Consider the following 72,089-nt stretch of genomic DNA (forward strand, 5'->3'; position numbering starts at 1 on the left):
GAGAAGTCTTTATGACTTGTTGCCCACGTCATCACAAAAGGATCATTACATGAAAGGTTAGATTCTGAGACATTTAGTCGTGACAAGAATTTTGGAAATTCTTACGCTTGTAATATGGATTTGGAATTGTGGTATGAGTATCATGTCCAATCGATCTATTCACAAAGGAAGGACCATAGAGAGACATAGTATGCATGTCTATAACATCGCATGACTGATATTTAATTCAAGTGTTTAGTTGATTAATCAAAACATTATTCAATTAATAAAGTCTAATTAATATGGTGATTAAATAATAAGTGTTTTTGAGACCATAGTTAATTAGGTTCTTACTATGTTTCACTTTGCATGTTTTACTTCCTGAATAATTGGTTTATTCAAAACATCCATAGTCGATATTACTTTGGAAGTAAGTAGTGAATTAAGACTGTCGTGAATTGGATTGTAGATTGTCTAAGGGTTTAGACATGGCAATGGTTTGCTACAACATTCACGAGTTCTTCTGAAATAGAGATTTGAGTATTGGATTAACCCACACTCGAAGAATTACTTCATGGATTTTATCACGAGTAATTTTGAGACGATAATATCTTATATTCTTGAAATGGAGACGTATGAGTTGTTGTTCACGAGTCAGTTGTGCATTGATAATGTGCATGTTTTGGCAAGGAGAAGGCATGAATGTACACATCCTCGCGTTTTGGACTTATGGTTTCTAGGAAACTCTAAAAATGTGCATGTTTTGAAAACTACGTGTAAATGATTCCGTTTTTAAATAAATGTTTTGGAAACAATGGTTTTTTAATAACTTTTATAGAAAAATGATTCTTTTGGAATGTTTAAATTTTACCGAATTTTATGGATGTTACAAGTTGGTATCAGAGCCTTGGTTTGAGTGAATTGGAGGAAAACTCATGTGAATCCAGTCTCTAGCTAAGGAAAAAGGATTTTTAAAACAAATTTTCAAATGATTTTCAAAATAATTAAGGAGGATGCAATGTGTACGATCAGCCGAAGCCAGTAAGTAGACCCCAAATTACTACACTGTTACTTGATCTTCTGATATGTTAGAACTGTTGGATTAGTGTCTAAGTCCATAACTATTTTAGTATGTACTTGACCTGATGGTGCATGGTCCTTTTGGGTTGCCTTCACCAAAGCAACTTGATTGGAGAAATAAATAAAGAGAGAGAGGTTATTATGATTTATTAATATGTTATAAGAATAATATATTAAAGGAGAAATCATATTTGTTTAATTAATATTGGTCAATAATTAATTAAGAATTAATTTTGTGATCAAGTGTCATTAATTAAACTAGAGGGGCTGAATTGTAATTATGTGATAGTTACAAAATAAGGTAAGGATTATCTTATATATATGGTGAACGAATTTGAGGTGTAAATCCCTTAGAATTCGACTAGGATAAGGGTTTCTAGGACTTATCTTATGGTTGCTTGGTGGACATGCAACTAGATAAGGATAAAGACTAAAACCTTAATCTTTACACCTATATAAACCCCCTAGGGCTTAGGAATTCGTCTAACCCTTCCCAAGAGGTCCTAAGGACGAATTCTAACCTCCCTCCTCTCTCTTTATACCTTTTCCACTTGCTTATGGTGTTTGTAAGCCATTAGAGGAGTGACACTTGTGACTCTCAGCTTTCCAAGGTCAATTCAAGGAGGAATTGGATTGTTATTGCTATATAACAATCAAGATATGTTCTTAAACCTAGTTACATGTGAATTTTGATTTCCATATGCTAGAATTAGGGTTCAAAGTCTTGGATTCAAAGTATGTACAATAGAGAAACCTAGATCCAAGCTTTAGGGTTTGTATGAGCACATAGGATGTCTTATAACCAAAACCCATCAAGAACAACATGCTACTAGAAACACTCCGCCCCTGCTACATCGAATCAGGCTCGACATCGGCTTTCACGGTATCGGGCCCCGTCCGTCATCGAACCCTATTCGGCATCGGGCCCCACCTGGCATCAAGCCTCGCCTGGCTTCGAGCACATCTCGGAATACATGTGAACATAATCAAATAATACACATAAACCTAAGCATATATCATTAACATTAAAACATTCATCGGTCCCTGCCCGACATCGTACCGTAGTCCGGAAGCATACTAACTTTCCTTGGGAACGCCCCCGCATTGAACCGAAGTCCGGAAACATACAAGTACAACACATGCAAGAATCACAACGACATCAAGCATACAAGCATTCCTCGGGACCGCCCCGACATCGGATCGACATACGTAAGAGCATATAAACCTACATCGGGCTCCACTCGACATCAGACCGTAGTCCGAAACAACTACTATCTAAACGGGCCGGCCTTTGTGCCTTAGACCCGTTCCTACTGGAGGAAACTCACCTCGTATGCTAGCTATGAAATCTCATGTGAAGAATATCTGACGGCTGCTCCAACGACTCCCCAACTATCAATTTCAGAATAACACATAATCAAGATCTGATAATCCTTCTCCAGTAAAATGACCATTTTACCCCTGGTCAAAGTCAACATCCTGGTCAAAGTCATAGTCACAGTCAACTCCTAGTGGACTCAACTCATTGAGTTACCTCCTAACTTAACGAGTTCCTATACTACTCAGACTCGTGCTCAACCGAGTCAACTCGTCGAGTCCCTTCACAGACTCGTCGAGTTCTACCTAGCATATGATCGGGACAACCCGACTCAACTCGTCGAGTCCCTTCACAGACTCGTCGAGTTCTACCTAGCATATGATCGGGACAACCCGACTCAACTCGTCGAGTCCCTTTCTGGACTCGCTGAGTTCCCTTGTCTGTTTAGGCTATCTTAATGGATTAAGCCCCAACACTTCAGATCCAAGCTTCATACTTTACAAAAACCCTTAAAATGTCATATCAGCCCCTTTAGGTCCTAGATCTAGAAGAATACCCACTTGGGTCGACCATTCTCCAAAAGCTATCATTTTTGGACCAAAAACCCTCATAAAGATAGACATAAAGAGATCTAATGAACTAATAGCCAAGCTAGAAACTTGATTACCTTAACATGTAGCAAATGGTGTGTAGTTTTTGGATCTACTCTTCCCTTCTTGAGCCCCCTATCTTCTCCTTCTTCCACAAGCTTCAAAAATACACAAAGATCTCTCAAAATGGCTCTCACTCTCAAATAAAGCTCTAGGGTTTCGTCGATTAGGGTTTGGGATAGGGAGGCTGGAAATGAGGCCAAGGGGTGGGGGTTAAGGAGCTTAAATAGGATGGAAAATCCCGAAATTAGGGTTCCACTCTGGCCGATCTACTCGCCGAGTAATGGGCTCTTGACTCATCGAGTAGGTAGCTTAAACCCTGCGTATAATCTATCCACTGCTTGACGAGTTAGGGACACCAACTCGTTGAGTTACCCTTTCAAACTAAATACATTAATGAGTTAAATGCATACCTGGAACCAGGCGTTACAATTCTCCCCCACTTGTCTTAGACTTCGTCCTTGAAGTCTGCTGGGTCTGAAAACCACTCCAAGCAGTGCTCCCTCATCTCCTCCTAAGGATCCTAAGTCCACTCAGAACCATTACGGTGCTTCTACTGCACCTTCACTAACTGAAAAACCTTGTTCCTCAAGGTTTTCGTCTTGCGATCCAGAATCGCCATTGGTCTCTCAATGTAGTTCAGGCTGTCATCAACCTGAATATCCTCCAAGGGAACAATCGCTGAATCATCCACTAAGCACTTCTTCAACTGGAAAACATGGAAAGTGTTGTGGATTTGACTGAGCTCTGCTGGAAGATCCAACCGATATGCCACATTGCCCATGCGAGCTATAATCCTGAAAGGACCAATGTACCTGGGGCCCAACTTGCCCCGCTTCGGAACTGGATGGCACCTTTCCAAGGTGACACCTTCAAGAGGACCATATTGTCCACCTGAAACTCCAAGTCTGAACGTCGCTTACTGGTGTAGCTCTTCTGCCGACTCTGAGTTGTCTGAAGCCTGCTTTGGACCTGTTGGATTCGCTATGTAGTCTTGAGTACTACCTCAGTACTCCCCGTGACTCTCTGACCAATCTCTCCCCAATAGATTGGGGTCCTACAATTCCTCCCGTAGAGCATCTCGCAGGGAGGCCGATCTATGTTGGCATGGTAACCGTTGTTATACGACAATTCTGCTAACGAAAGATACGTATCCCAAGTACCCATCTCGTCATGAAACCGCTTCCAGAATCTAGAAGTGAAACGGACATCTCGATCCGACACCACAGAGACAGGCACTCTATGTCGTGCCACTATCTCCCACAAATAACTCTCGGCATGCTTCTCGACCGCTATACTCTCCTAAATCGGGATAAAATGAGCACTCTTGGTCAATTGATCCACTATGACCCATATCAGATCAACCCTGCGTGTGGTCTTGGGACGCTTACTGATGAAATCCACAGTGATATCTTCCCATTTCCTCATGGGAATGTATAACGGCTGCATTTTTCCATGGGGCCTCTGGTGCTCTGCCTTGACCTTCCTGCAGGTCAAGCATCTCTCAACGTACCAAGCTACATCCCGTTTCATGCAGGTCCACCAGTAATCAGCGCAAAGATCTATGTACATCTTTCTCGCCCTGGGATGGATGGAGAACCTCGACTTATGGGCCTTATCCATCAGAATCTTTCGTACTCCGCCCAGTACGGAACCTAGACCCTCCCACGTAGGGTCAGTAACCCTCGACTATCATAATCAAATGAGGCCACTCGGCCTACGATCCACTCGTACTTCTGACGCTCCTCCTTCATCCCTCTACATGCGCTTCTCTGATCTGCTCCAGCAATGGAGTAATCACTGTCATGCTTAGACATATATCTCGAATCGGGCTTACTACTACCTTGCGGCTCAGGGCATCGGCCACCATGTTGGCCTTGCCCGCGTGGTAAAGGATTTCACAATCGTAGTCCTTCACAACATCTAACCACCGACGCTGCCTCATGTTCAGATTCAGCTGATCCATGAGGTACCTCAAACTCTTGTGGTCCGTGTAAATGGTACAACAGACCCCATAGAGGTAATGCCACCAAATATTGAGGGTTAAAACTACAGCCCCCAGTTGTAAATCATGTGTCGGATAGTTTGCCTTGCGAGGCTTCAACTGCCTCGAAGCACAAGCTATCACGTGATCCCATTGCATCAACACTGCACCCATGCTTGTGATGGAAGTGTCACAGTATACCACGAAGTCATCCATGCCCTCTGGTAAATTCAGGATCGGTGCCTCACATAACCGTCGTCTGAGAGTCTAGAAGGCTGCCTGCTGCTCAGGCCCCCAGTGAAAGGTCACCGACTTCTTGGTCAGTCGGGTCAAAAGAACTGCAATCTTGGAGAAGTCCTGAATAAATCTCCACTAGTAACCCGCTAGACCCAGGAAACTCCAAATTTCAGTTGGAGACCTCAGAATCTCTCACTGCATCACGGCCTCTATCTTGGCCGGATCAGCCAGAATACCCTTCTTATTGACAAGGTGCCCAAAAAATTGCACCTCGTGCAACCAGAACTCACAGTTGGAGAATTTTGCAAAAAGTCTCTCCCTCCTCAGTATCTCCAACACCTCCCTCAGTTGCTCCGCATGCTGCTCCTGAGTCTTGGAATAGACCAAGATATCATCGATGAAAACTATCACAGACTGATCCAGCATTGGTCTCCAAACACGGTTCATGAGGTCCGTGAACGCGGCCGAAGGATTGGTGAGCCCAAACGACATCACCACAAACTCATTGTGACCATAGCAGGTCCTAAAAGCCGTATTCTGCACATCCTCATCCCTGACTCGCTTCTAGTGGTGACCCAACCGTAGATCAATCTTGGAGAAAGAAGATGCGCCTTGTAGCTGGTCAAACAAATCAACGATCCCCGGGAGGGGATAACGGTTCTTCACCATTACCTTATTCAGCTCCTGGTAGTCTATACACATGCAATGTGACCCATCCTTCTTTTTCACAAACAGGATCAGGGCTCCCCATGGCGAACTACTCGGTCTGATAAATCCCTTGTCTAGCAGCTCTTGCAGCTACGTATACAACTCTTGCATATCGGGAGGAGCCAATTGATACGGTGCCTTGGCTATCGAAGCTGCACCAGGAACTAGGTCAATCATGAATTCAACCTGTCTCTCTGGAGGTATCCCAGGAAAATCCTCCGGGAATACATCCGGGTACTCTCGCACTACCGGTACATCATCAACTGTCGCCTTACCCTTATCCAGGGTATCCATAACATAGGCGACGTACCCCGTACAACCCTACTGAAGATAGCGCCTCGCCTCGCTATTAAACATAAGTTCAGTCCACCCAACGGTCTCTCTCCCCGAATCATTAACCCTCCCCCACTATGAGTCCGAACCTGTCACACCCCAAACCAAAACGGCGGAATCGTTCGGGGGCGGATGACGTCATGAATAGTATCACAACAATTGAATAATAGTAATCCAAGCAATAACAACCATTGAATTAATAGTATGATGTTTACATTGTTTTCGAATCATAAACAACTGACTCCAAAAGTAAGTAACAAGTAAAGACTCAAAGCTACTATGCTCCATCTTCTTGAACCCTGAACGTGTACCTGTCTACTAGTGCCATAAGAATACAAGTAGGTTTTGAAAGAGTATCAGCATTAACCTGGTGAGTTCAGAAGCGTTTTGTTTTAGAAAACTGTTATGTGTTCTTTCGAAAAGTGCGTTGTGTTTCTCCAGAAAACCTTATATTTTCTTATTTAATGAATGTTAAGTAAAACCAAATGATTCTTACTAGTTACTCCTGTGAGTACTTAGTGTATACAAATCATATACAATCCAGATTGAACAAACAATCGATTGTATGATTCTGCCTCAAGTCCACAACCAAACAAGGAATAAGAAATGAGGCGGAGTCACACATCCCACTGCAAGTCGGATCTTCAAGTATATGACCCGGAAGTATTCACTAGATACTTACAAATTTAACCGTACTGGTCCTTTGATATCTATTGATATTGTTCCTCAAGAAAAATCCAATATTTTCTTATGAAAAGCTTGATTAAACCCATTCCTTATATAACTACTTAGTTCATACTAGTTATGTATAAACCAATATCGAATAGAAAGTTAATTGTGTGGATTTGCCCTAAACCCACAACCAAACAAGGAACAGGGAATGAGGCGGAAACTACACATTCCACATCCTATCGGATATTCCTCATATGTAACTCGGCTGTATAGACTAAGGATTTGTAGAATTAATAATGAATATTTGTTAATTGAATAAAAATCCCATTGTTTGTAAAATACTGATGTTTATCCTGGAAAATCCTCTATTTTCCCTAACTGTAAGTTTTTGAATTATCTGTTCCAAATCGAAGAGTATAAGTATCTACCATAGTTATGTTGTTTAACCATTGTTCTGTTTGAAACCCCTGGCTACCACCAGTAATGTATAGTAGTTTTATTACAAAAATAAAACTAGTTCAAAATGTATTGTTTTGTATACTGAAAGTGTTGTTAATACCCTCCAGTAATCACTTGGTACATACGAGTTGTAGAAATCAAGATCGAATAGACAGTCGATTGGGTGATTCTGTCCTAAACCCACAACCAAACAAGGAACAAGGAATGAGGTGGAAGTCACACATCCCAATGCATGTTAGAGGTTAATTTCGTATCACCCTAACATATATACTAAGAATTCCCCTAGTTATTAACCCTGATGACTGATTGTTAAGTACATTATTACGTGAACTACTCGTTGTTTCCCCTGTGAGTTCTTATAACCATACTATGGATGATAAACATTACGACATACTTCGGACGTCGTGAACTGAATGACGTTTGTCACCCTAGCTTGATTGTAGTTAATAGTAAGGGTGCGGGATTGTCACTCCCGTATAGATCTATACACAAACTCACGCTCTCCCTCAAGGAGACTCTAGTTACAAGGGGTAGACTTCCCAGAAGACGTGTCTCACATTGTAGTTCTCTCAACGAATCCACAAATAATACTATGAAAACCCCTTTTTTGTTGTTAACATGAATCCTTATAAGATAGTATATTTTATTTTGTAATTCATAACTTTGTTTCCTTGTTTGAAAAAACTTTGTTTGCAAAGTTTGTATCTTAACATGTTTATAAAACTGTCTGCAAATCGAGTAGTAACTATGTTTATCATGTTTAGTAAGTTCTACGTTCAATGTGTGCTAATGGTAGGAAAATATAATAAACCAAATTATATTTTTAGACACAAGATTACTCGTGCTTTTACTTGTATTCCCCCCTGAAAACGTTAAAAATCATAAAAGCGTAGGGGTATGAACTCACCGTTAGTTGTGTGCAAGCGTCGAATCAACAAACTAGAAATGAAGACCCTCGAGTTGTTGTATGTGGCACTTAACGGAATCCTAATAACATTTAAATACATATACGTATCTAAATTAGTGATTTCGTTAGAAAGACACTTGCTTTCGGTTAAGGAATGTTATCGGGACTTGATTGAATCGGAAAAGTGGGTTTGCAGTCAAGATTCACGATGTAAGGGAGTTTACAGCCGTGAACTGCCTCTTGAAGGGTTTACGGTCGTTGAAGGTTTGAAGTGTGTATGGTTGTGAACTGGTTTACGGTCAATGAAGATTTCCATATTTGAAGGGTGTATGGTCATACACTTAAGAACAAGGATGCTGGATTTGATGAAAAACGTGTTCTAGATGCTCCAAATCAACTCCCAATGACGATTCTCGATGATTTTCAGAAGAAAAAGGGTGTTTTTAGTGTTTACGGTCAAGAGTTTAGAGAGAGAAAGAGAGAGTTTTCGGCCAAGAAGTTTAAAATGATGGTGGGGGTCCAATATATATAGGCTGGGGGTATGGTCGATGGTGGGGTCCACCTGGCACCAACCGCAAACGGGTTTACGGCCGTAAACTCGCTCAAGCCGAAACTTATCCGATAACGTTTGCCCGATTCCGTCAATAAAATTTGAATTTTATTGAGTTCCATCCAAGTCCTTTGGTTTGGAAAATAGTTTAGTTATATGATTTAACTTTATATATATGAGTCGGGACCAAAATCATATCTGTTCCAAATCGAAGAGTACAAGTATCTACCATACTTATGTTGTTTAAGCATTGTTCTGTTTGAAAACCTTGGCTACCACCAGTAATGTATAGTAGTTTTATTATATAAATAAAACTAGTTGAAAATGTATTGTTCTGTATACTGAAAGTGTTGTTAATACCCTCCGGTGATCACTTGGTACATACGAGTTGTAGAAACCAAGATCGAACAGACAATTCAATAACTTACAGTTAGGGAAAATATAGGATTTTACAGGATAAACATCAGTATTTTACAAACAATTGGATTATTATTCAATTAACAAATATTCATTATTAATTCTATAAATCCTTAGTCTATACAACCGAGTTATGTATGAGGAATATCCGATAGGCTGTGGAATGTGTGACTCCGTCTTGAAGATCCGACTTGCAGTGGGATGTGTGACTCCGCCTCATTTTCTATTCCTTGTTTGGTTGTGGACTTTAGGCAGAATCATACAAATGATTGTTTGCCCGATTTGGATTATATATGATTTGTATACACTAAGTAATCATAGGAGAACTAGTAAGAATCATTTGTTTTTACTTAACATTCATTACATAAGAAAATATAAGGTTTTCTGGAGAAACAAAACGCACTTTTCGAAAGAACACAAAACAGTTTTCTAAAACAAAACGCTTATGAACTCACCATCTTAATGCTGATACTCTTTCAAAACCTACTTGTATTCTTAGGGCACTAGTAGGCAAGTACACGTTCAAGGTTCAAGAAGACAGAGCATATAGATTCACGTCTTTACATTTTTGCTACTTTTGATGTACACAAAAAATAAATCAAACAGATGTAAATATTCATATTATATTGTAATGGTTGTGTTTGCTTTGATTACTATGATGCAATTGTTATGATACTACACATGACGTCCTCCACCCCCGAACGTTAAACGTCGTTCCAGTTTGGGGGTGTGACCAAACTGGAACGGCGGAAACGTTCGGGGGCGGATGTGACAAAACCCTCACTAGCTGCCAGTCATAGTCGATCATTGCCTCATTGGGGCTCAACCAATCCATACCCACTATAACCTTATTTCCTCGCAGGGGAATAGGAACCAGATCCACTAAAAACTGCTCATCGAGTAACTGTAGTGTACAACCTCTGTCAACCCTCGCAACCCTAATGGTCCTATCATCTGCTATCTCCACATCCAGTGGGCAATCCAACTCCCCCGGAGCTCCTACGAATTACTTGTTGAGCGCGAGCGACACAAAAGATCGGGTTGCACCTGAATCAAACAGTACCAAGGCTGATATACAGTTCACTAAGAACGATCATATAACAAACACATAAACATAAGCAAAAATCAAAACAAATTACGAGATAAGGAGAGAATACATACCCGTCACAACATCGGGAGCCGCATGTGCCTCCTCTGTAGTAAGCTGGAAAGCCTTGCTCCTAGCCGTAGGCGCCTCCTCTCGGCCCTGACGGCCATCTGTAATCCTCAACGTGGCAGGAGCGGGTGCTGCCACCTGTCTTGCTGCTGCTAGAATCTGACACTGGGCCTTTTTGTGGCCCCTCTGATTGCATTGAAATAAAATCAAATCTAAAATTGTTGTGGTGGTGGTGGTAGCTGTACAATTACTGCTTATGTGACCAGTTCAGCCGCACTTGTAGCAGCCTAAACTCCCCGCCCTGCACGCCCCCTCGTGCATCTTGTCGCATTTGCCACACCGGCTGTAGCCCTGTTGGCTCCTCGATCTGTGGTCTGATAACTTGGGTATCTTGACCGAACTACCTATCTGAACCCTATCTAGTTTCCTCTTCCTCTCCATCCCCAAATCCAACTCCCTCTCTCGAGCCCTAGCAATCATATCCTGCAACGTCTTGCAGCTGGAGCGGCTCACAAACTGGTGGATATCACTCTACAACATCTCATGATATCGGGCCTTTTTCATCTCCTCATCCGCCACATACTGCGGAACGAGAAGGGCCCTCTCCCTAAACTTGGCGGTGATCTCCGCCACTGTCTCTGTCGTCTGCTCAAGATCCTGGAACTCCCTCGCAAGTTGTTCCATCTTAATCACAGGTGAAAAATCATCCCTAAACCTGGCCAAGAAATCACTCCAGGTCATAGCATATAGAACCGTATCATCCCCAATGGCTCGCCTGACCTCCTCCCACCAATCAAGTGCCCTTTCCTTCAGAAAGACAGGACGCAAGTTGAATCTTGTCCCCCTCGGAACATCTGCTAGTGCATAATGCGTTGGTGACATCCGCCAACCATCTAGTGCTCGTAATGGGGTCCCGAGCTCCATAGTAGTCAGGAGCTCCACAAGCTCTGAATTCTCTGAATGTCAGTGTGCGCAACCCCATCATGGCCTCCACCTCAGTGCGGAAAGCACTCAATCTCTCATCTAGAAGCTCCAAAATACCCTCCTTGATCGTGCCAAAGATCATAGGAGTCTGATCCAAGATACTAAACGTGATCTTAGAGGAGATGAAATCCCTAGTCTGGTAATCAAGCTGCCCGGCTCCTGAGCCCGAGTATGATCCCTCACCGGCACCTGAACTGCCAACTATTATAGTGCGTAAAACTACCATTCTGAAAACACATCATAATAAATATCTGAATACTAATCATATCATGAGGAATCATACATATACTACAAGTTCCTTGGATTCATCTTATCCTTCCTTGACTCGAGTACGGATCCTCTGCTTTTAGTAGTACAGGCCCATACCACCTTCCACATCTATTTTTACTTTCCTCAAGAACTGCCTTGACTTCACTAAGTCCCTTCTACTACTGATGCTTCACGCGCTACTCTCATCCTAGGCTTGCCCTAGGGTAATCACCATCCCACTCTCCACCATCAACCGCATAAGAAGTCCATGTTGTCGCCCCTAACTAGCTCGCGGATATCTTTACATATCACTAAGACTAGATAATTCTTCGAATGAGAGATTCTACCATACAACTGTTGAACTCAAACAAGAGCTGTGAAATAGAGCTAGACCTAACCTTCTGAAATTATTTAGTCTTCACAATATGTAACTTAACATATTCGTTTACTAGTTAGTAAAAGACAACTAGAACTCCTAAAACCACAAAGCAAACAACATTCGAGGATTGAGTAAACATAATCAAGCATATACTAATCAGGCCATCATATTGACTGATCTGTTCTAGCATGTAGTTCACAAAGCTAATACATATATAACAGACACATAAGGCATCCTTCCTAGATCCTTAGCCCTAATCTAGCATGCAGTTCTCATAAACTTGTCATAACATAAACTTGTATGGGTAATTTGGGAGTACTTACTTGAGCTCGGCTGATTGCATGCACTACACCCTTTTCTATTTTTCAAAGTTCTTTTTGCGTTTTCTAAATTTTTTTTCTTTTTCTCGAAGTCGTTTTTATAAAAAGGTTTTCCTTTTGAAAATTTCTATACCAATTCCTTAGTTTGAGTTCAGACTTACCCAAAAGTGTGACTGAATCCCTCAAACCAAGGCTCTATATCAACTTGAAACATCCTAAAAATATAGCCCATAAATTTCGTTTTAATTCATTAATAAAAAACCATCAATATCATCCATCACATAAAAGTCATAAACTATGTATCTCAAAACATCATAATATCTGTCAATATATCAAATAATATGTCAAAAATCAGAGTAGTTCCTCCCAGGCTAAAAAAAACTGTGGTGTGTGCCATGCAGTCATCTCGAGCTCTTCCCCTTGCTATTGGAAGTACCTAAAACCAAAACTGAAAACTGTAAGCACGAAGCTTAGTGAGTCTCCCCAACTACCACATACCATACATGTATCACATAAACATATCTTGGTCCCCACCCTTGCTACATCAAGTCAGGGTCGGCATCGCCTTTCCCGGCATAGGGACCCGTCCAACGTTGAACCCTATTTGGCACGGGCCCCGCCCGACATCGAGCCTCTCCCGACACCGAGCACATCTTGGAAAACATGTGAACATAATCAAATAATACACATAAACCTAAGCATATATCATTAACACTAAAACATTCCTCAGGCCTTGCCCAACATCTTACGTAGTCCAGAAGCATACTAACATTCCTCGGGACTGCCCCGACATCGAACCAAAGTTCAGAAACATACAAGTACAACACATGCAAGAATCACAAAGACATCAAGCATATATTCCTCGGGAGCGCCACGACATTAGATCAAAATACTGAAAAGTATATAAACCTGCACCGGGCTCCACCCGACATCGGACTGAAGTCCGGAACTATTACTATTTAAACGGGCCTGCCTTGGTGCCTTAGACCCATTCCTACTGGAGGAAACTCACCTTGTATGCTATCTGTGAAATCTCGTGTGAAGAATACCCGACGGCTGCTCCAACGACTCCCCGACTATCAATTTCACAATAACACTTAATCAAAATTTGATAATCCTTCTTAGGGTAAAATGACCATTTTACCCCTGGTCAAAGTCAACGTCCTAGTCAATTCAAAGTCAACTTCAAATCCCAGTGGACTAAACTCGTCGAGTTACCACCTAACTCGACGAGTTCCCATACTACTCAGACTCGTGCTCAACCGAGTCAACTCGTCGAGTCCCTTCACAGACTCGTTGAGTTCTACCTAGCATAGGATCGGGACAACTCAACTCAACTCGTCGATTCCCTTTCTAGACTCGACCAGTTCCCCTGTCTGTTTGGGCTATCTTAATAGATTAAGCCCCTACACTTCAGATCCAAGCTTCATACTTCACAAAAACCCTTAAAATGTCCTTTTAAGGGTAAATTTTCTAACTTTACCCATTAATACCTCTTCTTAAAGGGTTTAGCTCAAACCGTAATTCCTTGGGGCCTAGAACTTGGTCCTTATGTCATCCATACACCCAACTAAAGCTTACAACCTCAGATCTAAACCCCTAACACTACTTGGACACGTAAAGTTCCCACCTTTTTCCACATGCATGGCCTTTTGGGGCTAAAAAGGCCAATATGACACTCTATGGCTTGCATGGGGGCTCCAATGGCATAAATTTGCACCTTTATGTCATATCAGCCCCTCTAGGTCCTAGATCTGGAAGAATACCCACTTGGGTCGATCATTCTCTAAAAGCTATCATTCATGGACCAAAAACCCTCATAAAGATGGACATAAAGAGATCTAATGAACTAATAGCCAAGATAGAAACTTGATTACCAGAAAATGTAGCAAATGGTGTGTAGTTTTTGGATCTACTCTTCCTTTCTTGAGCCCTCTATCTTCTTCTTCTTCCACAAGCTTCAAAAGTACACAAAGATCACTAAAAATGGCTCACACTCTCAAATAAAGCTCTAGGGTTCCGTCGATTAGGGTTTGGGACAGGGAGGCTGGAAATGAGGCCAAGGGGTGGGGGTTAAGGAGATTAAATAGGGTGTGAAACCTCGAAATTAGGTGTAACAACTCGAATTTTTCAAACAAATTTTTTTTTTCCATTTTAAAACGTAATTGTGTTCATTAAAAACAAGACATAAATAGTTAATTATTCAGTCAATACAATTATTCAAAATCCCAAGATCATAAAACCATCTTCAGTGTGTATCGATCATGCCGGCGCCTTCCCACGGTCATCGCTAGTACCTGAAATACATGCACAACAACTGTAAGCATAAATGCTTAGTGAGTTCCCCAATATACACTTACGCACATACGCCCTTCCAGGCCCTGACCTTCCGGTCCTCATAACATAATCGCCTTCCGGCCCGTAACATATTGCCTTCCGGCCCACATATCATATATAGCACATATAACATATAACATACCACATATAGCATACATATCACATATCATAACCGACCTTCCGGTCACACAGTCAAACCCTTCCGGGTGCAGTATAGTGAGAAGACTCACCTCGTAAATGCTGAAAACTAGCAACTCCTGAAATCACTCGTGCACAAACCAACGAGCTACCACCCTCCTATAACATTACATAACTCATTAGCACTCATATCATCTAAGTGTGACTATCCCTAAGAAGTCAGACTTAGGTCAACTCTGGTCAACGGTCAACGGTCAACTCGACTGGACTCGGCGAGTGCCATGGCGACTCGGCGAGTCTAGTCGTCCTCACAAATTCCTGAATATTCCCTTTCTACTCGTCGAGTATCCCTCTTGACTCGACGAGGTCCTCGTGGAAGAATCGCGGGGCCACCCCGACTCCACTCGCCGAGTCTGATGAACAACTCGGCGAGTCCCAGTAAATCTTCAAGCTACTCGCCGAGTCTGAAGAACAACTCGGCGAGTCCATGCCATGCAGACGAGTAACTGCTTCCTGAGATAAGTCTCGTCCCGAAATACACATGCATGGGACCTTCTGGACCTCTAAAGGTCCTAATACAAGATTATAGTCGTGGGATAACAAGGCATTACTTCATCAATTCACTAAATGGGTTCTATAAACCCTAATTTCATAAATACATCATTATAGCAGAGCATACACGAATTCTTACCTGGATGATGTATTCTCTTTAATCCCAATCCTCAGAATGTGACCCCTTGCTGCTCTTTTAGCCAATCCTTCCTCTTCCTTGCACACCCACTCTTCTATAACCAACAATGGCCTAAGATCCTTGCTCCTGCTGCACTAATCGATTTAGGGTTCTTCTCAGAAGGCTAAAACGAACAATGACGGCCAATGGACCCCTTTTATACGTCCCAAACCTGAACGGTTAGGGTTTCCGCTAAACAGCGTCGACTCGCCGAGTCCATATCTGGACTCGTCGAGTCCAGTCGCGGACCCGCGACCAAGTCTGCGATCCTACTCGGCGAGTCTTGGCCCCAACTCGCCGAGTCCCCTCTTAAATCATCCAAAAACATAATTTAAACAATACCTGAGATTTCGGGCTGTTACAACTCTCCCCCACTTGGATTAGACTTCGCCCTCGAAGTCTCACTCCGCAAATAGTTCCGGATGCTGCCCCCGCATCTCGCGTTCCGGTTCCCAAGTCATTTCCGATCCCTTACGGTGTTGCCATTGAACCAACACCAAGGGTACCTCCTTGTTCCTCAGAACCTTGATCTTCCGATCTCTGATCGCCACTGGTCTCTCCGCGTAATTCAGGCTCGCATCCACCTGAATATCCTCCAATGGAACCACTGCCGACTCATCGGCTATGCACTTTCTCAACTGCGACACATGAAAAGTGTCATGGATCTGACCTAACTCCGCTGGTAACTCCAACCGATAGGCTACCCGACCTATCCTTGCAATCACACGAAATGGCCCAATATACCGGGGTCCCAACTTGCCTCTCTTCCTGAACCGAATCACTCCTTTCCAAGGAGAGACCTTCAGGAGAACGAAGTCGCCGACCTGAAATTCAAGCTCGGATCGGCACCTGTCTGCATAACTCTGCTGTCGGCTCTGGGCAGTCAATAATCTTTGTCTCACTCGTTGAATCTGTTCTGTCGTCTGGAGTATGATCTCCGTGCTGCCCATCACTCTCTGTCCCACCTCTCCCCAGCAAATGGGAGTCCGACACCTCCTACCATACAACAGCTCGAAAGGCGGCATATCAATGCTCGAATGGTGGCTGTTGTTGTAGGAGAACTCCGCCAACGGTAAATACGCATCCCAACTACCCCCGAAGTCTAACACACACGCTCGGAGCATGTCCTCCAGCGTCTGAATCGTCCGCTCGCTCTGACCGTCTGTCTGGGGATGGTATGCGGTACTAAAATGCAATTTAGTACCCAGCTCCTCATGGAATTTCTTCCAGAACCTGGAAGTGAAGCGCACATCGCGGTCTGACACAATCGAGATCGGCACCCCGTGCCTAGACACCACCTCTTTCACGTATATCTCCGCCAACTTTTCCGCTGAAGAACTCTCACTGATGGCAAGGAAGTGAGCACTCTTCGTCAACCTATCCACAATCACCCAAATTGCGTCAACTCCCCTAGCAGTCCTTGGCAATTTGGTGATAAAATCCATAGTGATTTGTTCCCACTTCCACTCGGGGATCTCCAATGGCTGCAACTTGCCATGCGGTCTCTGGTGTTCGGCCTTAACCCTACGGCAGGTCAAGCACCTCTCAACGAACCATGCTACGTCCCTCTTCATACAGGGCCACCAATATTCCTTCCTTAAATCCAAATACATCTTTGTAGCACCGGGATGGATCGAGAATTTAGATCTATGAGCCTCTTCCATCAACGTAATACGCGTACCGCCCACGAACGGCACCCAAATCCGACCCTGAAACGTCATAAGGCCTCGACTATCCTTGACAAACTCTGAGATTAACCCCACAACCCGCTCTTTCTTCCGCATTTCTGGTCGCACAGCCTCTGCCTGGGCTCCACGAATAGCGTCCAACACTGGAGTCATCACAGTCAGTCTCAAGCATACATCTCGCAATGGAGTGCTCTCCGCCCTGCGGCTCAATGCATCAGCTACCACATTAGCCTTGCCTGGGTGGTACAGGATCTCACAATCATAATCCTTGACCACATCCAACCATCTCCTCTGACGCATATTTAGGTTGGGTTGATCCATCAAATACTTCAAACTCTTATGGTCCGTATATATCGTACATCGAACCCCATACAAGTAGTGACGCCAAATTTTGAGAGCGAACACTACTGCCCCCAACTCCAAATCATGCGTGGGATATCTCGCCTCATGAGGCTTCAGCTGCCTCGATGCATAAGCTATCACATGACCCCTCTGCATCAACACTGCACCCAATCCCGAAATCGATGCGTCGCAATATACCACGAAATCTTCCATCCCTTCTGGGAGAGCTAAAACCGGGGCTTCGCACAATCTCTGGCGAAGTGTCTCAAAGGAGGTCTGCTGCTCGGGCCCCCATGAGAATGCAACACCCTTCCGGGTCAATCTGGTGAGTGGCACTGCGATCTTGGAGAAATCCTTGATAAATCTCCGATAATACCCTGCCAACCCAAGGAAACTCCTGATCTTAGAGGGTGACTTCGGCACCTCCCAACTCATCACCGCCTCAACCTTGGCCGGATCGACTAATATCCCCTTCTGATTAACCACATGTCCTAGGGACTGGACCTCCCGCAACCAGAAGTCACATTTGGAGAACTTTGCATAAAGCTTCTCCGACCTCAATACCTCAAGGACCTCCCTCAAATGCTCCTCATGCTGCTCTCTAGACCTCGAATACACCAGAATGTCGTCGATAAATACAATCACTGACCGATCCAACATCGGCCTGCATACCCTGTTCATGAGATCCATGAACACAGCCGGGGCATTGGTGAGTCCAAAAGGCATCACCACAAACTCATAATGCCCATATCGCGTCCTAAACGCTGTCTTCTGGACGTCCTCTTCCCGTACCCTCACCTGATGGTATCCTGATCTCAGATCGATCTTGGAAAACCAAGATGCTCCCTGCAACTGATCGAATAAATCATCGATCCTCGGCAACGGGTAACGGTTCTTGACCGTTAGCTTGTTCAACTCCCGGTAATCAATGCACATCCGGTGTGAACCATCCTTCTTCTTGACGAACAGAATAGGTGCTCCCCATGGCGAGCTGCTCGGCCGAATGAATCCCTTTCCCAGCAACTCCTGGAGTTGCGAGGACAACTCTTGCATCTCTGGAGGTGCAAGACGATAGGGCACTTTAGCAATAGGCGCAGCCCCCGGAACCAGATCGATACCAAACTCTACTTGCCTCACAGGAGGTACTCCTGGCAGTTCCTCGGGAAAAACATCTGAAAACTCACGCACCACAGGGACCTCCTTAATTGACTTCGGTCTCTCGGAAACCTCCCGCGTATCCATCACATACGCCACAAAACCCTTACAGCCCTGCTGTAGACACTGCCTCGCCCTAGCGGCCGAAAAAAAAGCTGATCCTGAACGAGTACCCTCACCGTACACCGAAAGAACTCCCCCACTATGGTCTCGTATGGTCACCAACTGACGCTCGCAGTCGATGACAGCGCCGAATCGGCTCAACCAATCCATGCCCACGATAACACAGACATCCCCCATCGCAATAGGAATCAGGTCAATCGGGAATTCAACCCCGAAAATCTCTAGTACACATCCCCGAAGAACCTCCGTAGCACGAATCACTTTCTCGTCAGCTATAGAAACTCTCAAAGGTCGACTCAACGACTCACGACTAACGCCAATCTGCTGACTAAAGGCTAAGGACACAAAGGACCTACTCGCACCCGAGTCAAATAACACTAAAGCAGGCACAGAGTTCACAAGGAAAGTACCTACGCGCATAATAACATAAGCATAACATATTGACATTAAAATAATTACACGAATTACAACATACCTGCCACAACATCGGGCGCAGCGCGGACCTCCTCCGCAGTCAGCTGAAAGGCTCTCCCACGAGCCCTCGGGGCCTCGACCTTCACCGGTCGAGTCTCAGTAGTCCTGGCAACAGGTGCAGATCCCTGACGAAGCTGCGGACACTCGGCCTTTCGATGGCCGGTCTGGTTGCAATGGAAGCAAACCATAAACCCCTTGGGGCACTCCCTAGCAATGTGCCCCTCCTTGCCGCACTTGTAGCAGGCACCGGCTCGACATGCCCCATCGTGACCCTTGCCGCACTTTACGCAAGTGCGGTTCTTCGAACCTCCCGTCCTCGAATCGGCGGACTTGATCCGCTTGGCTGCCGGCTGAGACTGAGCCGGCCGCCGGTCTGCCTGCTGAGACTCGGCCTCCTCCCTGGCCTGAGTCTCTAACTCGATCTCACGCTTCCTGGCATTCGCCTGAAGCTCAGTAAAGGTATGATAAGTGGAGTTTGACACAAACTCCCGGATCTCCCTCCTCAGAACACCCAAGTACCGGCTCATCCGAGCCTGCTCTGTGGCCACCAGCTCGGGGCAAAACATCGCCCTCTCATGGAACTTCCGCGTGATCGCCGCCACCGAATCAGTACCCTGCTTGAGGGTTAAGAACTCCTGAACCAATCGTTCCCGCTCCACCGGGGGAACATACTCCTCCCTGAACATGGTAGTGAATCCCTCCCATGTCACTGCCGCAGTCTCTGCCAAAGTGAAGTTCGCCGTCACGAACTTCCACCAGTCCTTTGCTCCCAGACGGAGCTGGTTCAAAGCGAACCGTACCCTCAGGTGCTCCGGGCATGAACAAGTGTAGAAGCACCCTTCTATATCTGCGATCCACCTCATCGCAGCAATCGGATCCTGCGTCCCATCGAACTCTGGTGGCTTCGTGTTGCTGAACTCTCGGAACAGCAACGAATCACCCCCCTGTGGCCTAGCAGCGGCCACAGCTGCGGTAGCTGCAGCGGTTGCAGCCTCAGTCAATGCGGCGTACCGTTCGTCGAACGTCTCCATCAGGGTGGTCTTGATAGACCCGAACATCTCCGGGATCTCAGCCCGGATCGCCGCCGCCACCTCCTCGTGGATCATCTGACGAATATCCTCGTCACTCACACCGCTCGTACTTGCCCCGTGCCGCGGTCTAACCATGATATCTCTGAAATACAACATAAAACTATCAGAGATTCTCCCGAGTATAATCGTACTCGACACGCAACCCTACTCAGTCCCAGATATCCAGGGATTCTTACTTGGGCCTCCCACTGACCCGGTGTCCTCGGTAGTACGGGCCCAATACTACCGACCACACCGCATCAATGTTCATCCCAAGCCCTCCTCCCCAAACTCCGGAGAGTGAGTACTCTACTTCAGATACGCTCTATCTACCCGCATACTAGCAAAGCATCTCATATAGGCAACTTCCCTAGACTAAGGCATCACAAATCAGGCCACTCTAGTCCTATCATGAATACCTAGTCTTCTAGCATGCATAACAATTCACATCATATAATATTGTAAGGTATTTTGGGGATCTTTACCGTTCGGGCGCTGACTGATCGTACACACTGCTTCTTTCTTGCTTACCACAAAACCATTTACAAAAGTTTCTGCCTTTATTTGAAAAGTTTCCTCAAATCCTCGGTTTGAGTTCAGTTACCCCCGAAGGTGCACCCGAATCCCTCAAACCAAGGCTCTGATACCAATTGTAACAACTCGAATTTTTCAAACAAATTTTTTTTTTCCATTTTAAAACGTAATTGTGTTCATTAAAAACAAGACATAAATAGTTAATTATTCAGTCAATACAATTATTCAAAATCCCAAGATCATAAAACCATCTTCAGTGTGTATCGATCATGCCGGCGCCTTCCCACGGTCATCGCTAGTACCTGAAATACATGCACAACAACTGTAAGCATAAATGCTTAGTGAGTTCCCCAATATACACTTACGCACATACGCCCTTCCAGGCCCTGACCTTCCGGTCCTCATAACATAATCGCCTTCCGGCCCGTAACATATTGCCTTCCGGCCCACATATCATATATAGCACATATAACATATAACATACCACATATAGCATACATATCACATATCATAACCGACCTTCCGGTCACACAGTCAAACCCTTCCGGGTGCAGTATAGTGAGAAGACTCACCTCGTAAATGCTGAAAACTAGCAACTCCTGAAATCACTCGTGCACAAACCAACGAGCTACCACCCTCCTATAACATTACATAACTCATTAGCACTCATATCATCTAAGTGTGACTATCCCTAAGAAGTCAGACTTAGGTCAACTCTGGTCAACGGTCAACGGTCAACTCGACTGGACTCGGCGAGTGCCATGGCGACTCGGCGAGTCTAGTCGTCCTCACAAATTCCTGAATATTCCCTTTCTACTCGTCGAGTATCCCTCTTGACTCGACGAGGTCCTCGTGGAAGAATCGCGGGGCCACCCCGACTCCACTCGCCGAGTCTGATGAACAACTCGGCGAGTCCCAGTAAATCTTCAAGCTACTCGCCGAGTCTGAAGAACAACTCGGCGAGTCCATGCCATGCAGACGAGTAACTGCTTCCTGAGATAAGTCTCGTCCCGAAATACACATGCATGGGACCTTCTGGACCTCTAAAGGTCCTAATACAAGATTATAGTCGTGGGATAACAAGGCATTACTTCATCAATTCACTAAATGGGTTCTATAAACCCTAATTTCATAAATACATCATTATAGCAGAGCATACACGAATTCTTACCTGGATGATGTATTCTCTTTAATCCCAATCCTCAGAATGTGACCCCTTGCTGCTCTTTTAGCCAATCCTTCCTCTTCCTTGCACACCCACTCTTCTATAACCAACAATGGCCTAAGATCCTTGCTCCTGCTGCACTAATCGATTTAGGGTTCTTCTCAGAAGGCTAAAACGAACAATGACGGCCAATGGACCCCTTTTATACGTCCCAAACCTGAACGGTTAGGGTTTCCGCTAAACAGCGTCGACTCGCCGAGTCCATATCTGGACTCGTCGAGTCCAGTCGCGGACCCGCGACCAAGTCTGCGATCCTACTCGGCGAGTCTTGGCCCCAACTCGCCGAGTCCCCTCTTAAATCATCCAAAAACATAATTTAAACAATACCTGAGATTTCGGGCTGTTACATTAGGGTTCCACTATGGCTGATCTACTCGCCGAGTTGAGGGACCTTGACTCATTGATTAGGTAGCTTAAACCCTACGTATAATCTGTCCACTACTCGACGATTGAAGGTCACCAACTCGTCGAGTTACCCTTTTAAAATAAATACATTAATGAGTTAAATGCATACCAAAAACTAGGCGTTACACTAGTGATAGGCTAGGGATCTTCAGGAATTGCATGACAGAATTTCCTGATTATATGATGCCTGATAGCCTAGGGTTCTTCTTTATATGAAATTGATATCATTATTGTAGTTGCTTAGTGTATGCATCATAGTTGCACATAACTAAGATCTTATAACCTGAGAATGTTTCATTTGGCCTTATTTCCTGTTCTTCTCTGATGAAGGGCATAGGGTAGGATCGGATATTCGAATTTCTATAGGGTCCAGTGTTACGTATGGCTAGTATACACGAGTGCTGCAGGGTTAGTGGAAGTTTCATGGATGAGTTGTACAGGGTCCACCGACTACTCGTGTTGCTGGATGATGGTTAGTAGCTTTCTGTGAGTGGGCACAATGTATAGCAGGTCACCACGAGGAATGATTATCCACTCTTGGAGGAGTGAGAGCAGGACAAAGGTACACCTGAGATGTTGAGATTGGGAGATCGGGGGTCTCGGAAAAGCAGCTGCTTTATTTTATTGTGTTTAGCGTCAGTCGGCTCCTCTGCACGAATGCTGCTTGCTTTGTGCTTTGTGGAACTCATGAGCGATGTGGGTTAGCCATTAAGTTAACAGGTCAAGTCACATGTGAAAAAGGTTGGATATTCTCAGAGTGACAGGGTTAACCCTATTGTGCAGCTCTCCTTGGAGTTCAACTGTTGTATGGATGAGTTTGTTACTCGAATGATTATCTGAGCTTTGTTGCATGTGATTGTATTCATAAGATGGCTAACTGACATTACGAAGAGTTCTTCAGCAGCTGATGACAGAAGAGTGTGGGATCCTAGGATAGCCTAGTGAGTATTTAGTGTGGTTATTTCGTTGTTGAGCAAGTTTCAGGAGTATATTATGACTAGTTCTTAGAGGACCCGAAATGATTCTTGAGGAAAGTATGGATAGGTGTGAAAGGTAGTATTGGGCCCATACTACTAAAAGCACAGGATCCATACTCGAATCAAGGAAAGTTTTAGGGATTCTAAGAGCTGGTATGGAAGGGTGGCATGGTTGGATACCATGATTAACGGCAATGGCTCTGTTCCCTGTCGATCTTTTAGTTATGGTTGCTCAGCCATGGGGATGAGCTTGGTATGTGTTGTGAGCCCAGTTGAGTTATGGATTCAAGTTGTTGGTGCCAACCCAGTGAGCTTTAGTTTGAGGCCTCAGGGGTTTCACTCGAGGCTGGGAATGCGAGTTGTGGGACTCAGGAGGGGAGCGATGATTATGATCGGTTGAGTTTTTCAGCTGGAAGTAGAATGGTTGATTAATGGATTGGAATTTCATCATCTATGGCAAGGGTTGTACCCTTTCGGTTTTTCCGGGATTCGAAGGAGTGAGCATGCTTATGATCTCCAGGGTTAGGTTGTATTTTCAGCTCGGGGTTGGTTGATCGTAATATTTGGCAGCAGTATTTCACCGCAAGTCAGCACAGGTGGATCGATGAGGCATGGGTATCTTGCGAGGCAAGTTAGGTACCATATTCTCGAGTAGGCTGGGTGTCAGATTGTCTTTGAGATTGCAAGCAGGGATTAGTTCATGTCACCTGGGATCGAAGGGGAGTTTTCCTACATGCCTTCAGGTTGGTCAGGGTAACTCAAGAGGAAGAAGTAAGGATGTCTTTGAATTCCTTTGAGAGTGTGACATTTCCTGTATTCTTCGGGATGGTATCGGGAATTGTATTGTGTTGGAATTTTTTTGGATTGGGTAATTTATATTCCGAGTTGACTTTCAGCTATTTTTAGGTTATTGAGGGTCATTATATGCCAATCTCCATGCCAGAAGTCTTCAGCTGAAATTCAGTTTTCTCTTGGGTTTCGATTGATTTGTATCAGGAGGATCATTTTATGTACATTATTCATTCCATGGTCAGGAATAATCATACCTGGTTGAGCTGGTTTGAGTTGTGAGTTGATTTTGTAACCATTGGGTGGTAATTAGGACCCTAAGTGGGGGAGAATTGGGAATTCTCAGGCTGAGTATCAGGCATTGAAGGTTTTGTCAGTCGTCATTCGAACTGATGTTTTCAGATTTATTGGGAAGATATTGATTGGTGAACCTCTCCATAAGCGGGTATGTTCAACTCCAGGTGGGTTTGTGATTCTCTGGTTTAGGTGTCAGGATGTCCTCGACCATTGGTCATTAAGTTCGTCTTTCACCAGGAATTCCTCGAAGGATTCAAAAGGCGATAGTTAAGGGCAAGGAATGTGTCACCCACCCTCCAGTGCAGTGTGTTACGTTTCCCTTGGTCCTTGGGTATATTATCCCTCAGTAGTAGAGTGGAATTCCTTATTCATAGCATACTCGGGTTTGAAAACCTTTGAGATCACCTTGGAAGTCTTCTTGGGCTAGTTTTGTGTGGGTAGGATCTGTGCAGTCTCAATCAAGTACGGGATGTTGTTTTGATCAGTGATGTGGACATCTTCTGTTATTGATGGAGGTGGTGTGTTGCTTTATCTCGGGAAATCTTTCCTTTTGGATGAGGTTTGAGTTTCCCAAAGAATATGCACAGTTTTATTGGGTCATATCCTTTGAATTAGGTCAAGAGTTCGACTATTGTACTATCCTCGAGTTGGGTGCGACCATGGGTTCGTAAGGTTTTGCTTGGGTAGCAGCTTGTTCTATAAGTGAATCGTACATGGTAGGGTTGTAGCATAGTGGTGCGTGTTTAGTGTTTTATGGGACGGTGATTAGGTCCCCTCAAGGCAGTGAGAGGAAGAGAGTATATTTAGGACCCATAAGGTTGGACAAGCAATGTAACACTGACAAGGTCGGTATGAGATCAGGAGCATTCTAGTCATGGATTATGGGCCTAATGGTCATGATTATTCATTTAATCTGTTTATGATACTCTCGGTAGTGATGCGTTGATGGGGATTAGAGAACCCATAAACCAGTTGGTTTGGATAGGGAACGATCAAGGGTCGTTGGTAGGGCCAGTCAGGTATCAGAATGAATATGTGGAATGTTTGCTCCATATTTCTGTTTGTTCGCAAGTTGTTGTTAGGTATCAGATGAAATGCGGAAGTTCTTGGTTTGATCATCTTCTTTCGTCTGGTCGGAGGTTGGTAATGGCATGGCAGAGAGTCAAATGTTATACTAAGGTTTGGTGTATCATATGGATTCAAAATGGGAGAGGTTCACTACCGACCTGTTTAAGGATCTTTTCTGCATGATTTATGGTATCTTCAATCAGAAACTTGGGGTGAATTCATGGATGGACATTTTGGGATGGCTTATAGTGGAAACTTGCATTGGGAATCATAGATGTATCCGTGTGAGGCCTGCATTCTGGAGGTCAGTGAGGTAAGTGGGGGAATCATTTGGTTTGTGGTGCGAGTCGCGAGTTTCAGGCGAAAGGTGTGATGTTATCGATGGTGAAATTGAGGGTTGCTGGGTTAGAATGTCCCTGTCTTTCAGGTTCTGGGAACTGGGTTAGAGCTTTCTCTTGATTGTCTATGGCGACACATTGTATTTGGGTGGGTTGAGGTGGTCCTGCTCTATACAGTAAGCCAAGACACCCGGCGCATGCCGATTGTGAGTCGTAGGCACGAAGGCTCAGGGGAAGCGGTAGGATCAAGGAGGTAGGCCAACAAACCCTAATAATTTCAACTCGATGGATGATTGGATTCGATGTATTAGTATTCCAGCCCGAGGCTGATCGGGCCAGTCATGGGTGTTTGTGGTTATGGGCTAGCAGTGATGTGTACATTGGTTCGAGAGTTAAAGGAAGCATTGTCGGTCGGCACAAGAAGGTTCATCTCCCAGTTGTCTAAGCCCATAACCATTATTTGTATGTATTTGACCCGAGAGTAGCATGGTCCATTTGGGTTGCATGGCATCGAAACAATTGGATAGACAAAATGAGAAAAAGGATACTTATGATTTATATTAATATATTATAAGGTCTAATATATTAATATGAAATCATATTATTTAACTAGTATTGATCAAAAATTAATTTAGAATTAATTTAGTGATCAAAAGGAACTAATTAAATATGTACTCTTATATATATATATATAGGATGGTCCAAGTTCATTAAGGTTGGGCTAAGCTTTCGTAGATAGTCCATGGAGTTTTAACCCATGGATCCTATGGAAATGAAAGGTCATGGGTATTAGGGTTTACATGAATGCAACCCTAATCCTCCACACTATATAAATAGGTCTCTAGTTCATGAAATTGGCACTAGTGCATACACAAAAGAGGGCAAGGCCGATTTTCATAGAGTTAACCTAAGTATCCTTTTTCCTCAAGTTATTCAAAGTGTTTTCGGTGTTGTGTGAACCATTTGAGGTGCAAAACTTGGGGCACTAAGCTCTTAAAGGTTCAAGACTTCAAGCTCCATAAAAAGGTATGTCATTCTACTAGATTCTTGTATTGTATATACTTCATATTATGCTAGTTAGGATGAAACCTTGGAATATTGAATATTTGTATGTATAATAGAGAAAACATAGATCCAACATTTATAGGGTTGCATGTACACCATAGGAGTGTTAGAATGCTCAAAACCCATCAATTTTGTCATCAGAATTAGCTTTCTCTAGAAGGATTATCGAACCTCTTTTGTGGAGTAACGAGTTGTCGGAAACAGAGTATGACTTGTGGTTTTGCTTTCTGGTAGGAACCTCAGGTTTCCAGGGTTGAGTAGTCCATTTAGATAGTAAAGGGAAAAGAATTAGCAATTGTTAATATGGTGTTTTTCTGGGAGTCAGACCAAATTCAAGTTTCCAGATTGCAAATTTTCAGGTGAAGTAGGGTTGATTGGCTGTGTGGGATTATGGATTTATTTTTCTTCAGGTTGGAATTTTCTGTTGGGTTTAGTCTCCTTAGAAGATCGTTTTATGTCATGGTTGTGGATATGCCCCTCAGGATGTCGGGTTGTCGGGGATGGTAAGGAATGATTTCGAGGACGAAATCGAATTTAAGTGGGGGAGAGTTGTAACACCCCATCTTTCAAGTAACTTCAAATTCATCCCTTGGACTTTGAATTAGGTCTTTTTGACCCTAGGTTGGGAAAGAAGTGGCAAAGGGAGGCCCTAGTGGCAAAAAGATAATTTTGGTAACTTGAGTAGTACGATGGACGTACATGTGAGTACGCTAAGCGTACAAGGGCGTGCCCTAGTACGCTGGGCGTACACATATGTACGTTGGGTGTACGAGTGCCATGGAGAAACCCTAACATTTAGGGTTTAGGTTATATACTGTCCTTATGATCTCATTACCTTCTATCATTCCTGCCTCCATAGTTTTGAGCCGTTTTCCCCAAACACTAGCCTCTCTTTTGTGTGCGAGAGCTAAGAGTGTGCCTCTTGGGTAGTTGGAGAAGAAGTTAGTGCATCAAACGATTCAAGGAAGGAATAAAGCTTGTAGATCTAGAGTTATCACCATCTTGGGAAGCTTTAGAAGGTATAAAGTTGATGGGTTTTGAGCATTACAACATTCCTATGGTGCACATGCAACCCTAATTGCATTAGATCTTGGTTTTTCTCAAGTTATACGTGCAAATTAATTTTCCAAAGCAAAACCCTAATCTAGCATACAAGAAAACGAAATCTAATCATATTAGGGTTTAGAAGAATACCTTTCTTGTTGATAGCTTGATCTTGGCCTTCAGGAGCTTAGTGCCTCAAGCGTTGCACCTCTAATGGAGTCACAAACACCACTTAGCAAAGGATGAACAAGAAAGAGGTAATAAAGGATTTAAGATTTCGGCTAGGGTTCTTCAAGAATGAATAGGGCTGAAAATCATAAGCCAAGGGTTCCTTATATAGCTGAGCAGCTAGGGTTTTAGATGGAAACCCTAATCCTCCGCTTAAGCCTTAAGCAATACATGAAATCCTTCTAGAAAGCCCCTTGGACGAAATCTCTATGGGATTCCCATATATTTCGTCCATTCCTTCTTTAGGGGTCCATCCGCCCAACTTGCAACTATCAATGATTCGAAATATCAGTCCCCTTACTTTTAATTAGTTTCTTTTGATCACTAAATTAATTCCAAATTAATTTTTGATCAATACTAATTAATTAATATGATTTCTCAATTAATATATTATCCTTATAATATATTAATAAATCATTTATCAACCTCTTTCTCCATAATTCATCCTGTTAAGTTGTTATGGTGAAGGCAATCCAAAAGGGCCATGCTACTATCAAAACAAGTACATACCAATTATAGTTATGGGCTTAGACACCTAATCCAACAAAAGCTTCTACCTTTATGCTTGGATTGTGTAGATCTTATTTTGGTTACTTTTTGGCATTCTTCTTGTCGCAAGAGTCCTAATATTGTGCATGCTTTGTTTTGGTCAAGTTAAGCTGTCCTTTCAGACCCTAGGATGGGTACTAAGGCATAAAAATAAGGTCCCTTGAGCTAGTTTGGTCCCTAGTTCTTTGTAAGAGGTCTTAATGGATTAAGAACATGTATTAAGCCCTTTTTAGTCGTACAAAGTCTTAAAGTTTGAGACTTTATGGTTCTAGAGCACATTTGAGTAGTGGATCCAAAATTTGGGCTTAAGTGCTTAAGCCATTAATCACTTATCATGGTTTTGGTCTTTGCGACGCTACACCCCGCGTAAGTTGTTGTACGCCCCATGTTCGGAGTCAAACCCCCCGTAATCGGTCAATGCAAGGCGATGTACGCCCAACATACTGAAGCGGTACGCCTCGCGTATGTCCCTTGTTGGGCTTCGGACTTTAGGCTTCGGGTATTAGGCCATCTGTTGGGCTTTGATACTTGGGCCCTAATGGTTTATCTGGATGGGTGTGTCTTAGGCTAGGTAGAGGACCAGACCTTTGGATAAGGCTCAATAGTGATTTGGGCCCAATTTGGAAAATTAGGTCAAGGGTGGCTTGAAGTGGTTCAGGCCTTTGGATCAAGATTTGGGTTTGGCTTGCATTGGGTTGTGATGGACCATTTGGGATTTTATGGTTTGGGCTTTTAGCTTGCTGGATCTTCTTGAGTGAAGGCTATTAGGCCTAATTTGGAAAATTGGGCCATAATTGGACTTAAGGAGTTTATTTTGATATTTGACCTTGTGTCATTTAATTTGGGCCTTGGCTTTGGGTCAGGCTTGAGGAAGGGTAAAAAGGTCTTTTACCCTAATTTGGACTCATTGTATGAGTCAGCAACTAGATATTGATGGAATGTCATTTCAGAATTTGTTAGCGCGTGTGTGATAGCGGATCTGCAATCATAGATTATTCATGGAATCAGCTTCGTTGGAGTGTTGTCTTGATAATGGTTGTTTGGGATCTGGCAGGCAGTGGTTAGGGATCGTCTGCGTGCTTCTGCAGCGCGAGGTGAGTTTTCCTCACAGTACTAGTAGGGTTGAAGGCACCAATGTTGGCCCTTTGGATTGTTATCCCCTGGTTATTGTATGCTTGTATGTTGTTATGATCTGTTAGATCGGTATCCTGGTAGATAGTATGTTGTTATGTTGTTATGATCTGTAGATCGGTATCCTGGTAGATTGGATGATGTTATGCTTGGTGATCTATTAGATCTGCCTTAGTATGGTTGGGTTAAGACTGTATTGCTTTGTGCTTCCAGTCAACAAACCCAGAAACGTTTATATCGGTACATTATATGTATGCTTATCTATTATATGTCGACATGGCTTGTGTGTGTGGTTGGGTTGAGGCGGGAATGCTTTGTGCTGAAGGCCAACATACCCACGGCGGCCCGGTAGATTGATGGCCCATCGGGGCGTATCAGTCAGGTAGAAGGCCCGGAGAACGGTCTAGACAAGCTGAAGGCCCAGTGAGGCAGACCAGACATGCTGAAGGTTCTAAGAGCGGCCCAGACAGGCTGAAGGCCCGATGAGGCGGTCCAAACATGATGAAGGCTCTGAGAGTAGTCCAGATAGGCTGAAGGCCCGGTGACATGGTCCAGTCATGCTGAAGACTCTATATGCATGTTGTTCTTTGTATATGTGCTACTGTTTGTGTGTTGGTACTTTGGAGGAACTCACTAAGCTTTGTGCTTACGATTTCATTTTATTGTTTCAGGTGCTTCAGATGGTTTGGCAAGGCAAAGGCGTGACCGTACACATCCTCGCGATTTGGACTTATGGTTTTTGGGAAACTCTGATAATATGCATGTTTAGAAAACTACGTACAAATGATTCCGTTTTTAAATAAATGTTTTGGAAACAACAGTTTTGTAAACACTTTTACAGAAAATGATTGTTTTGGAAAGTTTAAAGTTTACCAAAATTTTCTGGATGTTACAGCCCAAATACGCGCCCCGATCATTGTGTCCAAAATAGGGCTTCCTGTTTCCAGGGTTTCCTACATACAATCATAACTAGGGTTAGTGTTCCACCCTTAACCCCCCTTAGGGACTTAATTCATTAATGTTCAACACTGCATTAAGTTAATCGTATGGCATTATCGAGTATAACTTAAAGTCCAATTAACAGTTCAATGCGGGTCCCGACAAAACTCAAGAACTGGGGTTTTCTTGACATTAGGGTTTTTTAAACCCTAGTTAGGGTTTCCAACCAAACCACGTGCCACTCGGTCTAAACTTAGATGCTTAGGTCATTTAGTGTTTTAGAAAGTCAGACACCACCCACTGCCACCTCGGACAGTGGTGGTCAACAGCGGTCCATGGCGGCAGCCACCCACTCGCGGTGGTGGTGGCAGTTTCGATTTAGAATCCGACCAAACAACTCCCACTAAAACAACAACACATAAAACACACATACACACAATATTATATGCACACAACCACCTCACATGGTGGCTGGTGGTGGGAGGAACTGGCAACAAGGCGGAAACCACCATGGTTAGCTGCCATGGTGGTTTTCTTCATTTTTCCGGTCAACAAAACACACACACACACATGCCTCATAAACTTGCACAGAAGCACATACGCACACGTGAAACACAAACACAGCCGCACCTACGCTCTTGAAGGAGAACGGGGGCTGGAGGTTGCAGCAAAATGACAGCCGCATAGAGCGGAGGCGGCGACATAGCAACAAAAGAAAATAGAGAAGATGAGGGGGGATTTGCGCCATTACCGTAGAATGGCAGCAGTGACCACGAGCTTCCGTTCTACTGACCTCCCCACTGTCATGACGTCAACCTTGTCTTCGCCGACAGCAGGAGTAGCGGTGGTTCAAATCAGTAGTATTGGTGACGGAGGCGGCTGGAGATGTGGAGGGATAAGGTGGCGGGTCTCCAATACATTAGGGATAGGGTTTGGTTAAGTGAGAGTACAAGGGAGGGGGTGTCGGGTTTTAGTCCCTCCTCCTACTTTCAAACTTATTTCATTTTATTCACTTTTAGCCCCTACCATCAAAACATTTTCAGATTAAGTCCATTAATTACCAAACAGCCCCCAGCTTCCATAATTCTATTCATAACTAGTCCGAAAGTTACACTTTAACCCCCACTTTCTAGAATTTATAACATTTAACTCCTTGAGGCTGACACTCTGATAAATTATTACGGATTTAGGGCTAAAATAAATAAATAGTAAATATGAAAATACATCTCGGGGTTTTAGGGTTTATTTGGGCAGATAAATTCGACATGCCATGTATTTTAATCAATTTTTTATATATATACTCATCCAACTGAGAAAACATCTTACGGTTTATTATTTATTTATTTTATTTTATTTAAACGAGATGTTACATATTGTAAGTACGTCATGAGATTATATAGTCCACGATATCTGGGCAAACCTACTTCTGGTGACGTCCAACATTTATATGCTCAACATTCGAATATGCACAGCTTCCATCGAATGTTAGGAAGCCCAGATTGTCTCCACTGGGAATGGGGAAATTGTCGGAATGCCTATCAATGCTAATATACCCGATGCGATCATGGTTATGCAACTATCATACTTGAATCAGTGGCCTGACAATATTTGTGGGAACATGTCTCTGTTATTCGATGACGTGTATAACGAGACTGCCCCATATTCTTCCTTTCAAATGTGTGGAACATCATATTGGAACATGTATTATCATATAGACGGGATCTATCTGTAGCGCGCTTGTTTTGTGAAGTTACTGTCTTATCAACATGATCGCTAAAGGTTGAAGTTTAAGAGAGCTTAAGAAAAAGCAAGAAAGGATCTTAAACTAGCGTTTGGTGCTCTTAAAAACGTTGTAATATTCTTAAATAACCTGCACCTTATATGGAGGAGAAGAAGATGAGTGACGTGATGTATACTTGTCTCATATTGCATAATATGATTCTCGAAGACGAAAGAAATGCAATATGTGAGTATAACAAAAACGAGATTGTTCCATCAACACGAGCTTTTGAGATTGGAAGCGATGAGTACTTGGCAAGGAAGGCAGTAATTAATGATGTGTGAGACCCATCATGTTCTTCGTCAAGACTTGACGAAACATATTTGGACCTTTGACCACATCGATTTTAACGTAGAACCAGTCAATGATTTAGACGGTTAATTTTCTGATAAAGATGTCCTACAGGTCTATCTACGTTTGATAATTTTAATTTCCATTTTTATATTTTTAAATTCTATTTTATTGTTTTTTTGGTGTGTTTGTTCTAATTTTCTTTGAAGTTTAACGAAATTTTAGTTTTAAAATAATCTGGGTAAATTGATTATTTTTAATATAAATTAAATTTAAGAAAAAAAAATAACTTGACAAGCGTGACAACTCACACCATGTAAATTACAAATTTTTGTTGTAGTGTAGTAAATCAGATGTGGCACCTATATAGACCGTAGCAAGTGTGACACTACTCCCTTCGGTCCCTCCACTTTTAGTTGTAAATCTCCACAACTTATATCTTTGGCCCCTCCGGTTTTAGTGGTAAATCAATTTCCACATCTTCTTTTTTGAGGCTGAAGGTGTGTAAGATGTGCCACCGTACGGGATCCGGAAAAAAATAAGACTTGAAATTTTACCAAAAATTGTATAGTAAAAATGACAATATATAGAATTTTATGCCTGCAATATCGGAAATAATTTTTGTATCAATTGGCAAGGAGCGCCGTATAAACCCTTTCCTTGTAGATGACGTAGGTTCGAATCCTTGTTTCTGTTTTCTCTTTGTTTTTTAAATTACTCTGTTTTTTAGTAATATATAAAGTTTATGTGTATTGTAGATGAGTTCTATTTCACCTGGTCAATAGCATTAAATCAATGTCTTAAAAGCCAGTTTGAACCGGCTGATCAAACTGGTTGGACCGGGAGAGGGAGCGGTTCAATTATAATCGGGTTTACATTGATTTCTGAATTGGATTAAACCAGTCGGTTTTTAGAAAAAACTGATTGAACCAGGCAAAATAAATCGGTTGAACCGGTTAAACCGAATAAAAACATACGAGAAAAAATCATTTACATAATAAACTTTGTTGATTTTTTTCAAATCTATTTAGTTTTCTCTAAATAAAATATATGGTAAATGTTATAAATTCATTTGATGTGTTTGTATTTATCAAAAACTATATTTCGTTACGATATTATACTTTATTTTCTTTTTGACATATATAGATTGATGTAAAACACTAAAATTTATGGTTATGTATTATTTTAATGTATTTGGATTCATCTACAACTTATTTTTTATGTGTATTTTTTATGTTTAAACTTTTAAACATCAAATTCATAATTTATATATGTATGTATATATAGGAAAATAGAAAAAAAAAAAAAAAAACATGAAAAATATAGAAATCGATTCACATGGCGGTCGAACTGGTTGAACCAGGAACCGGTCACAATACCAGTTCAACTAAAAAATCGGTTTTTAAAACATTGCATTAAATCTTCTTTTTCGTTTTAATAAATAGCAAAGTTATTATGTTTTTTATTAATCAATTTTTTTTCTTCCTCTTACCCAATTTTGAATCTTCAAAATGTTCATTATTAAATGTTTATTTATTTATTTATTCTTAGTCGCACTCGATTTGTTTATTCTTCATTTTTTCGTAATTATTTTTTATAATTAACCATTTATTTTTTCTTTTTAACTCGTGCTCACCCAACTTCATTGATCATTTTTTTGTTGATACATTTTTTTCTAGTTAACTCCTTCATATTAATTGATTAGAACATGTGACACATTAGTAGTACTAACACATTTTGTTTATTATATTATATACATATATAAAAATTATATTGAGGGCCTATTTTTATCTTTTTGCACAGGGCTCTTCCGACCGCCCTGCCTTTTCTTTTCGATTTCCACCTCGACGTTACCTTCAGAGAATCAATTACAGAACTTATATATTTTGGCCCTTGAGGTTTTACTGATAAATCAGTTAATATCTTTAAGTAAATAAGGTTTCATAATTTATATATTTGACCCCTTAACTTTTATAAATTTACATTTAGGCCCCTCAACTTTTATAAATGTACATTCATATGTTATTTTTAAGTAATACATTTCCAGAACTTATATCCTCGGCCCTCAACTTTTAGTGGTAAATCAATTTCCACCTCTTCTTTTCGATTTCCACCTACACGTTACCTTTAATGAATCAATTACAGAACATAAATATTTGGCCCTTCAGTTTTTACTGATAAACCAGTTAATATCTTTAAGTAAATAAGGTTTCATAATTTATAAAGTAGGCCCCTTAACTTTTATAAATTTACATTTAACTATTTTTAGTTAGAGTAAATTACACGAATGGTCCCTATGGTTTAGGGTAATTTATATGTTTGGTCCCTAACATATTTTTTTAACTCGAAAGGTCCTTATTGTTTGTTTTTGTTACGCGCTTAGTCCCTGTCTTACCTAAACAAACTATTTTTCCTTTGAATTTTTTAATTTATTTAAATAAACACACCCGAACTCTACCCCTTCACCTTACCTTACCTATCCCGTTATTTTTTCTCTATTTAAATAATAGTTTTTTTAAGTAAGACAGGGACCAAGTGCGTAACAAAAACAAACAGTAGGGACCAAGCGCGTAAAAAAAACAAAAGGTAGGGACCTTCCGAGTTAAAAAAATAAGTTAGGGACCAAACGTGCAAATTACCCTAAACCATAGGGACCATTCGTGTAATTTACTCTTTTAGTTAATTTATTTATGTTTTAGTTTTCCTTTTAAATTTATTTTGCTTTTATAAATGTAAAATAATTTTATTTAAGGGGTGCACTTTTACTTTTCACACAAAACATTTAAAATCAACGGACCATAAATACAAATCGACACATGAGTTTTTTCTACTTTCTTGTCGATACACATTTACATGGTTCAACTTCATATTAAACCTCTTAAAATTTTGAATAACCTAGAAGAAAAATACTGTGAAATTTATCTGAAAAAAGATTGAAATTTTAGTGTTTAAATTTCACTGTAAATATCCAATAGACTATATGGAACATTTATCAAAGTAGGTTATTTTTTAAATAAAAATGTTCCTAATGATAATAATAATAATAATAACAATAATAATAATAATAATCTAAAAAGTATTTTATTGAAATCATAAGTTTTAGTAGATTTGAATTTGAAACAAAAAAATTAATAAAAAACATCAAAAAGTTTAAAAATTCCTTTGTATAGTGAATTCCAACGAAATTTAATTTGACAAGAAAATGGAACAAAACAAGATATGAAATCAAATCAACTAAAATTTACAATTCTATTTCATCAAATTATTTTGAATTCTATAAATCACAACCATTCAATTTCTTTAAATGATATGAGACGATCACGTCAAGAAAATGCAAGGAAAGAAAAAGACAAAGTCCAATCCTATGATGGGTCACATTGTTCATTATGAAGTGGAAAGGTGTCAAGCTTTTACTTGTTTTGCTGGTACAAATTCTATCTATATGTGGGTGTTGGTGAATTGTGAACGGTGACAAAAAAATATGAAACTTCTGTTAGTTTGTATATGGGTGGTGGGTATAGATTAGATCAAAATTTAAGGAAATTAGGTGTGGGCAACGTTTACGGAGGCGTTTTTACGCGTTATGACAGCACAATCACCGTCCCTCTTTACCGTTTTTGCGCATTATAAGCATGCTCGTTGTTTCCCATTACAACCACAACATCCTATAACGCCTGTGTTCTTCTTTATTCTTCTAAAAACGTCGTTGGGCGTCGCCAACACCAACCAGTCTAATGAAATTCACTTGATGATATTACAAATATTTGAGTATTGAACTGATGCTTAGATCTTTAACAATTATATATATATATATATATATATATATATATATATATATATATATATATATATATATATATATATATATATATATATATATATATATATGGTTAGGTTATTTTGTTTTCACTATCTATTATGGACATGTGTGATTGATTCTGGACCAATCATTTTAGTTATTTTAAGAAAGTAATTAATGCATATTACATGTTGAAGATATAATGGATATTAATTACATCTTCAACATTTAATATGCATTAATTACTTTCTTAAAATAACTAAAATGATTGGTCCAGAATTAATCATACAAGCACACAATAGATAGTGAAAACATTTGAACCTAAGTCTATATATATATATATATATATATATATATATATATATATATATATATATATATATATATATATATATATATATATATATATATATATATATAGTGGCGGACGCAGACTGTTTTAGTAGGGGTGTCCCTCGTATTTCAAGTGGGTGCACCTAATAGAAAAAACCACTACGTGCCGGAAATTGAGCAGTGGCCTGGACCCCAAATACCCCACTAAGGTTTGCCACTATATATATATATATATATATATATATATATATATATATATATATATATATATATATATATATATATATATATATATATATATAGACACACACACACACTATCAAAATGATATTTTTTCTCGAAATTCGTATTGTGAAATCGAGTCCGGATTCCAAAGTTGGCAAAATGGAGTTGCTTTTTTTTTGTTTAACACTTTTACCTAACCATTTTATTTTCATCTATCACTTAATTATCATATCAACATTTATCTAACTAGTTATGATTTTTTACATACCACTCAAAATAATTAGACTTCTAACATATTTTTTGTTAATGTATCCCTCTAGGAATATGTTAAAGATAACGAGATGGTTATCTAAAAGACAACATAATTAACGGTCGCTACCCAACATAAGTGTTAGGTCCGGGCCCTCGTCCTCGCAGTCTTGCACTGAGAGCTCGACGCTCTGGTGCCAAGGTCCAATCCAAAACAGAAGGTTCTGGTCTGTAACAAGCCAAAATAGTACCAACCATTCCCAGTGCGGCAAGTGTAGCGCTCAGAGCACTGCCCTTGGGTAGTTCTGCACCAATAGCAGATAACTGCTAGTGGTGCACGCCCTGCCATTGGGACGCCTCCACGTACCGACAGTCAAGACGAGACAAAAAGTATTGTCAGGCACATGCTCCTCTGGTGACAGGTATAGTGGAATCCCCTCTTCTCCAGAAGGAGGGATCGTCTCCTCCTCTCCCATAACCTAAACCCTAATTCTCCCATTCTCTCATATAATTACTGACTAAACCATCGGAGCCTCGTTTCGGGACCCCCTCCCGGACGACGACAAACGTCGGTTCTTTCTTTGTTGTGATTCCCAGGCTTAACCCAGACGAAATCACCACACATAGTGTTAAGCTCGAAGACAAATCACAATATTTGGCACCATCCAGGCGTGTACCCAAAATTACACAACCTCAAAACGACCCTACACGGTGGGAATGAAGTGAAAGGAACCTGCGGTGTCCGGCGGAGGAGAAACAAAGCCCGCTTAGGCCAATGTCGTCGCTCGACGAAACACAACCATTTGCGTCAGACAGACAAACCTCCACACCCACGCTAACAACACATACATCACGTCTGGTAATGGGAAACATAGTGGAAACAATTGTTGCCCTATGGCGACCGTCACTCGTCATAATATGTCAGCCGATTACAACTATGACCACAACGCCTCAGTCGAAAATTGCTCAACAGTCGCAACCACCGACCCATCGGTTACAACTGCCAACTCAGCAGTCGCAACCGACGATTTCTCAACCGCAATCGTTATCGCAGCAGGCGGGGACAAACACGTTGTCCCCATGGACCACACTCTCCTCTACACAATACCCAATTTCAAGCTATCAATTCTCTCCAGTAGCAGGATTGTCACACATCCCACTCTTCACTCAACAACCTCCGATGATCAACCCTTATTTCCAGCAGTTCCATAGACCCATCCCTTAAACACCTTGTCGCAAGAATCCAACTCCCAATTTCTATCGGCGCAACAACTTAATACCTATGCTCAAGAGTCTAAGGGGTCAATTTCGACCATGCTTTAGTGGCCGGAAGCAAGCTCGCAACTGCAGCAAAGCACACAATTGATCTCCCAACATCAACTATACATCTCACAAGCAACACCGTACAACTAAGTGTACGGAAACCCGTACTACGCTCAATAGTTTATGATGTAAGGTGGTTTTCTACACTCTCGCATGGAAAACCCGGTGAGAAGCATCAGCTCTGCTTTCTGCCAGGAGCTCTTGTAGTATGAGATACCACACTCAGCAATGAAACCACTCATCACCAAGGACCAACCACTGGTGCTGCTACTAGAACCAATCTAAAGAATGAATCTCAATACTGTGCTATCAGACACTAGAAGAATGACCATGCCCGGTTGGAAATATACTCTGATTTCCATAACCATAAGCCCCAACTTCCCTTCAAATGTCCCTTCCAACACTGGGCACCTGATCAGCTCCCGACCCAAAAGTTGAATCTCCAAGGCTACCCTAGTCCATCCGGCAATACGACTTCACAGTCGTCCTATCCAACTAAGTTGTCGAAACCAATCACACTGAAATCCAAAATCATGAAGTTTGCTTTACCCCAAGTGATTACTACAACTGATTTGAAATCTCTCCCCACATACGACCTCGGTCATCTACTACTTGCTAATTCATGCGTGTCGTGGTCCTCCTCAAACCAACGAACCAATTCACCCAAGTCTAAAAACATCATATGGAAAACACATCCCACTAAGAATGAAATCCATCTGCAAAATCCTAGATTCCATCCTACTCGTCCTCCACACAGATAGATCCAAACTCAAACACAAGAGTCTGGTCTGACACAAAATTGGAATCACTCGTCCCAATTTGATACTTAACTCCTGACCCGTGTTCCACGAATCTATGCTTGCATTACACCTCGATCCTTCCGATTTGCGACAACCCTTCCCTAACGCAAAACATAACAGTTCCCGACCATCGCTGAGACACCAGTCTCAACCCTGGTCCGGCCACTAGGTTCCCGTAGACTCAATTGGCAAGGCTACCCAGGCCTAAGATCCCATTTGCGTCACACTCTGACTAGTGAATGCTACGGCTCCCCGCAGTCTTACAACACTCTCTTACTGACTGATGAGTGCTAAGGCTCCCCACAGTCTTACAACATTCTCTCACTGACTACTGAGTGCTACGGCTCCCCATAGTCTTATGATACTCTCTCTTACCGACTCGTGAGTTCTACGGCTCCCCGCAATCTTACAATACTCTCTCTCCCTGACTCATGGATGCTACGGCTCCCCACAGTCTTGCGATACTCTCTCTCACTGACTCGTGGATCCTACGGGTCTCCGTAGTCTAATAACACTCTCTCATAGACTAGTGAATGCTACGAATCTCCTTAGTCTTACAACACTCTCTCACTGACTAGTGAATGCTACGGCTCTCTATAGTCTTACAACACTTTCTCACTCGCCGTGGGCTCACCCCACGGTTTTACCTAACAGTCCTAAGTGATTACTCCCACTTGGATCCATTCACGCTCTTATCACCCCACAATCTCATCATCAAGCTTTCACCATACTGCTTTCACTAACTCATGCTCTGCGGCCCAACATGTTGGCTTTTGAGCACTATAACACTCCTATGGTGCACATGCAACCCTAAATGCTATGGATCTATGTTTTCTCTAATTATACATGCATATTTTCAATTTTCCAAATCATTGTCCTAACTAGCATACAAATTGCCAGATGAATAATACATCTAGTTAGATGACATACCTTTTAGAAGGACTAGTAGTTCTTGACCTTTGAAAGCTTGAGCACCTCAAGTGTGATGCTTCTAATGGTTCACAAACACCAATATGCAAGAGGAGGCTTGAGAGAATATATTACTAGCACAAAATCAACTTCACCCTCTTGGAAAGTAAGTGACAACGGATTTTGGCTCTAGGAGGGGCTTATTTATAGTGTAGCAAGTGTTAGGATTACACCTCGTAAACCCTAATGCTCCATGACCTTCCACATTCTTATGCTCCATGGGTTTAACCTCCATGGACTATCCATGGATTATATAGTTGGTTTTAGCCCGTCTATAAGTTCATGGATCATTGGCCCACACTATAAGAATCATTGATTTACATAATCAATCCCCATATATTTAATTCTTGACCAATACTAATTAAATAATATGATTTCATATTAATATATTATACTTGTAATATATTAATAAATCATAAATAACCTTATTCTCAAAAGTCTATCATATCAAATTGCACTGGTGAAGGCAACCCAAAAGGACCATGCTACAATCGGGTCAAGTACATCCCAGTTATAGTTATGGGATTAGACACCAAATCCAACAGTCTCCCACTTGGATAAGTGTAATAACTAAAACTGCCAATGTGACTCCAGGCTCCGACTTAGCAATCGTCAGCTTTCACAAGCCGCTGTCGAACTCTGACCTAGTCGGTGACGCGTCCTTTAGATAAGGGATCATATACTCCTCTGTTCTCAAGATATCTATGCAGACAAATAGACAGAACATAACCATACTTATTGTCCTGCAATTTGTTTCCCGATTTCTGATTCGTCTGACATAGAACATAACTGAACATATCAATTTAGTTTTGATCGGGCCCGACACATAGTCAAAACAGAATCATCGAGGGGCCCAAGATATCGCTTTTAACATCAAGTTGCTGATGTATTTTCTAACATCAAGTTACTGGTGCGTTTTCGTGCTATCAATGAACAACCAACTCATAGTCAATAACTCATATATCTTGGTTTGAAGACTATATGATATTAGCGTCTCACAATTACTCGTGATAAATTCCATGTGGTAATTCAGGTGAGCACGGGTTGAATCTAATACTCAAATCTTATTTTAGGAGCATTCATGAATGGTGTAGCAAACTCTTGCTATGTTTAACACCTTAGACAATCTACAAGCCAACTCATGACAACCTTTTTTCATATTTACTTCTAACGTATGATCGAATGTGGATGGTTTGAATAATTTAATTATTCTGGAAGTCTAAGCATGCAATGTGAAACAATAGTAAATAATTGACACAAGACGGTAACTTTACTTATAAATAAAAACCCTTTTATTTAATCATCAAATGTCAATTACATTTTAGCTATTACAAGTTTCTATTTATCTAACCACTAAAACTAATATCGTTCATTAGCCCAATGCCCCTTGCATGCTGCAAGTGCTTAACCCTAGTCAGTCCCTTTGTAAGAGGATCTGCTGGGTTGTCCTCTGACGATATCCCCTTTACCACGAGGTATCCTTCTTCTACTTGATGTCTTATGAAGTGGTACTTTCTGTCGATATGCCTAGGGGTGGCAACTCTCGACCCAACCCGTAACCCGACACGAAAATAAGCGGGTTAGGGTTGAGATTCTGACCCGCCAACCTGTCAACCCGTCAACCCGCCAACCTGTTTATTTCATCGGGATGGACATTACTGCTAAGGGGTTTCCTCAACAATAGATATCCTAAAGGAAACCATGAGGGGGATAGAGTACACTGGTGAACACATCGTTCACAACACCTACAGGTTATGAACCTGCTAGCGTTCCACAAGACTTTCTAGAAGGAGTTTGTGGTCGTTATCCATACTCCGCTAAATAACTAGATTAACAACAACAACATCGAGGCCTCTCATCTGTTTATTACACACCAACTATCTACCCATGTTCTACCCAACATATTAGTAGATAAAAATATATATTTTTATACATAGTTTAAAACCTATATAGCATTTTCATTCAATATATATTCCACATAACAGATGAGGCACACCCACATAACACGTATTTCATAGAAAACAAATCAGATCTATGAGATTGAAGAGAGTGAATATACATTCACGCACATAACAACAAAATTATACGCATAACACGTATTTCGTATAAAATACTTCATAATTATGCGTTAGAAGAAAGTAACTACACACTCACTTGATCAGAAGATGATCGGACAGCACTACGGCTTGTAGAAGTAGTATTCTTCGGCAGATCTGGAAGATCTTCACAAAAACCGGATTCCTCATGGGCAGAGCTTCGGCTCGGGAATCTTACTTCTCGGGATCTTCGGGACCTTGGGACTTGCTTCGGGGCTCAGGAATGATACCGGGGCTTCGGGATAATTCTTGCACAAAAAACGATGCAAAAACGCGAGAAAAAGGGAAGAAATGAGCAATGAACTCGGTTGCCCTCGACCTCCTTTTATAGGGGCTAGAAGGTCGAATTACGCTGGGTGTAACTTGAGATTACGCTGGGCGTAATGACGATAAGATCGCTGACTCCCCCCCTTCGGATAATATCGGAATATATATATATATATATATATATATATATATATATATATATATATATATATATATATATATATATATATATATATATATATATATATATATATATATATATATAAAATATCGAAAATATTTAATAAACTTCAAAAATTCATATCTTCCTCATACGAACTCCGTTTTCGACGTTCTTTATATCCACGTGTAGGTGAGACTACGATCTACAACTTTCGTTTAGACTCCTTCGGCTAATTTTGAATTTATTTTTATTATTTATTTCTAGTAGGCCGGGACAGGAAAACTCCGTTATAAATTCATAACTTCTTCATCCGACGTCCGTTTTCGCCTATCTTTTTATCGTTTTACTCCTACTAACGAGACCTTCGATTCTCATTTAGATTTTTTCAGCTAAAAACCGCTCGATTTCAAATCGAGTATTCGGGCTGCATACTGCTAAGTCAAAACTTCGAAAAATCGTAACTTCCTCATACGAAGTCCGATTTGGGCGTTCTTTTTATGCACACTCTCGGTTTAACGAACTCTACGAATTTCGTTTAGATCACTAAGGCTAAATATTGCTCTAACGTAAATTTCATTTTTTACGTCATTCAGCGTTGTCGGTTGTGTCGCGAAACTTCGACAGGTCATAACTTCTTCATTATAACTCGAATTTCGGCATTCTTTATATCTTCGAAATCCTTGTTTTGACCACCACATCTTTATGCAAAGATATTGGGATTATCCCACACTTCAAATTTGATGCTTTATTCTTAATTCATTAAATTATAATAATTAAGAAAATAAACACATAATTCACATAATACTCAAATATTTCATCATTAATACTTCAAAAAGAGTTACAAGGGTTAACCTAGACTATTACATCAATGATAATGCCTAGCCTGGAAACGCGGGCGTTACATCTCGTGAGGTGTTTTGGAAATTTTTTTGGTAGGGACTAGATTAAGGATGTGGGCGGCAATCTCTAAGGCATACCCCCAGAATGAGATAGGTAACGAAGCTGGACTCATCATGGAACGAACTATGTATTGCAAGGTTCTATTGCTCCCCTCATCCACACCATTAAGCTGTGTTGTCTTAGGTGGCGTCAATTGTGAATCAATTCCACATTCCTTAAGATAGTCAAGGAACTCGATACTAAGATACTCTCCTCCTCGATCGGATCACAACATCTTTATCTTCCTTCCCAATTGATTCTCCACTTCTTTGCTTAAACTCTTTGAACTTTTCAAAGGTTTCTGACTTATGCTTGATTTAGTAGATATAGTCGTACCTACTGTAATCATCAGTGAAAGTCACATAGAAGCGGTTAGCATCCCATGGGGCAGTTCTAAATGGTCCACATACATTAGTGTGTATGAGATCCAACATACCTTCACCCCTTTCATAAGTACCGGTGAAGGGTGACTTGGTCATCTTTCCAAGGAAACAAGATTCACAAGTGTTATCCGACCTTACGTCGAATGACTCCAAACTCCATCCTTTTGGAGTTGGGCTATGCGCTTCTTGTTGACATGTACAAGACGACAATGCCACAAGCATGCCTTATCCAAATAATTGGAAGAATCAATGTATAACACATTATTTCCTAAGTTATCTACAACCATCACAGTTTCATATATACCATTGCAAGGTAATGCTTCAAAATAAAATAAAACATTGTAATAAGCATTATTACCATCAATTTCATTATTAAAAGAAAAGGTAAAACCATTTTTATACAAACTGAGAAAGGAAATAATATTTAATGCCATATCGGCCGTGTAACAACAATTATTCAAATCTAAATCTAAACCATTACTAAGCAATAAAAGATAAACTCCAATCTTGGTTACAGGCGACACTTTCCTATTTCCCATGATTAAGTTTATTTTCCCGTGCTCCACATCCCTACTTCTTTTTAGTCCCTGCAAATCAGAATAAATGTGAAATCCACAACCTGTATCAAGGACCCAAGAATTTTTTGGATTAGTGTCTAAGTCTATAACTATAATTGGTATGTACTTGACCCGACTTGGCATGGTCCATTTGGGTTGCATGGCATCGGAACAATTTGGATAGACTTTTGTGAGAAAAGGATATTTATGATTTATTAATATATTATACGTTCTAATATATTAATATGAAATCATATTATTTAATTAGTATTGATCAAGAATTAATTTGGCATTAATTTTGTGATCAATAGACACTAATTAAATATATGGGGATTGATTGTGTAAACCATTCATTCTTATATATGTAGGCTTATGATCCATAGTTCTTCATGTTGGGCTAAACCCATGGATACTCCATGGAGGTTTTAACCCATGGAGCATGAAGAATATGGAAAGACATGAGGTACATGGTGTAACCCTAATAGCCACAATATATAAAGACCCCATAGCTCAAGAAATCGGCCCTAAGGGGTTCATATGAGAGGGATAGCCAATTTTGAGCACAAGAACTTTTCTCTCAAGTTATTCCAAGTTCTTGGTGGTGTTGTGTGAACCATTTGAGGTGTCACACTTGTGGAACTAGGCTCTTAAGTTCCATGGAATCAAGCTACAACAAAGAGGTATGTTATCCTAACTAGTATCTTGTATTGTTCATGTCAATTTCTTGCTAGTTATAAGTTTAATGCCTTGGAAACCATTTGCATGTTTAATTAGTGAAAACATAGATCCAAGGTATTTAGGGTTGTATGTGCACCATAGGATGTTGTAGTATACTAAAACCCATCAGAATTAGCATGTGATGAGTTATTAGATTAAATAGTGTAAATACCTGCAAAGGAGGGCTTGATCTTGATGGGTTTTAGAATACTACAACATCCTATGGTGTACATACAACCCTAAATGCTTTGGATCTATGTTTTCTCTAATTATACATGCAATATTGTTTCCAAAGCATTAAGCCTACAACTAGCATGAAAATGACATAATTAACATAAACGAGAGTTATAGAATTACCTCTTTGTTGTAGCTTGTAGAACTTCTTTAGTTTGGCCTTTAAGAACTTAGTGCCCCAAGTGTTGCACCTCAAATGGAATCACAACACACATATGACAAAGGATGACTTTTGAAAAAATATCCTGACACCAAAATCGGCTTAATGATCTATAAGAATACTAGTGTGCCATTTTGGATGCTAATGGGCTTCTTATATAGAGTGGAAAGATTAGGGTTACACCTTATAAACCCTAATGTGTATGACCTTCCATATTCCTTAGACTCCATGGGCTTAAAACCCCCATTGATCATCCATGGGTTGTAACATTGGTTTAGCCCAACCTAAAGAATCATGGATAATTGGCCCACACCATAAGAATGAATGATTTACCAAATCAATCCTCATATATTTAATTAGTCTTTTTTGATCACAAAATTAATTCCAAATTGATTCTTGATCAATACTAATTAAATAATATGATTTCATATTAATATATTAGAACTTATATTATATTAATAAATCATAAATAACCTCTTCTCAAAAGTCCATCCTATCAAATTGTCCAGGTGATATGCAACCCAAATGGACCATGTTACTCTCGGGTCAAGTACATACCAATTATAGTTACGGGCTTAGACACCTAATCCAACAGATCCTTTATGTCCTGAAAGTACTTGGGGCAGCTTCGTTTCCAATGCCCTTTTTCATAGAAGTGGAAGCACTCTGCATCCTTCGAATTAGAGGAGGGATTAGCATAACCAAATTTGGTGGCACTTGAAGAGGATCCATCAAGAGACTTTCCCTTGTGGCTCTTGTAAGGAGCCTTCCTCTTCTTTACCTTCCCATGTTCGATTGCCAGAACAGGGGTAGTAGTAGTAATAGGAGTAGACACAACCGACTTGCCTTTCAGGTTGCTTTCTGCGGTCCTTAAAAGGCCTTGAAGCTTGCTAAGAGTGACCTCCTCATTGTTCATATGATAGGCCAAACAAAACCGATCATAACAAGAAGGTAAAGAGTGTAGAATAATATTTATGGCCAACTCTTCATCAAAATTGACATTCAATATAAGCAAGCAGTCCACAAATCTCTGCATCTTTTGCAGGTGGGTCGTGATGGGTTCACCATCCTTCATTTGGTTGTGATCATGGAGGCAATGATCTCATACCTCTCCTGGCGAGCACATTGATGATATCTTTCCATCAAGTCTTGATACATTTCAAAAGGATAGTAGTCCTCATAGGACTTCTGCAGCTCAGCTGTCTTGGTAGCAATCATTAGACACGACACCTTTGTCGCATCACTCTCTTGAGTAGTGTGTTCAGCTATTTGTACAGGAGTAGCAATGGCGACATCAATCTCCTTGAGCTCTTTATCTAGGATATATTCTTCGTCCTCATAGCAAATAGCCATTTGGATGTTTTGAATCCATTCAATGAAGTTCGAGCCATCGAAAATGACCCTCCCACATAGGTTCATGAGGGAGAAATAGCCTAAAGGGATTGGGTTGGAAGCATTGTTTGGGATAGACATCTGAAAAGAAGAAGAACAAAGTTTAGGTTAGATGATAATCCTTAATATTACACCCAAATGAAATATTAAGGCTAGGACCCAACACAATATTCTACAATTGCGAAGAGGGATGCCGTAATCCACTTGTAAAATATTTAAGGGTAGGTAAATGACGATTTACCAATTTCCACCATGAAAAACGAAATTGATTATTAAGTTTTAATTGGATTTGAAATTCCTAGATCCTTTGAGATTCATTGAAATTTTAAATGGCATGTTTAAATCTCGATTGTGCCCTTTAAGTTTGTGACTGGGATGTTGAGGATCAAAAACAAGGAGTGAATAACCATGCAAATTAGCTTGGTACACCCAATGTTACAGATCATCTAATCAATGTGTCGGTTAGCCACACAGACTCCATTGATCTATGATTAACATCAAGCTACCCTTTTCCACACATTGTCAGTCTTAGATTAGTGTGCCGCTTAACCACACACGTTCCACTAACGACTTAACAAGGTGCAAAGTGTAATTTCATGGATTAGCACCATTTTCACATTTTCCTAAAGTAACTAAGATTGGGAATTTAATAAAAGTTTAGTTACTTTATTTTTATCATTATACTTTTAATGAGGGATAATTAATGTCCTATCCTACCTGTTCGGCTAACAACCCTCCACCAGTCAAGGAAGCGGTGGGAGAGAGTTGACACCCATTAAACCACCATTTATAAGCAGTGTGACATCCCCAAAATCTCGGCCAGAAAAGACCGATTTTCAGTTATGCTTTTAAAATATTTTCAGAGTAAATCCTTTTGATTTGAAAGAGTTGCGGAATTTGTTCCCAAAAGCAAAACATGATAAAACAATGTTTACCAAAACATTTCATAAAAGAAATGTATTTTCATTATAATCAAAACTCGGGGTGTCATGTTCCGATACAGACCAATAAGCATAAACGATAACATTACAAGTCATTCAACAAATATAAACATATGCAGACTTGTAAACAAAACAACTTGATGGTTCATCCATCTCATGCCCTAGCGCCACTTCCTATAATACAAATAAAACTGAGTGGGTCAGGCTTGGGAGCCTGGTGAGCATATAGGGTTTTCAACCCACAATAAATAATCATATTTAATTTTTCACCAACCAACAATAACCCAATTACCCATTCCCATTATTCTCACTTTAATGTCCCTAAGACAACTAACATAAGGGACCTAGTCTAAGAATATTTCATCGGGGCGACAACACATGCTTCGGGGGTACCTCAGCAATATAAGTCAAATAAGGCAACCATGAGGGGGATGGAGTACAGCGAATGAACACCCAAATTCATTAACACCTACAGGTGGCGAACCTGCTAATGTTTCCACAAGACTATCTAGAAAAGTATGTGGTCGTCATCTAAACTCCGCTAGATGAGTAGATCAACCAACAACGAGGCCTTTCATCTGTTTATTACACACCAACTATCTACCCATGTTTTACCCAACATATTAGTAGACAAAAATATACATTTTATACATAGATAAAAACCTGTATAGTATGCTTTAATCAACACATATTTCACATAACAGATGAGGCACACGCACACATAACACATATCTCATAGAGAATAAATCATATCTATGAGTTAGAAGAAAGTGAATACACATTCACACACATAACCACAAAATTATACACATAATACGTATTCCGTATAAAATACTTCATAATTATGCGTTAGAAGAAAGTAATCACACACTCACACCTATAAACAATAATATACTTAATACACTCGAACCAAACTTGTATTATTATCGTTTTTATGAAAGGTAGTGTACACTCACTTGATCAGAAGATGATCGGACAGCACTACGACTTGCAGAAGTAGTAATCCTCATCAGAACTGGAAGATCTCTTCAAAAATCGAACTTCTCGCGGGCAGAGCTTCGGCTCGGGAACCGCACTTCTCGGGATCTCCGGGATCTCGGGACTTGCCTCGGGGCTAGAGTATGATACCGGGGCTTCGGGATATTTCTAGCACGCAAAACGATGCAAAACGGGAGAGAGAAGAGAGTAAATGAACAAAAGACTCGGCTGCCTACGGATCCTATTTATAGGAGGCTGGAGCCTCGGAGTACGCGGGGCGTACTGCAGTACGCGGCGCGTACTGCTTCCGAAATCGTCATTGCATGCGTCATCCGAGCCACTTGCTGCGAGTGTCGACACCTTCGGAGTACGCGGGGCGTACCTCGGATCAGACCGGTGACTCCTTCGGATAGACCGGTGACTCCTTCGGATAATGCTTCCGAATTAAAGATTAAAAATAAATACAAAATAATTAATAAACTTCGGAAATTCATATCTTCTTCATACGAACTCCGTTTTCGACGTTCTTTATATCCCCGGAAAGGTGAGACTACGCTCTACAACTTTCGTTTAGACTTCATCGGCTAATTTTGACTTTATTTTTATTATTTATTTTTAATAGGCCGCGACAGAAAACTTCCTTATAAATTCATAACTTCTTCGTTTGACGTCCGTTCTCGCCTAACTTTTTATCGCTTCGATACCAACAATGAGACCTTCGATTCTCATTTAGATTGCTTCGGCTAAAAACCCTTCGATCTCAAATCGAGTAAAACAGGCTGTATACCGCTAAGCCGAAACTTCGATAAATCATAACTTCCTCATACGAAGTCAGATTTGGGCGTTCTATATATATTCGGAAACCTCGTTTCAACTACTACAACATAAATAAAAGATATTAAGTTTATTTTACACTTAAATTTGACGCTTATTTTTATTCTTAATTAATCAAACCACATAATTAAGCAATTAAGCACAAAACACATAATACTCAAATAATACAATCTTATTATTTCAAAATGGGTTACAAAGGTTAACCTAGACTATTACATTGCTAAAAGTGGCGAGCCCGGAAACACAGGCATTACAGGCAGTAACCTTATACCCCCCTTATAGACCGACTTCGTGAATGAGGGCTACTAACGGTAAGACCAACTTGTCTTATATATATATATATATATATATATATATATATATATATATTAAACTTATAATATTATAAAGTATAAGGGTTGAATTTTAACTTTTAAAACTCTAGGGGTTGGAATTAAAGTTTGATTAGTGTGACTTTACAAATTCCAAAACTTGAGGGCATGTTTTGAAACTTGTCAAAACTCTTCATATTCATGACTTTTGAGTTTAATGCAATTATAAAGAAAAGACTTTTCATTTTCCATAACTTGAGGACAAGTTATGAAGTCCATTAAAGGCATTTACATCATTATTTTAATTAAGACAATAATCAAATAATTCATACATGATCTAATTAAACTCATAAGAACAAGATAATTCATATCAACAATCTTCAAGAAATTAGCTTAATCATATAAACTAATACAAATCTTTAAATTATGACAATTATCTTTAATTAGACAAACATGATGATTACCATATCAAAAAACAGATTTCATGGTTCAAAAAATAGTTTGGGGTAATGATCCTAATCTAATTCTGGCCAAAAACTCAAAATTCTGCACACAGGAGCACCAACTTGGTGAGTGCATGAATTGGACTCGTTGAGTTGGTCAGTTTCTGTGTGGACTCGTCGAGTCAGCAAGTGGAATCGGCGAGTTCACCAATCAGAATGCAGAGAATTGATTTTTTTCAACATTGAGAAACAATAAGCATCAAGTATAACAGAAAACAATCCTAGGCTTTGATACCATTGTTGGGTTTTAAGCACTATAACACTCCTATGGTGCACATGCAACCATAAATGTTTTGGATCTATGTTTTCACTAATTATACATGCATATTTTCACTTTTCCAAAGCATTTTCCTAACTAGCATACAAATTGCCAAAAGAATAATATATCTAGTTAGATGACATACCTTTTAGAAGGACTAGTAGTTCTTGAATTTTGAAAGCTTGAGCACCTCAAGTGTGATGCCTCTAATGGTTTACAAACACCAATATGCAAGAGGAGGCTTGAGAGAATAGATTACTAGCACAAAATCAACTTCACCATCTTGGAAAGTAAGTGGCAACCAATTTTGGCTCTAGTAGGGACTTATTTATAGTGTAGCAAGTGTTAGGGTTACACCTTGTAAACTCTAATGCTCCATGACCTTTCAAATTCTTATGCTCCATGGGTTTAACCTCCATGGACTATCCATGGATTATATCATTGGTTTAGCCCATCTACAAAATCATGGATCATTGGCCCACACTATAAAAATCATTGATTTACATAATCAATCCCCATATATTTGATTAGTTTCTTTTGACCACAAAATTAACTCCTATTTAATTCTTGACCAATACTAATTAAATAATATGATTTCATATTAATATATTATACTTGTAATATATTAATAATTCTTAAATAACCTTATTCTCAAAAGTCCATCATATCAAATTGCACTGGTGAAGGAAACTCAAAAGGACCATGCTACAACCGGGTCAAGTGCATCCCAGTTATAGTTATGGGAATAGACACCAAATCTAACACAACATAGATAGGTGCGCTCACCTACCCAGATTATGCATTACTACTCTTGACGAAAATTCTCGTAAGTAAGGCACTTTCCCTTAGTACAGTTTAATCCCTTGGACAATCCCTATCTGACGACAATTAACTGATGGTCTCACATCTGAAAATATAGTTGCTTGGTGTTCCACTTGCCGTCTGATAAACCCACGTCTCATAGTAATCTAACAATTTAGGGAATTGTACTCAGATACCTCGATACACCGTCACAGAATCTGACGATGTCTTGCCACGACCACTGATCTTCCACTCACACAACTTGAAGCCTTGAAGTACTCCAACTCACAACTTGAAGCACGTAGGAATCATCAATGATGGAGAACATGTTGACGACAATCTAAAGCCTTATCCTCTACTGATCAAGCCCATGAGAAACTACTCATACCGACTCTGAAGTTGATGGACAAATCAATTGCTGTCCTTCCCGGAGTATAGATAACAACCTATACGTCGAGATATCAATCTCTAAGAAATTGAATCTTGACCTCAGCAACCCAACTGTCTCAAAACTCAAACATTGGCAAACCCGAAAAACATGGACCACAATCAGATTCATGTCCAATGGCCACCTGCCGTGAAGACAATCATTCTCTTTTGAGCATATGCAACATGCATCCTCTCACTCTGTATGTTGCCTTGACTACCACATGACCCCAGTCTCATATACTCGGACCGCAGATCCCCATAACTGAAACTTCTGTACCACATCAGATTGAGGACCCTCCCCACAAAATACCAAGTTCTCCCCCACTTATGGTTCGAACCATCGTCCATTGACATACCAAACAGACCACACTACATACTGGCTCACCAGATATACCGTTCCCGACTCATGGAACGTACCACTCAGCACTTGATGATCTTCCAGATAATGACAAAATAACTCCAAGTATCTCGTATCTCAAATGAAAACCTCGGAATCCTCCCAATGACTACCTCTAGTCACCCAAAATCTCATATCGACACATCACCGGACATCTCGACTGTCCCGAATTAGTTACAACTCTCAACCTGAGAATAATGAACTATCACACACACCTCATCTATGATTCCTCAGCTAACATTCCATCGTGTGAATTATCGTAGAAGTAAGAGACCTCACTCTCATAGTCGATATACTATTGGATTAGGTGTATAAGCCCATAACTATAATTGGTATGTACTCGACCCGAGAATAGCATGGTCCAATTGGGTTGCCTTCACCAGAACAATCTGATAGGATAGAGATTTGAGAAAGAGGTTATTTATGATTTATTAATATATTACAAGTATAATATATTAATATGAAATCATATTATTTAATTAGTATTGATCAAGAATTAATTTGAAATTAATTTTGTGATCAAAAGAGACTAATTAAATTAATGGGGACTGGTTATGTAAATCAATGAGATATATATTGTTTGGGGTATTGATCCATATTGGGCTAAGTTTATGTAAGTATCCATAAGAGTTAGCCCACATGAGATATGGATCATAACCTAAGTGTATGGATTAGGGTTTACCCATGACTCTTGGAATCCTACTATATATATATATATATATATATATATATATATATATATATATATATATATATATATATATATGTTACCCCTTAGCTAAAATCGACACACCTAAGAGTTCTAGGAAATCCGATTTTGGAGTGTCTAAACCACTCTCTCAAAGTCCTTCTTTGTTCATGGTGTTTGTGAACCATTTGAGGCATCACACTTGAGGTGCTAAGCTCTTGAAAGGCCAAAACTACAAACTACATCAAGAGGTATTCATCTAACTTGGTTTTTATGTTGTATATCCTCTATTGTATGCTAGTTAGGATGTATGCTTTGGAAAATTGAAATACATGTATAATTAGAGAAAACATAGATCAAAAGCATATGGGGTTTCATGTGCACCATAGGAGTGTTATAGTGCTTAAAACCCAACAATGGTATCAGAGCCTAGGATTTTTTTTCTGTTATATTTGATGCTTGTTAATTTTCAAAGTTGAAAAAAATCAATTTTATGGCCTTTGACTACCGAACTCGCCGAGTCTACTGGCTGACTCGATGAGTCCACTCAGTAAAAGGGCAACTTGACGAGTCATGATCATGAACTCGACGAGTTGATGCCTCTGGTTGCAAAATTTCGAGTTTTTGGCCAGTATTGGACTAGGATCATTACCACAAACTATTTTGTACCATAAAAAATGTATTTACTGATTTGGTAATGATGATCCTCTTCCAATTAAAAGATAATAAAGTTTTAAGTTAATTGTTGGTTATATGATAAACAAAGTTTCTTGTAAATTGTTGATATGAATTATCTTGCCTTATGAGTTTAGTTAGATAAATCATGAATTCTATGATAATTTTATTTGTTGAAATTGATCTAAATGTTTTTTAATGACTTCCATAACTTTAACTTGAGTTATGTCCTCAAGTTATGGAACATGAAAAGTCTCATTCATTTAAATGAAACTAAACTCATAAGTTATGGAAATGAAAAGTTTTCAAGAGTTACAAAACTTTCCCTTAATTTTTGGTATTTGAAAAGTCTCAAATTATGAAAACTTTAACTCTAGTAATTTAAATGTTTCAAATGATGCATCTCTTGGGCTCATAACTTAAAAATTATTAAATAGTTTTAATTTTGAATTTTTAATAACTACTTGCCTTGAATAGTTCAACTACACCTTATGGACTTTATTAAATTAATTAAAGTGTTTAATTAAGAGAGAAGTTTAATAAATCCTTAATAAAATGGTTTAAGATTAATTTAAATTAAGAGTATAATTTATTAATAGATTAAACCAGCTAGTATTTTAAATGTTTAAAATACACCTTTATCCTATATAAAATTAAAGGTCTAATATGTTATATATGTATAATTTAAAAGCCAGTCTTACCATTAGTAGGCCTCATTCATGAAGCCGGTCTATAAGGGGTATAAGGTTACTTTTTATAAAATGGTGGTTTAATGGGTGTCCACTCTCACCCATTGCTTCCTTGACTGGTGGAGGGTCGTTTGCCGAACGGGTAGGATATGACATTAATTCTCATTAAAAGTATAATGAAAATACCAAGTAACTAAACTCTTATAAATTCCCAATCTTAGTTACTTAGGAAAATGTGAATTTGGTTCTAACCCATGAAATTGCACTTTGCACCTTGTTAAGTCGTTAGTGGAGTGTGCGTGGTTAACCGACACACTAATCTTGGAGTGGCAGTGTGTGGCAAGGGGTGGCTTGATGTTAATCATAGATCAATGGAAAGTGTGTGGTTAACCGAAACATTGATTAGGTGATTTGTAACATTAAGAGTACTAAGAACATTTGCATGGTTTTCTAACACCTTGTTTGTGATCCTCGACATCACATTCACAAACCTAAAGGGCACAATCGAGATTTAAACATGCCATTGAAAAGTTCAATGAATCTCAAAGAATCTAGGAATTTCAGTTCATTCAAAACTTAATAATCAATTTTGTTTTTCATGGTGGAAATTGGTAAATCGTCATTTACCTACCTTCAAATATTTTACAATTGGATTACGACATCCCTCTTCCGAATTATAGAATATTGTGCTGGGTCCTAGCCTTAATATTTCATGTTGGGTATTATACTAAGGACTTAAATCAACTAACTTGAATATTCTCCCATTATAGATGTCTAGGTCAGACAACTATGGTCTTCCCGAATCTTATGGAAAAAAGCTTTCGTCATGAAGATGATATTCCACAAGACAATCATGGTGAAAGATTAATCCCTTATTCGTGTTGTAGTGGAACTTCACTTCCACCACCTCCGCCAATAGTTCTCCCTAACCCACAAGTTCAACGACTTGAAAATTTCAAGGGCACTCAAGCTTTATTGGCAAGGGAACACCAAGATGGAAGGTCTGTGTGTGCACATGTCTTGGAGATGAAGTCACACATTGACATGCTAGGAGTGTTAGGAATAGTTGTGTCAAGGAAGTTGGCTATTAACTTGGTTCTTCAGTCACTTCCCAAGTCGTATAGTCAGTTTGTTAAAGAATACTATATGACAAACCACGACATGTCCCTTATCGATCTTACCTATTTGCTAATTTTTACCGAATCAGCAATCATTTGGTGCACTGGTAATGCAAATTTGATTGGAAGATCTACTTCCCAAACTTCCATGCACATTGACAATGGAAACATTAGAAGTCCAGAAAAGCTTTCTATTTCCAAGGGAAAAGGAAAGGCTAAGTCTGAGATTGTCCTGTGTACCATTCCCAAAGAGTCCATGTGTTTCTATTGCCAAGAGAATGGGCATTGGTTGCGAAGTTGTCGTATCTACCCGAAGGATCGTAAGGATGGTAAAGTCGAAAAGTTTGGCTCTGCTTCAGGTAAGTCAACTATCTAACTCTATTAAGTTTCTATTTGTATATTATTAATACATGATGTGATAAGATTACATTTTGATGTTTTGTAGGATCAAAGGAAGCTTAAAGGAAAAGCATGCTGAGTCTAATCGCGAAGAAATGGATTTCGATCGCATGATTCGATGATCGGATTTATGAGCTGCTACTTTGGAGTTATGATAAACTACTCAGGAATATTAAGAAACATAGTTTTCATATGTACTTGAATTGTGAGGAAAAGTGTTCCGCATTTTATTAATAATGAGAAATTTTGATTATATCTTATTTATATTTCCTTGCAATGGCATTTGTGAAAATTGATGTTTGTATGTTTCTATTTTTAGCAATATGGATTTGATTCTTTCGTTTGTGGTAGTGTCATAATTTACCAAATAAGGAAAGATTCTCAACACCCAAGTTTCAATTTTCTAGAAACTTGGAATCGTGCAACTTGTATTGTGTGATGGATGGGAACCTTCATCTTTGGGAAATTAAGACTAATTCCTTGTTCACATGTATATGTGAGTCAAGTGAAGGACTAGGGGATCGGGTACACTTGGTTGTGCACTAATCAGGTCCGCCTCAGAGAACGATAGTACTATTCGTCATGATTTAGTAAAAGCTTAGTAAATATGGTTACGCTTACAAGTTTAAGTGTAATTTTGAGTCATTGAAAAAGTTTCAATGTATAGAAGAACGAATAAGAAGAATCAAATTATGCAGAAAGATAAAAGTTTCTCCAACCTGAAAAGAAGGGAGAGTACTTTAGTATCTTGTTTTATGATCATCTTAATGATTATGAAAACCATATCACAATTGATCCTCTGAGGACACCTTAGTGCACTTGGATGGCTAAGAAGAGGAATCAGGAATTGTTGAAATGGTTAAATCAATTAAGGTGAATCATACTTCGTTCCAAAATCAATTCTTAGAGTCATACTCCAAAATTGTGCCTTGAGTGACATAATATTAAGTAAGTTTATAGCACATCATAAAATATGGAGTAGACAAGTTTTCTTGCTCATGCACATTTGAGATTAGTAGTTGTGATGTCTTGGATAAGACAAAGACCAACTGAGACTGATTATATGAAGTGTCATTATTGATATGAAACCACACTAACTCTTGAATATTTTTTTTTGTCAAGTAATGTTTCTTGACATAGAGAGTCTTATATGTCAAGAGGTCAGTGGGAGTCTTAAAGATCTTGAAAAGCTTCAAGAACTAATCAAGAGTAAACCTATTATTAATCACTAGCACATGACTTGAGGTTTGTAACCTATCGTGTTGACATATTCTTGTTTCTGTTCCCATTCTAGTTAAATTTAACTATGCATGTGAGTGCTAGGAGTACTTAATTGTTTGCATAACAACTTGGAAGTAATGGTAGGTGAATGACCTACACTTTCATATTTCTGAAAGACCCAAACTTTCATACTTGACAATTTTTACTCCAAAACATGCTACGTGCATATTCATAAATCATATTTTACATTGATAACTTGTTTACATAAGACAAGATACAAACCGACTATTACCATGTTTTATATGTCACATAACTTCCCCGGATACTATAGTTTTACACATACGGGAGTACAAAATACAAAAAATAATATTACAACTATTCTAAACCTTCCAACGGTATATGACTATACTGGTTACTTATCTCCTGCAAATTTGTTAAACATTGAGAGGGTAAGCGGTGATGCTTAGTGAGTTCAATAATAGATACAATATAATGTTATGCCATATATATACTTTAATATGGCAAAAGCAAAGAGGAACAAGGAACAACAAAGGCATATGTGAATCATGTGACAAGCTTTCCATATCGATTAATGATTTGACACAAAGATATACAATCAATGAGACATAACAATTTCCATACTTGATATACATCAATAAAGATTCGGCCCAAATGGCACAGAAGACATACATTTTTTGATTAACATTTTGGTAGATTTCAGTCTTATAGCCCTGTCTAACCATCTGCCAATGCCATAGAATAGAAGTAATTCTCTTACGGAGACATGCTCTACATGGCCAGAGGCTACCTACCGGTACCAATATGAATCTAAGTCCTTTCACTGATAACATGGTCAAAGGTATTACTTTGCTATTAAAATAGCGAATAAAATAACTCGGGAAACTAACCCGGAATAATAACACTGAAAAGCATATAGCACATATAACACATAACATCCAATTGTTCCTGTATATTGAACTCACCGTGAAATAACCAGGGGTTAAAATAGTAATTTGTGCAGCACTTCGTTACAATAATTAAGTTTCTTCGTTGAAAACCGGGAGCTTTATTGAAAACCGGTCTTTGCGAGGGTTGAGCTTCAAACCGAAAAGATAAATTTCTTGGGTTTCTCGGGCACTTCGGGGCGTGTTTCGGGTGTTGGAAATGATTACGGCGCTTCAGGAGAAGTCGAAATAGTGAAAATATGAGTTTAGGGGTGAAAATGCCAAATTTATAAATCTAGTCGGGAGATCTCGCAACTACTATTTATAGGGGAGAGCCTGGGATCCGAAGCAAGGAGAAGCAAGCACATGGCTCACATGCGAGGGAGGCAGTTGGCAGGTGCGAGGCTTGGACACGCGTCGAACACCAATTGGACCGCGCCTCGGACGGCTCTCCGGATCGGACACGCATCTGCTGACTCACCGAGATCTGACACAGGGCGGGTGACCTGTGCAAGATCCGACCTTATCCATGTGAGATTCCTCGGAAATTGAGCCCCAAACTTCTAAGATCCATAACTTTCGCATATGGGCTTTGTCTTTGACGTTCTTTATATGCACACATAGGTAAAATTATGCTCTACAACTTTCGTTTAGACTTTGTCGGCTAATTTTGACTTTATTTTTAATATTATTATTTTTAATAGACCGGGACAGAAAATCCGTTAAAAATTTATAACTTCTTCATCCGACGTCCGTTTTCGTCAGTCTTTTTACCGTTGTACTACTATTGACGAGACCTTCTATTCTCATTTTGGTTGCGTCGGCTAAATATCACTCAATCTTTATTTCGAGTTTTTAGTTGTCTACTGTTATTTTGAAACTTAGAAAAATCATAATTTTCTCATACGAAGTCAAATTTTGACGTTCTTTTTATGAAAATTCTCGGTTTAACAAATGCTACGAATTTATTTAGATCACCAACGCTAAAAACTAGTTTATCAAAAACTCACTTTTTACGTCATTCGGCGTCGTGTCGGTTTTGTCGCGGATCTTCGATTAGTCATAACTTCTTCGTTATAACTCGGATTTCGATGAGGTTTTCGCCTAAATGTTTCTAACGAGATTCTTTACAAATTTTAATAATAAAATTCTACTTATCTCAAATTTTATATTTTCGTTAAATTTCAATATTTGCCTTTTGATTGGAATCTCATAATACTTCCAATATTTTTCGAGTGATTCTAAACATAGTTTTATTTCATTTCTAGTAAAAACCATGTGTTAGAACTCAATACTCAAATTTCATATAATATTTCATAATATTATTCACTTTTAAAATTACATAACACAATAACTGAACGTGTATGTTACAAATATCTCCTCCTTTTGAGGATTTTGTCCCTGAAATCACAACAATTTAGACAAATGAGGATATTTCGCTCTTATCTCATTCTTATTTTATTATCTTGTTTCACTCCGGATAACAGGAGCGTTTCATCATATATGCTGAAACCTTTACACAGATAACTTACATGAAACACATCATGAATATTTGTCAAATCTTCAGGAAATTCTAAGTGGTATGCTTGCTTACCAATCGCTCTTTCTTCCCAAATCGCACAATACCTTTCGATGAAGATACCTTCAGTATTACAAAATCACTCACCTGGAATTCTACGGGTCGTCTCCTCTTTTCTACATAGGACCTCTGTCAATCCTGGGCCACTTTCATTCTTTCTCGTACAATTTGAATATTATCAGTGGTGTCTTGAATCATTTTAGGGCCACTAAGGACTTTCTGTCCTACATCATGCCAACATAATGGAGTATGGCGTTTACGCCTATATAGTGGTTCATATACCTTAAGTATATTTTCTACTGTTTGGATTGTTCTGTTCTTCTGACCATCTGTCCGGGGATGAAAAGTTGTGCTGAGAGTAACACGAGATCTCAATTCACCTTGGATACTTACCATCAATGAGAAGTGAAGCTACTATCACGATCAGAAGTAATCTTTAGTGGTACACCATGTCTCGCAATAGTTTCATCCAAGTATACCATGTTGGTATTTCTCTATTGGTTCTGTTTCACGCATGGCAAGAAAATGTGCACTCTTAGTCAATCGGTCGACTATTACCCAAATGCTATTATTCTGTATAGTAGTCTTTGGAAATTAGAGCAGCACTAGACATAAAGCTGGTTCAGAATTTTATTTGCCTACCCAGAGGAAGTCCAGGCAAATCATCAGGGAAAACATCATTTACAGTTTTCTTCTCCTCTTTTGAGATATCGACTGTATAAGCCGGATAAATAGAATATCCCTTTGATATAAATTTACGAGTTTTTTTATAAAGAAAGAAATTAGTATTTCACTATAGACATAAATAGAATCTTCCCTTCGATAGGGATGCATACCATCTTTTTGTAGCACAAGAGTTCTGCATGGTTCTTTGACAACCAATCCATGCCGAGAATAATATCAAAGTTGAGCAAGAAGATAGGAACCAGTTTAGCAAGAAAACTATAACCTTCAATTTCTATGACACAGTCTCTATAGGCTTTATCATCAAGTAATGATATACTTCTAGCGGTATCTATATGAAACGGTTGGGTGAGTACAAAGTAAGCAATTTGAAAAGGATGCGCAATTTCATGAGACACAAAAAGAATCTATGGCATCAGAATCAAATAAAATACGAGCAAGTTTAGCGTCGATGAGAAATGAATCAGTCACAACATTCGAGTCCTCGTGTGCCTCCTCTATAGTAATCTGAAATGTACGGCCTTTAATTAAACGATTGTCAAACTCTTCAAACTTATTAATTGATGGCGGTGCTCAAATCTGCACTCATTCTTCATTCTCTATCGGGCCTTCGGTTCTAATCTATGAGAAAAAAATCAATTCTCATTGCAGACTCTTACCCCTTCTTGAATTTGGGTTATAGACTCAACCCAAGATAAAGTAATTACTTTGCTACAACGACAACTCAAATGGTCATATTCTAATGACCTTTGATTTCATAACGTAGAAGACAGACAATGAACTGTACTCTTATTTCTTTTAGTCAAACACTATCATAGAAGAAACCTTCCTTCATGTTCTAATGTGATATAATATATTCATAACTAGTAACACTTCTAATAAATGGTTACTTAATCCTTTAATTAAGGTTGTTATACTTTTATAAACTTCCTCGACCATCTTCTGCTTCAATCTTCTGACTGAAATTTCATCGCTACACAGCACATGGTTCCCTGAACCAATCAATTCACTTCATAGATTTATATTAATCAGACTCAATTCTTTACAACCGCTAAGGTCTAAACTAGAATCAGCACCGAAACAAAGGTAATGACGTACTCGAACAAAAACGGAATCGATTTCTAGCTTCCTGGTAACCTTGTGATTTTCCCTGATCCATGTGTGAGTCATGTGCTTCCAGTAGTATAGGCCTCTACTACTATTCACACCTAATCATACTCGTCCCATGCATTGTCTCGTAGTTTTCCAAGTCACCATTCAAAAGTTTTTCACAAAGCGACTTATCACACACGAATGTGTTCAAACAAGTACATACGACAATTTCTCCTAGACTCAACTAGGGATTTCACGTTTCTATCAAACATATCTTGGATTACCTATACTCGCCTTCTAGGATTCTTCTCACGCTTATGCTTGATCTAGCATATTATAATACTTTTTCATAGGTCGATAGGGATTTTACTTCCAAATCCTCATATAAATTCTTTCTCGGGTAGTGTCTACTTTCCAAGACATACTACACCAAAATTTACTCTAGTAGTGTGAAGACAAATAGTTTCCAACTTCCTACATCATCTTCTAACTTATGTAAGTCACCATGTACATTTGTTCATTTCATTATCCTTCCATGACATCGACATTCCTGTATATGAGTAAGTCTTCTTCTCGTGGGTATATCTTTTAAGTCTACTTCATAGGAGTCTACCCTAGGAAGTCTGCATTATAGCTGCATCTCAGCATGTTCTACTAGCTTCAACTTGGTTCTCTATTATTCCTAACTACAACATCTCTTCTCATACAATACTATGGGTGTATTGCTTCATCAACTAAGCATTTACCTTACTTAGACAAGTAAGTTACTTAGCCTTTTACCTCTAAATGACTTAATTCACCATCATAATCATGTATGTTAAAGTCAGCTTAACACACAATGGAACTTCCATAAGGATGTGATAGAAGTCAATTGCCACTCAGTATTATTAAATACTAAGTCTGAGCATCCTGCATAGGGTTACATATCAACTCTTATCATACTACTCGAACTGCATACTACATCACAATGTTAGGAAAGGTCTTGGCCTATTGAGTCTGAAAACTTCGTTAGCCTTTCCTTAGATCTTCACTGAATTTTTCTAAATCTTGCACAACATCAGTTGCAATACTGCAGAAGTATTGATCACCATCTTCGGTTCTTCTGACTCTATAACCAATCACTGCTTCAATCTGGACAACGGTGGAACAACTTCATAGATTGCACCAACACATTTATCTCACCCAAATGTGTTTCAAAGGCACATCATTCTTCCAAAGATGTTATTATTTTATCAAACATACTTTAAATGTATAATACCACTCTATAGGTATTAAGACACTATTTATGATAACACTTCATAAATATTATTTTATTTTACGATATCCTTTAACTGTTTATCGATGTCAACTATCGTAAGTTGCCTTATCACTTCGGAAATTTCATGTCAATTCTAATACGGAAATTCTTAGAATTCTGAACATAAAATTTTCTCTTCTAAGCAAGGTCGGCAACAGACCTTAAACTTTTTTAAATAATAGCAATAAGGCAAGCAACCTAAGGCATGCTATATTTATTTATCATTTAGCACATATTAGAATATAAGGCATATCTCCAAAATATTCTAGTGCTTGTGTCCATTTAGGTATTAATCCTAAAATATACTAGATACACATTGTATCATCTTTACTTAACAATTTAAGTTTAAGTCTAGAAATCCTTACCATTTCTAGTTTGCTTAAACTAATGCTCTAAAATTTTTGAAGTGGCTTAGTACCTTTAAAATATTAAGATTTATCGTTATCTCATACTCCCCTTAATTATTTCCTATGGTTCGTATCCATATACTCCTAATGAATATGTTCATATGTTGAACTTCTGACGGTTTAAGTCTAAATACCGATCCGTGGTATTTAGTTCACTTAAACTACCGCTCTGATACCATGATTGAAAGACCCACACTTTCATATTTCTGAAAGACCCAAACTTTCATACTTGACAATTTTTACTCCAAAACATGCTACGTGCATATTCATAAATAATATTTTACATTGATAACTTGTTTACATAAGATAGGATACAAACCGACTCTTACCAAGTTTTATATGTCACATAACTTCCCCGGGTACTATAGTTTTACACATACGGGAGTACAAAATACAAAAAATAATATTACAACTATTCTAAACCTTCCAACGGTATATGACTATACTGGTTACTTATCTCTTGCAAATTTGTTAAACATTGAGAGGGTAAGTGGTGATGCTTAGTGAGTTCAATAATAGATACAATATAATGTTATGCCATATATATACTTTAATATGGCAAAAGCAAAGAGGAACAAGGAACAACAAAGGCACAGAAGACATACATCAATAAAGATTCGACCCAAATGGCACAGAAGACATACATTTTTTGATTAACACTTTGGTAGATTTCAGGCTTATAGCCTTGCCTAACCATCTGCCAATGCCATAGAATAGAAGTCATTCTCTTACGGAGACATGTTCTACATGGCTAGAGGCTACGTACCGGTACCAATATGAATCTAAGTCCTTTCACTGATAACATGGTCAAAGGTATTACTTTGCTATTAAAATAGCGAATAAAATAACTCGGGAAAATAACCCGGAATAATAACACTGAAAAGCACATAGCACATATAACACATAACATACAATTGTTCTTATATGTTGAACTCACCGTGAAATAACTAGGGGTTAAAATAGTAATTTGTGTAGCACTTCGTTACAATAATTAAGTTTCTTCGTTGAAAACCGGGAGCTTTATTGAAAACCGGGCCTTTCGAGGGTGCTTCAAACCGAAAAGATAAATTTCTTGGGTTTCTCAGGCACTTCGGGGCGTGTTTCGGGTGTTGAAAATGATTTTGGGGCTTCGGGGGAAGTCGAAATAGTGAAAATATGAGTTTAGGGGTGAAAAATACCAAATTTCTAAATCTAGCCGGGAGATCTCGCAACTACTATTTATAGGGGAGAGCCTTGGATCCAAATCAATGAGAAGAAAGCACATGGCTCGCATGCGAGGGAGGCAGGTGGCGGGTGCAAGGCTTGGACACGCGAGGAGGGCACGCATTGGACGCCAATTGGACCGCGCCTCGGACGACTCTCCGGATCGGACACGCATATGCTAACTCACCGAGATCTCACACGGGGCGGGTGATGTGTGCGAGACCCGACCTTATCCATGCGAGATTCCTCGGAAATTGATCCCCAAACTTTTAAAATCCATAACTTTCGCATACGGGCTCTGTTTTTAACGTTCTTTATATGCACACGTAGGTCAAATTATGCTCTACAACTTTCGTTTAGACTTCATTAGCTAATTTTGACTTTATTTTTAATATTATTATTTTTAACAAACCAGGACAGGAAAATCCGTTAAAAATTCATAACTTCTTCATCTGACGTCCGTTTTCGTCAGTCTTTTTACCGTTGTACTACTATTGACGAGACCTTCGATTCTCATTTTGGTTGCATCGGTTGAATATCACTCAATCTTTATTTCGAGTTTTTAGTTGTTTACTATTATTTTGAAACTTAGAAAAATCATAATTTTCTCATACGAAGTTAGATTTTGACGTTCTTTTTATGAAAATTCTTGATTTAACAAATAGTACGACTTTCATTTAGATCACCAAGGCTAAAAAGTAGTTTAACAAAAACTCACTTTTTACGTCATTTGGCGTCGTGCCGGTTTTGTCGCGGATCTTCGATTGGTCATAACTTCTTCGTTATAACTCGGATTTCGATGAGGTTTTCGCCTAAATGTTTCTAACGAGATTCTTTACAACTTTCAGTAATAAAATTCTACTTATTTCATGTAACGCTCGGGTTTCGGGGCAAAGCATTTTAGATGATGTAATAGTCTAGGTCAACTATTGTAACTCTTTTTGAGGTAATAAAGATGAAATATTTGAGTATTATGTGAATTAATTATGTGTATTTGTGTGCTTATTTATCAATGTATAATTTATAAAAGATAAAAATAAGCGTCAAAACTAAAGTGTGAGATAAGCCCGATATCTTTATATAAAAGTGTAGTGCTCGAAACAAGGATTTCGGGGATATAAAGAACGCCGAAATCCGAGTTATAACGAAGAAGTTATGACCCGTCGAAGAAGTTATAATGGAACCGGCACGATACCGGGAAGCGTAAATAGTATATTTATGATAAAACGAGTTTTAGCCTTAGTGATCTAAACGAAAGTCGTAGAAAACATTAAATCGAGAGCGTCCATAAAAAGAACACCTAAATCTGACTTCGTATGAGGAAGTTATGATTTTTCGAAGTTTCGGCTTAGCAGTGTACACCCCGAAGTTCGAATATTAGATCGAGCAGTTTTTAGCCGACACAACCTAAACGAAAATCGAAGATTTCGTCAATAGTAGCACAACGATAAAAAGACAGACGAAAACGAACGTCGGATGAAGAAGTTATGAATTTTTAACGGACCAATCCTGTCCCAACATGTTAAAAACATAACTTTTAAAATAAAGTCAAAATTAGCCAACGGAGTTTAAACGAAAGCTGTAGAGTACGTTTCCGCCTTCGCGTGGATATAAAAAAAGTCAAAAACGGAGCTCGTATGCAAAAGATACGAATTTTTAAAGTTTGTAGTCGAAATTGTGAAGTCTGATAAGAACTTGATGACGTGGCAGCATCTGGGCCGTCCGATGTTGGTTCAGGAGTCGCTTCGGATCACGCCACATAGCCCTCGCTATTACGCCCTGTGTCCGAGGATGGTACATCCTGCGTACCTTCGGTCCTATCCGTATGAGTCCGAGTGCGAGACAGCTGGAGTCCAACTGTTGACCTTATCCGAAGCTACGCGGCGCGTAGCTGCTGACGCCCAGCGTAATCCGAGAGGCTTCACTCCCTATAAATACCATGCGAGATTGCCCGGATTTTTCACACATTTTCACAACTCTTTCTCTCTTTACTTTCTCTCACTACCCCTTTAACTCCCCTAAACCCTAGAAAAATCCCTAGCACCCAAAAGAAGCCCCGAGGCTCCCGGAGTCCCGAGAAAAAGGGTCTTTCGGTTTCGAAACGCTGCTCCGAGCAAAGCCCGATTTTCTTTAAAATCCGCTGTAAGTGAGCTACGCTTACGCAATTTTTAATAAAGCTTTCAAATAATTATAGTAACGTTATTAGGTCCTTAAAATAATTATTTGGGCTATTATTATGAGTTATATTGAGTGTTATTTAACGCTTATAATAATAATAATAATAATAATAATAATAATAATAATAATAATAATAATAATAATAATAATAGGTAGACTATTAATTTGTCGGAGTTATCGTTAGACTAAACCCTAGTGGTATTGATACTAGGTTTTATCGAAGGAAAATTGTTTTGAGAGGATCGAAGCGCTGTCCGTGTGCTGAGTCACCACCTTTCAGGTGAGTGCATAGTTACTTTCGGCTTACACATAGATATGAAGTATTTATATAAATTACGTGCTATGTGTGCATATTATCTGAATACTTGTTATCTATGTTGGATGAACGTTTTTATACATGTTTTCAATGATTTAAACTGTATATGTATTTTATATCTATGAAAATGTTGGGGTAAAACATGGGTAGATGTAATTGGTGATGTGTGATAAAATGATGAGAGGCCTCGATGTTTATGTTGTTGATTCTGTCATCTAGCGGAGTATGGATGACGACCACGGACTCTTCTAGACAGTCCAGTGGAACACTAGCAGGCTTGCAACCTGTAGGTGTCTGTGAACGATGTGTTCACCAGTGTACTCCATCCCCCACATGGTTTCCTTTAGGACATTTATTGCTGAGGAACCCCCTTAGCAGTAGTGTCCATCCCGATGATGATCCTTAGGCTAGGTCCCTTATGATAGGTGTTTAGGGACGTAAAGTGAGGATAACGGGAACGGGTAATCGAGTTATTATTGATTGATGAAACTAAATAACTTATTTATTGTGGGTTGAAAACCCTATGTGCTCACCAGGCTCCCAAGCCTGACCCACTCAGTTTCATGTATTACAGGTAGTGGCGCTCGAGCATAGATGTGATGTTTTGGATGAGGGATTACGGATATAGGCCCGTAGATATGAAATAATGTAGTAAGGCTTATATTATACTGTTTATGCTTTTGATCTGTATCGAACATGTCATCCCAAGTCTTTTAATGAGATACATTTCTTTGGAAATGCTTTTGATAAATCTTTATCATATTTTGTTTTGGGACAAACTCCGCAACACTTTTATTTAAAATGTTACTCTGATTTTCAAACAAAGCATAAACAAAATCGGTCTTTTCTGGCCGTGAAAATGGGGATGTCACATTTCAAATTTTATATTTTCTTTAAATTTCAATATTTTCCTTTTGATTGGAATCTCGTAAGACTTCCAATATTTTTCGAGTGATTCTAAACATAGTTTTACTTCATTTATAGTAAAAACCATGTGTTAGAACTCAATACTGAAATTTCATATAATATTTCATAATATTATTCACGTTTAAAATTACATAACACGATAACTGAACGTGTATGTTACAGTATGTCCTTGAGATTCCAGGTGGCAATAAATTAAGATTGAACAAGTTCAGTCCATATGATTTTGGGATTTGTCACTAACCTTGTCTTGTGATTATGGTTATGACAAAGTCACATGGATAGGAACACATACACCATAAAATCTAAGTGTCATAAGGTTTCTCTCAGATTCATGAAAATGGTTGTGTGAAAACGCTTTCACTAAGTAGGTTTTAAGGGGATTGCAATTGTGATATTTGCGTTCTCAAGCTTGATTATGATTACGGCATCCCTCTTCATAGTTTGAATTATGAGAAATGGAAAATAGTTTGAAAATTCGAAACTTATTGTTGTAAGTTCTAAATTGTTTAGACACACATATGAGCTTTCTAATAAAAGGTGTATGAGATTAGATAAAGGATTATCGAAGCATCTTATACTAGCAATCTGAACTTTGGTGAGAAAGTCAATAAAGTATTGATTTCCAGAAGTCTAGTTGATTTCTGAGTACATGTCAAAGCTAGTGGGAGAATAAGTCTTATGCTGGTAAAAATATAATTAACATGATAGTGGGAGCATGATTATTATGTGAAGTGTTGCAAGTTAACAATGTTAATTATAGAAAACAAAGGTTCCAATTCGCAAAGTTGTAGGGTTTGAAAAGTTGTTTTGCTATAATTAAGGGAGAGGAACTCATACTTCATTTCAAATCTAAAAGCTTAGATTGTGATATTTTAATCGAATTTAATCAAGGACATATATGGATGTTATGTTGAAAATATTCGACCTAAGTAAACTCTATTCTAAGGCCTAATTCTATGTTAGTATGCTTTAGATTGGAGTATGGATGACTTGTAGACCAAGATCTAAGTCCTAAAGATTTAGGATTTGAGCTAAATTTGTCAAGAAAGGGTATTAGTGGGTAAAGTTGGAATCTTTACCATTAAAAGGGCATTTTCAGTGTGTGTGTATGGGAAACAAGAAGTTTAGATCTGAAGATTAGGGGCTCAATCCTTTAAGATGTCCCAAACAGACAGAGGAACTCGGCGAGTCCAGAGTGAGACTCAACGAGTTGAGTCGTTATGTCCCGATTTTATACAAGGTAGAACTCGGTGAGTCTGTGAAGGGACTCGACGAGTTTATTCGCCAAATTGCGACTATGAGTAGCCAGGGAACTCGGCGAGTTAGGGGGATGACTCGACGAGTTGGATCGCGATTTCATGGTTTTTGATTTATATAACTTTGTGAGTTGAGTCAACCCAAAATGTTGACTTTGACCAGAATGTTGACTTTGACCAGAATGTTGACTTTGACCAGGGGTAAAATGGTCATTTTACCCTAAGAAGGATTATCAGATTTTGACTAAGTGTTATTATGATAATGATTACCGGGGATTCGTTGGAGCAGCCGTCAGAGATTCCTCATGCGAGATTTCATAGTTAGCTTACGAGTTGAGTTTTCCTCTAGTAGGAACGGGTCGAAGGCACTAATGACGGTCGTTTATGTATGCTAGAGTATGTCGGAATTCGGTCTGATGTTAGGGTTAGCCCGATATAGCGTATATGTTTTCCTTATTTCGATATGATGTCGGGGCGGTGCCCAAAGAATGTTAGTATGGTCGATGTCTTTGTGATTCTTGCATGTGTTTGTATATGTGTGTTCCGGACTACAGTCTGATGCCTGGGCGGACCCCAAGGAATGTTTGTATGCTTTCCGTATTTCGGTTCGATGTTGGGTGGGGCCCAAGGAATGTTTATATGTCTATAATTAGGTGGTTATGCTCATGGTATGTGTATTAATAGTTATGTTCATATGTATGTCAAGCGTTGCTCGATGCCGGGCAGGGCCTGATGCCAAATACGGTCTGATGTCGGACAAGACCGATGCCAGGTTGCGCCCGATGTAGCAGGGTGGGGCCCAATGTATGTTATTATGTGATTATGTGTATGGTGTGTGGTAGATTATGGAGACTCACTAAGCTTCGTGCTTATAGTTTTCAGCTTTGGTTTCAGGTACTTCCGGTAGCAAGGGGAAGAGCTCGGGATGACTGCATGGCACATACCATTTATGTTTAGCCTGGGATATTTTACTCTGATTTATTTGACATGTGATTGATATGGATGCACTGTTTTGACATTTGAGATATTATGGTTCATGTTTTGATAATTGATTTTTAGTAATTCTGGCATAATTAATGATTTAAAAATGAAATTTTTGGTTCGTATTTTTGGGATGTTTCAGTCTAGCCACGCATGACCTAGAACAAGTTGGACATCACCAGGGAACGTGCGAGCAAAACGACAAAAGTACACCAAGCTGGAATTTGCGTCCCAAAAGTTCAGGACGGAGGAGTCATCCCTTGGACCTGGAGTGTGTGCACTTAACACCACCACACCTAGAGCAAGGAGGAAGGTCCAGATAAGGTACATCCGAGGCACGGGTAATGTGATCTAACTCCGAATGGATAATCACACCCCATAAAATCAACCCAATAGATAGGCCTTGGTTTATGCTATGATGTTTTTATCTCTTTTTCTTTACACAACAAATAATGTATTTGTTTCTAAAACATTACCATTGAAATGAATGAAGTTAACTATCAAAGAAAAAAACTATTTGAACGCTTTTTTATATTTTATGCTTGATATCATTTACATACGTGGTTGTACACGTTTACCGAATGGTAACAAGGACTAATCATCCAAATCATTTGAGAGAAACCGTTGTGAGAATGCAACCATAGACGTCAAAGGTTCGTAACAGTTCCTTAAACATGCTGGTTCAGCTTAAAAGGCCACAAATCTCAACCATGACATGAATAAATGGTTTCAAAGGCTCATAACATTTCCCTTCAAATAAGTAATACCTAAGTCCCAAATGCCTCGAGATGACAATCTCGGCTTGAATTAGATGATTAGGGCCGAAGTGCAACCCTACCAAGCCTGTAACTTAAAACAAAGTCCCAAAAGCATAATCAGCAAAACTTAGCTAAAAAGGACACCCTAACAAAGAAATTTGGACAAAAGTCGTGTTCTAGAAAAAATGGTATGTGACCAAAGAAGGGACTAATTCCGAGATCCCAGTGTGAGCTCTCGGGATACGCCCAAAGGGCCCTAAGAAAATATGAGTCTCGAGCTCACAAGTTGGGAAAACCTACTAACATGGTTGAATTAACAAACTAAACGAACATTCGCTCGTCAAATAGAAGGACCAAAATCCTTAGATAGCAAGTAAGAGTTGTCCTTAGTCAACTCCCAAGGCCAACATGAACCTCAGGGAAGAATCACATCAGTGGAGAATAGAAAGGGGTAAACCCCAAGCTCCCAGGATAAAGCTAAAGAAACTTGGATTAATATAAACAAATTCTCATTCACCA

This window comes from Lactuca sativa, chromosome 1 (assembly GCF_002870075.4).
Source record: "Lactuca sativa cultivar Salinas chromosome 1, Lsat_Salinas_v11, whole genome shotgun sequence".
Classification (NCBI taxonomy): Eukaryota; Viridiplantae; Streptophyta; class Magnoliopsida; order Asterales; family Asteraceae; genus Lactuca; species Lactuca sativa.